The sequence below is a fragment of the Coenobita brevimanus genome, chromosome 67, assembly GCF_032717465.1.
Source record: "Coenobita brevimanus isolate Jiangsu-jjx chromosome 67, ASM3271746v2, whole genome shotgun sequence".
In the NCBI taxonomy this organism is placed as follows: domain Eukaryota; kingdom Metazoa; phylum Arthropoda; class Malacostraca; order Decapoda; family Coenobitidae; genus Coenobita; species Coenobita brevimanus.
Window position 1 is genome coordinate 32,082,692 of NC_137020.1, and position 71,690 is coordinate 32,154,381.

General features: G+C 40.5%; 5 protein-coding genes and 1 long non-coding RNA gene across 6 annotated transcripts; 3 read left to right on the top strand and 3 right to left on the bottom strand.

The window, feature by feature from the left end:
- Window positions 1–4,925: 4,925 nt before the first annotated feature.
- Window positions 4,926–14,741, bottom strand: LOC145405472 (uncharacterized). The gene is made up of 15 exons (XM_080276822.1): window positions 14,463–14,741; window positions 13,696–14,019; window positions 13,019–13,279; window positions 12,499–12,588; window positions 11,990–12,144; window positions 11,233–11,536; window positions 10,648–10,755; window positions 10,068–10,156; window positions 9,261–9,432; window positions 8,553–8,774; window positions 7,892–8,107; window positions 6,864–7,029; window positions 5,776–5,925; window positions 5,244–5,350; window positions 4,926–5,042 (listed from the first exon to the last, which is right to left on the bottom strand). The coding sequence occupies exons 1-15, from the start codon at window positions 14,739–14,741 to the stop codon at window positions 4,926–4,928; spliced, it is 2,760 nt and encodes a 919-aa protein (XP_080132948.1).
- Window positions 14,742–20,967: 6,226 nt separating this feature from the next.
- On the top strand, window positions 20,968–27,531 carry LOC145405516 (tRNA-splicing ligase complex subunit RTRAF). The gene is made up of 5 exons (XM_080276860.1): window positions 20,968–21,087; window positions 21,864–22,088; window positions 23,268–23,384; window positions 23,927–24,066; window positions 24,857–27,531. The coding sequence occupies exons 1-5, from the start codon at window positions 21,027–21,029 to the stop codon at window positions 25,058–25,060; spliced, it is 747 nt and encodes a 248-aa protein (XP_080132986.1). The 5' UTR covers window positions 20,968–21,026; the 3' UTR covers window positions 25,061–27,531.
- A 590-nt stretch (window positions 27,532–28,121) lies between these two features.
- On the bottom strand, window positions 28,122–30,633 carry LOC145405513 (uncharacterized). The gene is made up of 3 exons (XR_013898377.1): window positions 30,584–30,633; window positions 29,266–29,447; window positions 28,122–28,903 (listed from the first exon to the last, which is right to left on the bottom strand). It is a non-coding gene; the product is annotated as an uncharacterized LOC145405513 (long non-coding RNA).
- Window positions 30,634–30,834: 201 nt separating this feature from the next.
- On the top strand, window positions 30,835–39,222 carry bai (Transmembrane emp24 domain-containing protein bai). Its single transcript, XM_080276823.1, has 5 exons — window positions 30,835–31,166; window positions 32,282–32,402; window positions 33,902–33,972; window positions 35,232–35,358; window positions 35,752–39,222. Exons 1-5 carry the CDS (start codon window positions 30,990–30,992, stop codon window positions 35,871–35,873), a joined length of 618 nt encoding a protein of 205 aa, XP_080132949.1. The 5' UTR covers window positions 30,835–30,989; the 3' UTR covers window positions 35,874–39,222.
- Window positions 39,223–43,677: 4,455 nt separating this feature from the next.
- On the bottom strand, window positions 43,678–64,285 carry LOC145405482 (uncharacterized). Its single transcript, XM_080276834.1, has 18 exons — window positions 63,467–64,285; window positions 62,837–63,024; window positions 61,308–61,477; window positions 60,403–60,593; window positions 59,860–59,984; window positions 59,008–59,266; window positions 58,416–58,541; window positions 57,459–57,605; window positions 56,920–57,058; window positions 55,586–55,763; window positions 55,166–55,301; window positions 54,047–54,278; window positions 53,280–53,570; window positions 52,649–52,762; window positions 51,490–51,935; window positions 48,141–51,390; window positions 46,407–46,649; window positions 43,678–46,004 (listed from the first exon to the last, which is right to left on the bottom strand). Exons 1-18 carry the CDS (start codon window positions 64,283–64,285, stop codon window positions 43,678–43,680), a joined length of 9,381 nt encoding a protein of 3,126 aa, XP_080132960.1.
- Window positions 64,286–65,143: 858 nt separating this feature from the next.
- Window positions 65,144–70,316, top strand: LOC145405483 (methionine synthase reductase-like). Its single transcript, XM_080276835.1, has 3 exons — window positions 65,144–65,348; window positions 66,866–67,052; window positions 68,006–70,316. Exons 1-3 carry the CDS (start codon window positions 65,144–65,146, stop codon window positions 70,218–70,220), a joined length of 2,607 nt encoding a protein of 868 aa, XP_080132961.1. The 3' UTR covers window positions 70,221–70,316.
- Window positions 70,317–71,690: the final 1,374 nt, after the last annotated feature.

The following is a 71,690-nucleotide window of genomic DNA, read 5'->3' on the forward strand; positions in this document are numbered from 1 at the left end:
GGGAAGAAACATTTCTTACATGATAACCTCCGCCACTAATAAATGTCCTTCCTGAAGCCATAGCAACCAATCCATACTGCCTGTTTTCAGGCCCAGGAGGCACTGGAGAGGGATGCTTTCCTGTGGTGGCACCAATATGACCAGCCAGTGGTGCTGCCTGGTCATACGAGCATCCCTCAATCCCCTCCCTATTCCCAAAGAGGATGGTGGACTGTGGAATGATGGCAACTTCAGCTTGCAGTCCACTGGGTTTATGTCCAAATAAGTCAGGGGTTGCAACTACTACTGCTGCTAGGATCAGGAGGGACCATGGCAGAGACAGGCCCAAGGCTAAGCTCCCTGTCCAGATCATTAAACCCTCGACAGCAACATTATTTTATAAAGGAACTTCTTGTAGCTATTTATGTGTCTTCCACAATCCTGCAATTTTTTTTTTCCAAGTTTCCTTATGGAATGGCCTCCATAAGGTATTTCTAAACTAAAGCTGTGTGGTGGTAGCAAGAATAATTTTACCACAAAAACCAAAAAAATCAACAGAAAGTTTGGGAAGCTGCCAAGATACACACATCATTAACAGTGGGGCATAAAATAGATATCACAGAAAATGTTGCATGGAGGGGGAGGGATGACAAGGAACAAGGTGGTGGTTGTGTTTTAAAATAGGACTGGTTGTCTATCACTGCAATTCATGCCTGTGTGAGCAATCCAAGTAAAGTTGTTGCTATTGTGGCCTCAGGCTTACCCTAGCTGTGAATCCAGTGCACTTCTGGATAGAGTTACTTCTCAACCACAGTAAACCATCATCCCTTTGGGGGTTAGGGAGAGAACTAAAGGACATTTGTAAAACCACACATCAATCTTGCCAAGTTATATCAGCACCACAGTGCCACCACATGAAGCCATCCCTTTCCAGCACCCCCAGTCCAGTGGTGCTGGGAAGGGATGCCTCTGAGTGGTGGCACCGATATAACTTGGCAGATCTGCTGCATTGATATGCAGATGTCCCTCAACTCCCTCCTTGTTCCCTTGAAAATAGGATAGTGGACTGAAGAAGGGCAACTTTAGCCTGCAATCCACCAGAATCACATTCAGTTAAACCCAGGGCCACACCAATAACAACCCCTGGTACAGTCAAATATTCATTCATACATCTTGCAGTGGTTCCAATTTCGGCTTCAATCTTTGCATATTTTCACATTTCAATACAGGTACCTCTGGTCTGCATACACAACACAGAAGTACAGTAATACTAATGTGCGAGATACAAAAAATCCTTTAACTTACTACAAAAGGAGTACCGTATGACTTACATGTTATAATATCATAAAATATATATACTGTATATGCTTAGGTACGGGTATGAAAATATTGTAGTAGGAAAGCTTTGAATTTGGCAGCCATGGCATACAGGATGATACATATATTGCAAACACCCTTGGCAACTCAGCTGGGGAATTCTTGTGTGTTGTGTGGACAGCTCAGTCAATATTACTATGGTCTAGCCTCCATCATTTTCTATTCTCCATAACCCTTTTTATTCTTAATAGCATTACCAGTAACTACCCCGCATAACTTTCTACATTCCATAACCCTTCTTATGATTTATAGTGTCTGCCAGTGGCTGCATGGTTGATTGCTAATTTCCTGAGGCAGCCACAAAACCTGTGCTCCCCACACCAGCAGACTGCGCCATCCCCGCAACATACAAGATAACGTCAGGGGTAGGCAGTACATGGATCAAACTGTGCCATCCCCACAACATACAAGATAATGCAGGCATGTGTCAGGGGTAGGCAGTACATGGATCACTCTGCATTTGCTACACCTTCTTGTCACCGCTGTATCATCACAAACCTTAGGTAAACGATAACACTAACGGATGTGTTGCTAAAACTGGGAGGGTGGAGATGTGCCTTAGGCAAGACCCTAATATTCTATTTCATTACAGAAATCCATGTGGTAATAGCCTATCCCATATTACTGCCACAGAGGTGTAGCAACCCGAGGCTAGTCTCCAGTAACCCAGTACAATTATGAGTAGATGACCAGCCTCCTTCCCTTGATGGCATTACACAACTGAAAAGCCTCCAGTCATCCATTGGGAATCAACCTCTTTAGGGCTGTTACTCAAATTTCAGCATTCCAACACTGGCCAACCAGATGGAGGAGGGGGTAAAGAAGTCAGACCTTTCTGTCTCATTGCTAACTGTACTATGTAAACTGGAATGCAGTCTTGCCATTCTCTATCTCCACAGGTGTTTTGAAATCAGTATTCTTCAATCAGGGACTTGCCTAGACCTTTGTCCACTCAGTTTTAACAACACAGCTGTACAGTAAGTCTAGGAACACCTCACACTACCTGATTCATATGCCTGTCCAGATTTTGTTTTCTGAAATACACTCACAATCCATTTTTTCATATTTCACTTTCACTCTCACATGCTTCAACAGCTCTCCTCTCTTAATATTTACATATGGCACTCAGAAGCTAGCTAACATGATATATCAGAACACTGCTCATTATTAAATATAAAATTCAGTATTAATTGAATGAGCTGTTTCTAAAGGGCTCATCCAAGAATACTTTTGCCTTAAACGAGGGAAAATGCCCATTGTAATTATTATAGTTCCAAACATTATCAAGATGTCATTATAACTGTCTTTTTTTTTTTTTCCAAGTTCTCAAAATTATGGTATCAAATGTAGTAATATTACAGTAATTGTATTTTTCAAAGTTTGGGAAGCTATCAAATACAGTGATACTAATTATCAAACTGCAAATCCTTCCTCAAGAACCAAACCCCACTGTCTCAGGAACAGTCATTTGAAAGCAGCAATCAGCACCATGAAATGTAAAACCAAACTTATTTAAGTTTCCTGAACTATAGCACTTGATAACAGAAACTGAACAGCTGCTCTTTTCTTGTCTCTGGTGAACTTGCATTTTAGTGTATCTGTATATTCATAAATTCCAGGATATAAAGTAGTATTTAACACTGTAAAAAGCACTAACATACAAAGTTTCACAGATTCTATTGGCTGATTATGGAGCCTGAACAGCTGCTTTTTTCCTTTCCACTGACAAAACTTGCACTTTTGTCCATAGTTTTGCATATTCATAAATTCTAGGATATGAGACAGCATTCAGCACTGTGAAATGTAAAACCAAGCTTACTGAAGTTGCCTGAATTCTTGTGCTTGATTTTGGAAAATAAACAGCTGCTCTTTCCTTCTCACTGATGAAAATTGTGTCCATAGTTTTTGCATCTTCACAAATTCTAGGATATTTCAAGAAATGCACACACTCAGATTATACAAAAAATTTCAAATGCCTGAGGTAGCTGCAAGGTTTCACAACTCAATAATACAGTATGATACATACATTTTTTTCCCTACGCCTTTAAAGACACTGACCACAGGGTCTCACTGTCCAATTTCACATCAAGGGATGCAAATCTCACAGAACAAACTGGGGAATGCACTTATAAAGCCTGAATTTTTTCTATACTGTCTGCTTATCCATATCAATTTTACCTTGCCACAACTTTTACGAATATTGACTGCTGGGCACAATTTCTATTTTCACATTAAGGAACCGTATCTCACAGAATAATTTGAGGAATGCACTTGCGAATCCTGAATTTCTTACGTCAGACTGTCTAACAGTGATTAATCTTTCTGTAGGCTTCACTGATACTGACCACCAGGCCTCACTTTCCATTTTCATACTTGGGAAACCCATCTCACAGAACAAACTGAGGAATGCACTTGCAGATCCCAAATTTCTTTTATGAACCAGTTACAATTATCATATCTCTTATGCACAGCCTTCAAGGATGTAGAATTTTGGCCCTTACTTGCCATTTTCAGAGAAGGGATGTATATTTCAGAGACAACCTGAGGAATTCACTTGCAGAACCTGAATTTCTTCTAAGAATAAGTTTCGTATAAGATTATTTGCATAAACATTTGTCTTCATTCATACAGCTACCATACACTTCACAATCACATCATAGTGAATTTGAAAGTGTTAAAAAAAATAATGACAGATAACTCATGGAGAAGCTTTCATCACAAAAACTGGTTAGAACTGTTTATGGTTATAGCCCTCATTCTGCCACAGCTTCATATGTTCTCCAGTAAGATACACAATATGAATCCTTTGTTTCTTAACTTAACAGAGTCCAATCCCTCATTCAGTGCAGAATTAGAAGCATCCACTGCATCTCCTGATTTCACAGTACTGCCATCACTTCTGGCATGGGTCCAATTGATTCATCTAATAGCATTTTTCATTTTGCTCTGTTCTGACACCATTCCTTCACCTTGCTCTGTTATATGCCAGCTCTCTAGTTATAAGTCTAGATCTGAGGGTAGCACACACCACTTTGTCGTGTATTTCTGTCGGTTTACCTCTCAGTCAATGACCTGGTACCTCATTACATCCATTTAACAACTTCAATTCTGTATGTGAGTATTCCTGTAATCCTTCCAATGTAATTACCTGTAATGCATATTTGTAAGCATTTAAAATGAATGATTATTGATCAATTTATTAAGCATTTTATCTACACTTTGCAGGGTCAGTCATGCACACACACACACACACACACACACACACACACACACACACACACACACACACACACACACACACACACAATAAAAAAAAAGTATTGCAAAAGAACTGGTCTGAAACAACTCTCACCACAATACACATGCAACACATTCTTCACTGGTGCTGCCGAATTCTTCTGTATACTGTATAGTTTGCACAATATTAAACTTTTTTAAATATATATAAGACACAAAATACAGTTTTCTTTACCATGTGTACACTAATGCCCCCAAAGTCCCTGATTCACCCTGTGACAGCCTGTGCATCCCCAGTAATGTGATGTGGTTTTGTAAGGGGTGAGGGAGCATTAGTGGATGTTTCTGTTATGGAGGTCGAGGATTCTGTGCCCTGCCACGTACACGTGAGCGATGTTGCGGTCATCTCCCGTGTAGATAAACTTCTGTACTTTATCTTCTATTGCATCCTGTGTAGGGGAATATGTATACTGTATAAAAATTATCTCCTACTCCTACAACAATATTGTTAGTTAGTTATGGCTAAGTACATCAACATCTCTTATCCATCTCCATCTCTCTCTCTCTCTCTACCTCTATCTCAAAATAACTTTCCTTCTTGTCTGCATCATACTGTCTTTTTTTATTCATTCACTGTAACAGCTGCTTACCTTGCTGAAGATGTCAACAGCTGAGCCTTGAGCAGTCACATCAATGAGAAGAGCATCAAACTCTTTGTCAATCTCAAAGTTGCCTATACGATCCTCCATATTCAGAACTGTAAGGATTCAAGATGAATTTAGTATCCCCCACTATCATCACCATAGTAATACTACCCATTGTTCACACAAAACAAGAAAAGTTACTATTAAAAGTACCAAGTTACCTGCACTAGAAATGGTGTAAAATGGGTTTACAGCATCTTTCTATTTCATGATGTCAAGTTCCAAAAGCATTTACCAGGTGTAAGACAATGGAACACAGCACAACAGAGCATTAACATTTGGAAATTCAATTGTGATGATATTAACTATCTAAAAATAGCACATGCTTATATCCATATGAATCAGGGCTAATGTGTTTGTTAGTAGAACACTGTCAATGGAAACTTGCAGCTGCTGATGCCTACAGTAGTATGTACACAATGCCACTAGGACTATGCATTACAACTGTTACTATGAATGAGGACACTGCTGATGGTACCTTTAGCCCCACCAAGTGTTGCCAGCCTAAATGCCTCCTTGTATGTGAGGCGCTGGTAGTCCTGATCACGGTCCAGGGCCAGGACGTTGGACACCTGTAGCGCCTGCCTCATCGCATCAAGCATGGAAGAGCTGTACCCTCCGGAGCAGTCTAATGAGGAACATATAAACTCACTTAATACAAATTTATGTTTGTAGAAGTATTACCAACCATTTAAACCCTTCAATCTTGGTAATGTTCCTTTTCGAATATTCCAGGCGTTACTTGGAAAATTTACCCAACTCATGCAAGTCCTCTCACATTTCAAGGGATCAGGCTTTATCTAACCTCTCCAGTTCAAAAAGTTCATCCTAATCTGAATAAAACCATCAGAAGACAGCAAGGACAATGTGAAAGACAACAACCTCAGCATTGACGAGCTAGATGAGAACATACAAACTCACTTAACACAAATACTGTACATACATGCTGCAAGTGAATCTGAAGGTCGGAGGAGGTAATGTAGGTCAAGAAAAAGGTGAATGAATAAAGTAACTGGGTGTGTGAGAAAGTGAGGTATGGAAATTCATGAGGCTAAGGAACTGACAGGTGATCTAGTTGGTTTGATGAATTAAGTACAAAGTAGAGACCAATGGTCTGATGACCCCCTTTTAACTTGTTAGTCATAATACTGACTCTATTTGGCAGGTCTGTTTGAATGCAGGTATGAAGAAAATAAAAAATGTGCAGATGGTTACGTGTGTTAAGTGATGCCAGGATTCCAAATCCTGTACTTAAATGGCACATGAATGAAGTGTCTGGCCCATTTCTCAAGGCATGCTGTTGACAGTTCACCCTCTTTCATGCCATTTCCTTCCTTGTTTTCTGAACTCATTTCTTACCCTGAAACCTAAAAATTTATGTGGTGGGAAGCCTACACACAGCTGGAATGTTTTACAGCAAATGGCAGAAGTTGTAACTATCTCCACAGTTCTGAAACTTGGTTCCTGGTGTGTAAATTCATGAACTAAAGTGAACAGAAATCAAATAATGTTATGGGTAACTGACCATCAAATGCACAATGCTACCATTCATCACCAAAGACTCACCAGTGCCCAGCCCAACCTTAAGGCCATGGTTGAGAAGGCGTCGCACATCACAGAGGCCAGAGCGTATGGACAGGTTGGAGTTGGGACAGTGGGACACGCCAACACCACGCTCACGTAGTGTGTAGATCTCCTCATCGCCCAGCCAGATACAGTGAGCCATTACAGACTGACAAGAAAGCAATGAAATGAAAACACAGTAACCTTATATTTAACGTTCACTGAAAGTATATTAAACTATGGCAACATATCTACATAAAACTGGAAAAAATAAATAAATAAATGAATGTACCCTCAGACTGGAAATCTTATTCATGAATAACACTAAGTCAGATGATTCTGACTTCTAAAGTGTAACCCTAATTCTCCTAAACTATGCTGCAAGATCATTAATATATTTCAATCATCATCATCCTAACTAGTTTCCAGTGCCTTGACCAGGTATGACATGCTAAATCAAAGCTCTCTGCTCTCCATGGGGATATAACAACAGGAGAGAAGTACCCCTAAGCACAGTACAATTTCTCCCTTCCTCATCCTTCTGTACTGCAAATGTAAAGTCAACAACACTGAACTTTAACTACAGTAAAACCTTGATATAATGGACTGCAATATACCAGAATTCGCTTTTATCAGACTCAAGGATCTGATCAGACTAAATTCTTATACTGTATATCAGAAAAAGTTCAGTAAAGCCAGAAGTGGTCCAGATTGCCTGACCACTTCAGCTATGTTCACCACATTAAGGTAAATAAATGATATGTTTATCAGTGTACAGTACAGTATTATTATATATATTATACCATATGATTATTGTGGTGAATGTATAATACAGTACAATACTGTAATCGTAGTGCAAAACCATTGGTACAATCTGGACTAATGTCTGATATATCGGAAAAAGTCCGCGTTAGCAGGGAGAGTCCAGATGTCACTTTTATTGGAATGGTTTGGGCCCCAATTAGTCCGTTATAGTGAAGTTATACTGTATATTAATTACCTGGAAAACTACAACCACAGCAGCTCTTTACCTTTTCACCAAGCAACCTCATACTGTCATAAACATCAGTATAAGACTTTGCCCATGGGAACAGCTCCTTCACCCAGTTGCACTCTGGCTGTGTCTCACCCAGGTGGCTCTGTATGTGACAACCATACTTGGCTGCTAGCTGACCCAAGGATGCTAGCTGGTCCTCAGGACACGTTGGTGCAAACCGTGGGGTCACAATGGGCTGTACCAGCGGTGACTGTTGAGACAAAAACAGGTGAGCACGAGTGCTGCTGTTGTACCACGTATTACATGTGAATGATGGGTGTTTGTATGAGTGCACAAGAAATGGAAATACATTCAGGTTCAACAAATTTAGATATGTTATTTTCTTTCCTTTAAGCACAAGTAGGAGCTGCAGATTGACATCTTCAAATGGGTGCACTAATATAACCAGACAGCTAAGCTATACAGTTATACAAACATTCCAACTCTCTCCCACTCCCCATATAGAGGACAATGGTCTGCAAAAGGGCAGCTTCGGCATGCAGTCTGCCAGGTTTTCGTTCACTTGAGCCTGGAGTCATAACAACAACAACAAAAATAACTTTTGATTTACTGAATAAACTTATTGTCTCTTTTTTAACTAGCCTATGTGGTTTTGATGGGCTGGATAAAGTCCTAAGCACCTCTTCTCCACCAACCTGTATAGTTTTGACGTATCTGATAAACTCCTCCGTGTCTCGTATGGACTCCTGTACACTCAGTTCTCGGTAATACTCGGGACAGTTGCGCATCATGTTGACTTTCCCAATAAGTGCACGTTGCCCCTTGTCATGCACCACATCTGCGAGGATCTTGGAGCCCTCCAGGTGGATGGTGCCAAAATACGCTGCAGTGGTGGTCCCATTTCTTAATAGCCGCTCCTGTGAAGGACATTAATCATCATCATACCAACCTCTTTTTCCCACCAAAGGATGGGGTGAGGCATGAGCCAGAAAGAAATGACTGAGAAAAACATGACAAGGACAATGTCAGGTGATGAGGCATTGGCCAGAAAGAAATGACTGAGAAACACATGACAAGGAGAAAGTCAGGTGATGAATGATACTGTATTCTGACAGACCTTATTTAAAGTGGCTTCTTTCTACCCATCTCTTCCTCCCTGTCTGTTTCTCTCTGTCTCTCCCTCCCTTCCTGTCTGTTTTTCTCTGTCTCTCCCTCCCTCTCTATTTCATTATTAAGTTTCTGGTACAGTAATACCTATTTTAAATTAAAGTTGCTAAAGATTTATTATGAAATTCCTTTAATGAAAATACAGTATTAAATGTATGTTTGTGCTTTTCACCACTCACTCATGAACCAAAAGCACATCCAAGGCTAAGAGAGGATTAAGGGCTGCCAGTACTTACCACAACCTTACTGTAAACCTCCCTAGCAAAGAGTGTGTCTGAGAAGTTTGCCTCAGTGGGGAAGGTATAAGTCTGTAACCACTCAAGCAATGGCAGGTCCATGGCCACACCATTGTTAGGGAACTGTGATGCGTGGATGTGAGTGTCAATCATCCCGGGCATCATAAACTGCCTGTGGAATCATCAGAAAGTGTGAGAAGTCTTGACCTGCAAATAATAACATGAGAAAGAACAGTATCATCATCATTCTAACTCTATTTGTTTACATGTTGACATTTAGAGCACTGATCATGCCACCCAGCATTATCAATACAGCATTTACGGGCATGTATGTCCTAAATGACATTCTATTAAAACAGAATGAGAGAATTCAGAAACTTGAAATGAAAAACAAGGATAAAAAAATAAACCTTTGGCTGTAAACAAAATGGAAGAGTAATATTTTATAAACAATATAGGTTCTGAAATGGTTCAATGTGCCTCAAGATTCATATCTGCATGCTTATAAGATGAAAACAAGGAACTGGCAGTGAACAAGGATATATATACAGAGAAAAACTACAGGCAAAGTACTTTTATTACTAAGTGTATAAGTGAGGCATTCTCATATTACTGCTGTGAACACATAAAACAGAGGCATTGTTTAAAGTGCACTAGCCTAGCAGAATATATTTTATAGCCTAGCAGAATATATTCTAACAACTGACTGAACATGAAAAAAAATCTATCTATTAATATCTATCACAGAAATAAAACCCTCACTACTATTCTTATGAAGAAACACATTATAAAACCAAAAAGACTTACCCTGGAGTCATATAGTGGATATTGGAATCAGTGAAGCCATACTCTGCCTTGAGGTGGTCCAGCTCCTCTATACTCTCCATGAACTCTATCTGTTCACATGGGTGAAAACGTACTTAAGTTATCCACAGCATATTCTGAGAAGTGATACAAAGACTGTTATGAATCTAACATACATATAGTATGTGATAAGAAGTTAGCGAGGAATTCACATTACATACTGATAAATCATACTCTGGCTGAAGAATCTGCAATGTCTATGGATAAATGAAACACTAGCATGAATTGTACACAGTAAGGAGATTGACAACTCGGAAAACTGAATACTGTACACTTGTATGAGATACAGTACATGACTGTTCCTTAATAAAGCAGATAACCTTATGCTAAACTACATACCTGTACATGAACCTCAAGTGTCCATGATCGAATGACAGATTTAGATAACTAATTGTGTGAAGCCTTACTATAAGTGACTGTTACTTAATATATCAGATTACCATATGAAATAGCAATAAATGAGCCTGCAATACCCATGCTCTATAGTCTTTTCTACCTCTACACCCCATCCCACATGCCTCACCTTAGTATTTAAGACGCCCATAACCATGCCAGGCAGGATCACCATAGGATTCTCTTCAGTGGAATGTACAAAGGCACCTACAAACACTTCCATGTCTGACCGTGCCCTCTGTAACCAAAATCAAAATGAATTAACAGAGGTGTGACAGTGTATCTAAGTAAGTTATGTCTAGACCTTAAGTATTATGGTATATTTTACAACTTGAACTGAAGGAGCTTTGTGATTAAAGAGAAGAGAAGAAAGAGCTTGTATGTGTGACAGAGTGATATTATTTTCATAACGTAAAGGTAAATGCAACCATTACGAGAAAGAACAGTGAAGTGACTGTAAAATGCTATGTATTCTGCATAAGGAGGACAATGTAATGTGCCAGTCACATCATCTTTATGTAAATCAACTTAATTCTACTACAGAGGATTGCCTGGAATATCACAGACAACAAAAATGATTACCACTGGCGCTTTCATTACATACCAGCTTTGACTGAGTGAGAAAGGAAGTGGGTGTGTGTCTGCTCCATCCTTTTCTCCTGCTACTATAATACTAAATGTGACAAGAATAAAAATGGGAAACATCATTACATACCAGTTTTGACTGACAGTTCTCCATGATCCTGTATATGGTGCTCTTGCTGATATTTGGCACCTCTGGGTTGAGTGAGAGGAAGCGGTTGCGTGTCTCCTCAATTGTGATGTCTTCCTTCTGTGAAAGGATGTCCATGATCATCTGCTCATGTTCATCAGACAGCTTCTTTTTGCGTCCAGTGGATGTCTTGCGCTGGATGCGGTGCTCCTTTTTGAAGACTTGTACAACAGATGACACAGTAGATTTGGCCAGGTGCATGAAATCAGCCACCTCACGTATGGTGCGGTTCTCATTGAAGAAAAGGCTGTGGAGAGTGGGAGAGAAGGTATTACAAGAGTAACACAGCAAAAAAGAACTGCAAATCATCATTTATGGAAGAAAATGTTAGGAAGAGACCATCTTTTGCGCAGAAAACATTACTGCGGTACAGTAGTGCGCTGCTGAGACAGCAGGCAATGAAACAATAAACAAAAGATTCTAAGTCAAAAGGGATGCGGAATTATCAACCCTTGCCAAGTTCCAGACCTCATATGAGGTACAGTGAAGATTACCATAACTGTGGAGGGATTCACCAACATATTTATGATCAATTTCATGTTAAAACCAAGATCTGTTTTTGCAGGAAAAACTAGAGGCATGGGAAGATTATGTACCTTCCCTTTTTTGTCCTTCCTGTAAAAACAAATTACTGTATAGTTACCCTTGGGAAGTGATTTAAGTCTGTTTGTGAATCTGATTCTTACTCTCTCAGCCTCACCTAATGATCATCTCACGCTCAGCAATGGATAGTGATCGTCTCTGTCTGCTGATGTCCTTCTCTGAAGTGCCAGTCTCTATGGGCCCTGTCTCCTCCATAATGCTCACACTTGGCTCCAGAAGGCTGGGGTTGCTGTGTTCACCCACACCAACTTTCTTTATCATGTGGGTACAATAAGTTTATTAACGTTTGTTAGGTGCAGTGTATAAAGTTCCTTTTCTGAATATGTTTGCCGTTCCTGCCTTGGGAAGGAAATGTCCGACAGTCAAAAACATTTCTCAAAGTTTCCAAGGACAGTGTAACTACCTGGTACTATAATCAGCATTCATTAAGCTCTGAGTTCATGCTGATGAAACCCTGAATACATACTAGTGAAGACATCAAAATCTATACTCATATAAACATTTGAAATGCTTACAATAATCAAATGGTTCACCTGAAAACAATGCTTCAACAAATCACTGTCAGGAACAGCAATATTAACATGATATTCTGCTCTGAGCACTTACTTTTGGCTTTATCTTCTTTTTGTATCCCCATAAGCGTTCAATGGGTTCAAGGTAGCGCTCAGGTGGTGGGTCCATTCCTATCAACCCTTTCTGAAAAATATAATGGTATACTCTGCAAAAACTTCAACCAATACATTAAGAAAATCTGTCATACACATCAGCAATGGGACAGTGACATGACTGACTGCTTAATTAACAATGCTGGTGGTCACTGCTCATAATCATCAAAACTGAATCAACATCAGGCAGAATCATTAAACAATGTGTTTCTTCCTATTATTCTTTGCATCATTTCTATATATTTGTTTTGTCTTTTCTTTCTCTCTCAGTATATATACTGCATTCTTCTGCCTAAGTCAGAAAAAGAAGCAAGGAAACTTCCTAATTCCATGGGAATCCTGCTGTGATCTCAGGCTCATCTGACTATGAACTCGGTGGACTGCATACTAATGTTGCCTTTATCCTACAGTCCACCATCTTCCATGATATATAACTCAAATGCAGTACATGTTTGGCTCACCTTGCCTCTCTCCAGCGTCCTGTATATGGTTGTCTTTGATATGTGACCAAACTCAGGGAACTGCTGGAGAAAGCGTGAACGTATCTCGTCCACGGATATGTTGTCCCGCTCCTGCGACATCTCAAAAAGCTGGAACTCCTGTGCAGTGGTGAGGCGACGCTTGCGGCCTGTCGCGGTCTTTTTGTGTATGCGGTGTTCCTTTTTGAACACTTGTACCACTGACATTACTGTTGATTGTGGTAGACCCATGTAACGTGCCACCTGTGTGAAGAAAAAGTTATAATTTGTGTGTGAGATTGTTGGAAGAGCAGTTACTCTGATCATATATTTATCAAGAGAATTAGGATGTACCATCCTTGGGCATTACCAAAGGCAGAATCCTGATGAATTGTAAAGGACACAGATACTACCGTACACAACTTGTGCTAGAAAGTAAAACAGAACAGGATGCCTGTTTGCAGAGGAATACATTTAACTATTATCCTATCTCTCACTGTGTAGGAGACTCTAAGGCAAGACTGTTTAATATGAATAGGACATGATTCAGAAGATTAAGTTCAAATCCCAGCTATTCACCACCTATATTGCAGGAATGCAAGGCTATGTGCACCACAAGCAACAGATGAAGGAGTTAACACAGTCTCTGCTAGTATAAAATGCACATTAATGACACTAACCTCTCTGGATGTCTTCTTCTCATTAAACACAAGATCAATGATCATCTCTCTATGTGATGGTGTGAGTCTCCTGCGTTGCACCTTCACCTTCTTCTCCACAACACCCTCCTTCACCTCAGGGATGGGAGGTGAATGGAAGAACTTTGCTGGAGCACCACTGGAGCAGGTGGGGGCTGGAGGTGTCTGCTCCACCACGGCCACCACCTCTGCAGGGGTAGGGGCTGTAGGAGGGGCAGTAGCCTGTTGAGGCTCCAGGGGTGATGCCTCCTGAGCTGATGGGGGAGGGGGTGGGGGTGCCTCCACCAGAGTTGAGGCTTCTGGCTGCTGACAAAGAATCTAGTTAGTGTTATCTGGCAACCATAACTTTGCTAACACAATCAAAGTATTATAGTATTATTGGCTCGTGATGTATTATTGTATTATTGGCTACATGTATTGACATAATGGTTAAATGAAGCTAGTACAGGTAGCCGTGAATCATCTTTTGATTATACTTCAATACAATGCACACATTGTTTTCACTGTAAAACAACCTACAGTATTAGGCATTATACAGTACTATCATTAAACTCTCAACATAAATCATATGATACCTTGCTTCATCTTAAAGAATCCCCCTATTATGGTTGGTGATGGTATAGCTGCTGTTTTCTATAAACTGGAAGCTAAACTATGTACCCAAACCAGCTACTGGTAATTACTCCCGGCAACTGTTGGAAACTAGAAAATAGTACAGTAATGAATGCACTGGTATCACATCCTCTCACCCCAGGCTGCTGGTCCTGTGGCTGTGGTGGTGGTGGTGCCTCAGGTAGCCCATTTGTGAAGTCATCATGAGGAACTGCATTGGCCATTGTAGTAATATCCTGTGACATGGATGGAGGCACTGTGCTGGCCACCCCAGCAGGCCCCAGTGTGCCCAGGTCACTGGTGGGCACTGGGTTGGCCACAGGGTTGCCCACCACAGGGGCTGAGGGGGACCCCGGTCCAGCTATCCAGAAGGGAGTGAAGGATTGCGAGGTGGGAGGCTCACCACTGGACGACATCTTGTCCCTGTAATACACCACAGTCAGTAACCTAATTCACACACATACACATCATCTTAAACTGTTCTAAGAATGGAACCATAAAATTCAGTTCCTACAAGTACTTGGAGTTTCACCTATAATGGTAAATACAGGTATTGGTATGTTAATCTTCTTATTATACAATATCTTGTCATACTGCAAATCTTAACTCCAATTTTACCACCTTCCTAACTAAACCCCCAGCCATAAAATCTTCCTGACCACCATCCTAACTCCATTCCAAGCCTTGTTGTCCCTAACCTTACCATCTTCCTACCTTCACAAGTTTCCTAACCACAAAAGATTGATAAAGCTAACCCCAGTTCAATTATGTATTTTTTATTTAAGGTCTACTTCTAACTCCTGTATTTCAAAGCAACCTAACAGTATAAAGACCGGGGGAAAAAAAAAAAAAAAAAAAAAAAAAAAGGTCATGCCTGTGAAGGAGATAAGTACACTGGGGTGTGAATAAATGGAGGGCATGGTTGAATGGAAGGGTGGATATTGGCTGGTTTGGCAGGGTCAGAACAGGGTGCATTTGACTGACATGTGGAAGAAAGGAAAGGAGTGGTGGTGCAGCGTGGCGGGAATACATTCTGTGATGTAGGGCATTGTATTTAAGAAGGTGGCATGGCTTTAGGGCTGTGGAAGGGATAAGTTAGGTTGACGGTGGCAAGGTTTTAGGACTGGTCAGGATGTTAGGTTGATTGTGGCAAGGTTTTAGGACTGGACAAGTTGGGTTGATGGTGGCAAGGTTTTAGGACTGGACTTTATGTCATGTAGATGGTTGCATGTTTTTCTGGGCAGTGGATAGGATACGTTAGCTTGATGGCAAGCAGGGGCGCACCCGGTGGGGGGGCCGGGCCCCCCCCCCTTAGCTCTCTGGGTCCTTTAAAAATTTATATATATTTATTTCGATAACAGCAAAACATGAAAAATTGGCAAGGACAAACAAAGAGTAACACATGAGCCAGCAGCTCCCTGACTCTAAACCTGCATATGACCTCCCAGTAATTATCGGATTACCTGACCTCACCTCACTACGGGCCCTCCCCCTTAGAAAATTCCTGGGTGCGCCCCTGATGGCAAGGCTGAGCTGTGGATAGGATAAGTTAGGATACTGATAGGCGGTGTGAGTAGGGCAGCAACAGTACATCCTGCGTGGTGCAAGTTGAAATTAAGTCTATCTCCAAGAACATGGGGGGAAAAAAATCTGCACACGTTACATTTATATACTCTCACTTGTTGAGAAAAAGAGAGAGAGAAAAAAAAAACTATCCTAGCAGCAACCTCAGCTCAAGCAACCCCATATCTGGAAAAAAAAAAAAAAAAAAATCCACGGAACAAAAATATAAACCTTACATTAACATCACTCCATAACTTGAGAGGGGCAAAAAAGAAAGAAGACATTTCCGCCAAAGGTAAAGTGTCAAAAGCGAAGATGAGACGCGGTAAAGCTCAGTTATATTTTCATGTGGAGTGTGTAATTTTTTTATGCTTCGTCCAGAGAGAGAGAGAGAGAGAGGGGGGGGATGGGGGAGGTAGACAGCTGGGGTGTATATTTATCAAGGATCTTAAACAATACTCAGACTAAAAAAAAATATATATCACTATGCTCATCAGAAATCGTAAAGGTTTTGGTATTTGTTTCCCCTTTCTCTGTCACTCTACTCTGGTTATGAAGAGTTAGCTGTACGAGGAAAAAAAATAAAACAACCTTATTTGTAAATTATCTAGGAAAATTTGTAAATAATATAACAGGAGGCCCCACGCCACCCCCAGGCTCTCTCACTGCCATACTTCTCTATCACCCCAACTATAGCATAAAAATTGTATATGGTTATATACACAGAATTCTACATGATGTAGGTTATAATTTATGCCTAGAAGGTGAACTCGGTGCAGGATATTTTTTTCCCGTCGTAGAAATGCAAGTTTAGCGAGAACACGACTTTGAAGGTTAAGGACACGAACGCGAATGTCCCTCTCGACGCGTTGCCAGTTGTCCCAAGGCTGTGTTCGGTGGGAGGTTTGGGCTTGGGCTTGGCTTATGGCCCCATTATTGCTGGCTTAGGAGGCTTCTTTCTTCACGATTTACTGAACTGAATTGAAATATTTATTGCTGTAAAAGGTACAGTATCCTCTTATGAGTTATTTGCGTCTTACATAAACAGCACAGAACATTTACTTGTCAAGTGAAGAAATAAACTGGTAAGACAGAGTTGTTAATGGCCTACATAGCTACAGTGAATATAGGCATACAGGCCTTGCATATGGAAGCACACTAACTATGGTAATGAGTTCCAATAGGTGCATGATTATATAAGCATGTATATAAAAAAATCTAAAATTTTCGTTCATAATCATATTAAAAGTACTTGAAAACCCGCAAAAATAACATTTTGATAACACTGAATACAGTACAGTATCTTATTTCACGCTGAATGTATATTCGGCTCATTAACTCATAAACTACAATAGTATTCCAAGAATGTGATGAAAATTAATTCAAGGCTGGGACTCGATAATTAACAAGCACAAGCTGTTACATCATTAATTTAAAAACATCCTATTTACATAATTAAAGTCAGGAGAGAATATTGAGACGCCGCGTCCGTCTGTATCTCGCGCTGAATATTTGGGGGGTCCTCAAGTCCCTCCCTTCCCCCCTTATTTCCTCCTCCTCTCCCTCCCTACTCACCCTTATTTCCTCTATCTCTCCCTCCCTCCTCTCACACCCTCTCACAATCCCAATAGTGAAGTTGAATATTTCCCGCGTCTACAGTAATTAATAAAACGCGACGAAATGCAGTGACAAGCTCGAGCGGTATGAATGAAAACTTACGAGACGAGTGGAAGAGGCGGGTGGTTTTCAGTTTTCACCAATGCACACACGCACACGTAAAATCCGTTCATTTCGTACAGACTGGGTGCAGATCGAAACAAAGGGAATGAGGTGTGGAGAAATTATCAAAGTAAACCACGTTACACACACGGACGACACACCAACCTATTATATCTGGGCTTATCAGACGATGAACATAATTGTAAGTGCCATCCGAAAGGGGAAAGGTTAAGCGGGGAAGAGAATAAGCAGGGTCCATCTGCCATCTTTTCAAGGCTTCGGACGGCAGCCATATTGGATCGGCCGCCGTCCCGACTGAAGCTCACAGACACTGGGACGATAGGAATTGAGAATGTCAGATGAAGAAAAATTCAAATTATACAAATTCTCTGGTATATCTAACCGAGATTATGCACTCCTGGGGACCCCTGAGAGTTTGACTAAGCGACTTGGGCTTAAATACGACCTGTTAACACATAAGTAATGCAAAATGAGAAGAAATAAGAACAGGCTTGAACCGGGACCCGCGCTGATCACTACGTCCTTTTGCTTTTCACTTATTTTTCACTATAATATGTAACATTCGTATTGATACAGCGGCGAGCGACACACGTGGTGGGGGCGCGGGAAGCTACTCACGGCGGGGGAGTGTTGGAGGAGCTGCTGGAGAGATGTGGAGGAGTTGGAGGAAGAAGAGAGAAGAGAGGAACAGCACAGACACACACACACTTGCCTCCTCTACCTCTACCTACCACACCGTCTCTCTCTCTCTCTCCCTCCACCCCCCATCCCTCCCTTCTCCTCCTGCCTCTCTATCCCTCCTTTTCCTCCTCCTTCCCTCCCTCCTTTCCTTGCCTTACGATGTCATTTTATTTTCTTAAGTGGATCATATATGTTTCTTGACGTAGAAGATATCTCTTAACAATGAACATTTCTTTCATTCATCTTAACCACGTCCACACCTTACCCTAACCACGCCTAGACCTTACCTTAACCACACCCATGCCTTACGTTACCCACGCTTATCCCTTACCTTAACCACGCCCATGCTTTACCTTAACTACGCCCATATCTTACCTTAACTACGCCCATATCTTACCTTAACCACGCCCACACCTTACCTAAACCACGCCCATACCTCCTTCCTTACAATGTGGTAGTGTATGTGGTATGGTGGGGTATGGTTTATATGGTATGATGGTGGTATATGTGGCATGATGTATGAATTATGAAATGTGTGGTGTGATGCAGTATGTGGTAGATGTATGATGTGTAGGTGGTATGGTGCATGTGGTAGGCTATGATGTGTGGTATGATGGCTTATGTGATGTGATCGTTAAGTCTCATATATGAATAAAATCATCAGGTGTTATAGCTGGAATAGAATACCAGATCACCAAAGCGAATAGTTGGTAAATTTTTACAAGTGGACAATACACCCCCCAGGTAGTGCAATATATTTTTCTGGCAGTTTTTGATGCGATTCGCATGTTTCTGACCATTTTTGTCGGAAATGCCCCTCACCGAACACAAGAAAACTAACTAAACCAAACCCAACATACCTAACCTATCTTAGGGGAGTAATAATCAATTTCCGAATGGGGTAATGGGGGTTATTTGTGATACTTAGGGACTATACTATACGATAATGGTGCTAAAATTCCAAAACTAAAGTACTATACCCATTTAATTCTTGCTTGGCCTAAAATTCCCATCTCCCCATCTTCAGTTCTAAGCTGTACCAAGAGATTAACAGGAGAATATATTAGTCAAGAAGTGCTATGAAAAGGATGTAGATTTGTAGCATTGTCTTTTTCTGTCAATGAGATGCACGATATGCTGCAAAAGGACGAAAATCTGCGACAATTTAGGGTAAAAATAATACATACGCTTTTAGGTTCCTTTGATCCCAAATGAATATAATGCTAATCCCAAATGAATATAATGCATCGCTTAGCTCGAATTTAATACTAAGAATTCATCCAACCATGAGAGGATCAAAACTTAACATTCATCAGCATCTCAGTAATACAGAATCAGTTTCCTCTCGCTCTCTCAATGCTCACTGAAATATATAACTCACATGGTCACTGTTTCAGCTATTCTCATACATCAAATGACCGGCAAATATTATAAAAATCTCCTTACACGTTGCCATAAATTAGTAAAAAATAATAATAATAAAGCACGCTGACCTTCAACCACGCTGCCTCTGCTCTACCCATGCATATTTTTCACACTTTTGCCTGTAATAATCAGTTCTTATGTTTACTGTATACCAGACGCTATACAATGGAAATATATCTACAAACATTAATATTAATCACCTGCCCACGTCTCTGCAATAGCTTACTGAACTGCTTCTCACACTTATTTACTCAAGCATATTTCAACTTTTCTACCCTGGTACAGTTTTCATCTCACTGTACATGAAACAAAATTTTCAAACACCATAAGGTAAATCCTATTACCCATTCTCTGTCAAAGCACAAAGAACTGTTCAACTCAAGTTTCCTGTGGTCTGTATAGAGAATTTTCATTATTTTCCTTGGTATAGTTTTTTTTTTTTATCTAACATAAAACACTAAAACACATTATGTAAAGCATAAAATCCCTTACCCATGTTTGTCAAAGCACACTATACAGTATATAAACTGTTCAACACAACGATTCCGATCTTCAAACACTAACCTCTTCTCTCAAAGCAACTCTTCAACTCACGCTTGCATAGTATATCCTTAAACACAACAAGTATGCAAACACTTTAATACAAACCTCTTATTCATGCCTCGTCAAAGCACACTGAACCGTTTCATTATTTTCTAGACTAGTACATTTCACAGCAAACGCTACACAAAACAAACGAAATATATCAGCATCACATTATGTAATCTACCCTCACCCATGTCTGTAAAGTACACTGAGCTGTTCAACACTCATGCTTCCTGTATGACCCGAGGCCACGCCCACCCCGCCTCAACACTCCTCTCATTGGTCCATACAGCGCGTCCTGCCTCAGTGTGTAAATATTGATTATTTTAGCCCACAATGTGTCACAGCGCCATACTCAGATGGTTGCCCTGGATAGGAATAAGCTCATGTTATTACTAGGATCATATATAAGGTAGATTTATGGCTGAAAATCTAACAATACACGTAAAATAATAAGGGCCGAATATGATTGAATTTTGCAGATGTATGCGTTCGTGAGTCTTCTGTTCTAGCTTGTAAATATGCGGTTCATATTGTTCATTACCGCTATTGAGAAGTTTCCATAAAAAAATTAATTATCTTGGGCTGAAATAACTGAAAAAGACCGAGACGAAAGAAAACCGAGACCTCTGTAAACCACCCCAGCTGACCCGAGTGGCGAGAGGCTGTCACGTTGTCAGCATTCACACCATCTCATATACGCTAAAATGTTCAAGAGGAAGCTGACGGCGTTGGAATATATGAACCCAGACTCCCTGAACATTAATGGTACGCTTGATTGACGTTTTTAATATATTTGAAGACGGTCCTCTGTACAACGTTGATGGTGTGAATGAACCTCACCCTTTATCGTAATAACCCGGCTCATTGCTTTTCCATATTTAAAATGAATATAATGTATACTTAATTCCGTTTATAAATCCTAACGAACAAAATAAATGATGCAGTCATAGTGTACGTATTACATGGTTTAGGCTGTTATAACGGCTGACTACTTTGGCCTTAACAATGGATTCTGTTGTTGATACAAATGACTACCAGCACTATAAGTTTCATATACCGGGTATTACAATTACATTCCAACATTTCAAACAAGTGGAATATAATATTTAATTTCAGGCCATCAGAACTGTACCTCAGTGCTCCAAAATAACTGCCCATGCACTTGGTTCTGTAAATTGATGGAAACTGGCATGAACTTGGACATTAGAAATTTCTTGGGCAGTCCTCTTCAGTTAATATATAAAACACAAGTGACATCCAGTTGTCCACATATGGGAAGCCTATTAGGGGCTAAGCCCCATTCTGAGGGGGTCACTGTGTGTTAATTCATTTTTGTATTAGTTTCATGGGTTTGCTAACAGTGCTTTATGCTCTTAAGGTGCCTTGCAAACTGTACAGAATTTTTAAGAAATTCAAATTGAAGTTTCAGGTTATTTCAAATGCACAGGCCAGTGGGATTTAGGCCCGCCAGAAGCTGCCCTACTAACTGAACCTCAGAAAATGTAGTTCTTACAAGGACTAAATCAAAATTTACCCAACAGATGAGAAATGTTTCCGAGAGCTGATCGTTTGGCTGGAGGACCAGAAGATCCGACACTACAAAATTGAGGACCGTGGCAGCCTGAAGGCGATAGACAGCAAGGATTGGACATCAGCATATAAACAGTACCTCACTGCCCTCAATTGTCCTGTCAACCCCAATGACCGACCAGCTGTGGTTGACTGGCTCCTTGGCCTGTCCGTACGCTTCGAGTATGCCGATAATGGTAAGACATGCTCATTTTTCTTTTAGTTTGAGGATTTTTAGCTATAAGGTAGATATGTACCTACCATCTACCCAGTGAGGTATGATACCACCATGAGAGTGAACTCTAGCCCTTAACCTGTGGGTGTTGGCTTGAACTGACGGCAAAGAGGCACCAGATTCCTGCTGGGTGTCAGTAGGAACCACCACTATGTTTGTGCCACAGTTTGAAGTGGCCGCTACTTTATCTCGTGACCAAAAGTTAGGAAGAGAGTCCAGCCAGCTGACCCTACCACAACTCAGTTGCCTGTCTGACTGTATGAGGTGTAAGATGATGTTTTCCTAATAATTTCGTCTGATTCTGTTCCTGCCTCACGTGGACTTTTGCCTCATCCACCCCTGCCAAGCCTCTTTACAAGGATACTAGGAAAGGGCTTAGTGATAGTGCCAAAGGGCGTGCCTTGGATGCCACTGTATCTAGTTTATCTAGTAATGGAGAAGATATCACTTTGAGAGCAAAGACATACTTAGGGCTGCAAGCACACGTAGGAACACAGCTTTCCTCTTGCGTTACAAAATAGTCCTCTTCCTCATGGCCTTACTCATCAGTGTGACGACCTATAGACCTGGGGATACTTTCATTCGCAAGAAGAAGAGTTGATGAGTACAGTAATATGATCTTTAATTTGTTTCCCTAACTCTGTAGTTTCCAAGATATTAAGGTTTGAAAACAGGCTATTTTTGAAACAATTCCTGTGCAGGGAGAAAGAGTGCGCTGTGGCACACAGTATAAATAGCCTGGCATTTGAGGGCTAGTTACAAGCATACTAACCTGCCACACAATCATCCCTCTTAGACAGGAAACAGCCATAAGTAAGCAAAGTCCAAGCCAAGATTCTCACACTGTTACAAATCTTATAACTGTACACATCTTAGATTTCATTACTCCCAGTAGTTTCCAGCAAGTGTTGGGAAGTAATTAACCTGTTTTAGCACTACTTGGTTTAACTTCCACTGCATACAACACATCAGTTGCATCATGCATGACCAACCCCAGTGTCAGGATTCCATAAGAGGAAGCATGGTACCATTTTTATGTGTGAATGTGTTTTCTTTATAGCCCTGCAGATCAAGTGGACATTATGAAACACATTTAGTCTCTTGGCTGGCAGCTTTACCATACTGTACTCTATCCTTTCAGCGGAGAAATACAAGAGTGAGACAGCTGAAAATGTACGCAACAGGAAGCAGAGTGCGCCCAAGGTGGTGAACACAAACCCTCTTGATGCTCTGGACTTCCAGAGCCCAGAGTTTAGAGGTAAGTGCCTTCTGATAGATTACTGGTCACAAAGGTACCATAATGGTAAACTTGTGTGGTCAGCCATCTGGGCACATAGTTACCGGATAAGTTTGTATTCTAAGTTGCTTTGGAGATTTCATAGTACTTCATCCTTAGCAGTTCATTCTGTACACTACGCCTTAGTAAGGTGTTGGTGAGGGCCACCTTCCAGTGGTAACACCTATATATCGAGGTGGCTCTGCTGCCTCATTACCCTGTTATACAAACACCTCTCACCTCCTTCCCTGTCCTCTGCAAGAAAATTGCTTACCTGCAGAAGGGTAACTTCAGCCTGCAGTCTGCAAGGTTCACATTCAGATGAACTCCTACAACAACAACAAAAGCACCTCAGTACAGGTATCCTCTTGTTTGTTATAACTGCAAACTAAATTGGTGTTAAAATGATGTTAGAATGTTAAGGTATAATACTGGGGGGGGGGGGACAGGACAAGGAAGAGGTGCTATACATATAGTCTCATACACCACCTTGATTACACTCCTAAAATTTTTATGTCATACAGATGGTGTGAACCGATTAGCGCAGCAGTTGAATATCGCATGCCACCCGGACCACCTGGTAACGCTAAAGGCCATCAGTAAGCTCATTCGCACCCGCCTGTCAGCAGAGGCACTTCAGAACCCTGGTGAAGTTGTCCATCAGGTGAGTGACCAACCACCAAGTTTGGGGTCAGATTACAGTCTAAACCCTTGGCTGTAATATTTAGATTTTGTTAGATAATGATTAGATGGATGTATAGTGCCATCTTGAATGACAGCCCTGGGGGGTGGCTTAGGATTGCAAATGAAGAGTTGAGAGGAAGGATCGAACTTAAGTAGAGTATTAGTGTTTTGATCAGTAGGGGTAAATTGAAATGGTTTGGGAATAATGAGGGGATGGAGGATGACAACTGGGTGAGGATAATGAGAGGTGTGAACATGGAAGGTAGGGTTGCAAGAGGCAGACCAAAAAAGACCTGAGGCAAGGTCATAGTGTATAAGTAACTGAACAGAGAGAAAGGTAGGGGTCAATCATCGTGGAGAACCAACATTGGGTGATTAAGGCCAGTGCATGCCAGTTTTTTTTTTTAAGAAATGAAATGGTACACTAGTCTATTCCCTTTATGAATATTTAAGACAAAATAAATGGTGCAAATAATTGTGTATGACCAGCCTGGAAGAGAATCTAACTTTTGGCTCAGAAATTCAGTCTTAGGTATTTCACAGGAAATACAGTTGGTCTTGCCTGTGAGGTGGGTCTGGATTCCAAGGTTTGAATGGTTGAGTGTGGCTCGTTTCACTGGGTGTGGAATGCTGTTGCTAGTTCTCCCTTTCTCATGCACTCTCTTTTCCTTTCATTCTGAACCTTTCATCTTATCCTTGAATGGAAAAAAGAGGTCAGGGTGATGATGATGATGATGATGATGATGACCTCTCCTTTTATGCATCCACAGGGCAAGGCATACCCAATCTTTGAAGCTGACCTTGGTTTTGAGACGGGCGACTATGTACTAAACAACGCTGGTAAGGCCCTGCGGCTCATGTACATCCACGACTTGCGAGAACTCCAGACGAAGATCAATGAATGCATAGTGGCAGTACAGACCATCACTGCCAACCCGAAGACAGACACCAGGCTTGGGAAAGTCGGACGTTAGCCCACAGATACCTTGGAAACAGACCTTGTTATAAGACATGGTGGTCCCGAAAATTTCACTCCTTATACTTCTCTTATTGGCTGGATGAAACTGGCATATTATCTCTATTTTACTGTACTGTATACAACACACCCTCATTTTATGACTGGGATGCATTTCTAAATACCTAACACACAATTATTAACTTTGTAGTGACCATAAAAACAAAAAAAAATGCTCAAATAACATTTTGGGCACCATAGTGATCATAGAAGCAAAAAAAGATCATAAAAATGAGAAATGGTGCTAAAATGTTGTAGTCATTAAACAATGGTCTATACTGTCATGGTCATGTTCCAAAATATTACAGTACTCACATTTTTTTCACTGCAGCATTGGCAAAACAGGTAGCATTCTTCATTATAGCGTATGGCTGGGTTTCAGAATACAACATACTGGTATACAGTATTTTTTCAATACATTTGGTACTGTTAATTTGGGAAACAATAGCAAATAAGCATTTACAGTCATGGTAACAGTTTTCAACATAAATCAGGGTCCTCCAACAAAATTATATATATATATATATTTATGCACTTGGCATTGTAAATTGGGGTAAACTGGTGAATCAGCCATAGTTAACAGTCTTCATTATAAATTAGGATTGCATTCCAAAATATATATACTGTATATTTTTTCAATATGCTTGGTACTGTACTTTTGGTGGGAATCTGGCACATAACATTAAAGGTAGCAGTTGAACTATAATGTGCCATACACTTTTAGTACCGGTATGTCATCAGATCAGTGGTGTTAAAAAAAAAAAAAAAAAAAAAAAAAAAAAAGGTGACACAAGGACCTCAGTACATAACTGCAAACATAAACTCAAGTGTATATTTCAATTCTCAAGCTGTATTTCCTCTCACCACAACTGCTTACATCATATTTCAGTTTAAATTAGCCTGAAGAGAGCAGTTTGGCCTTGTTTTCCATGCTGATGCATCATCTCCTCCCACAACTTCCCAGATCATGTTTTCAGACTGATCTAGCCTGGAGAGAACAGTTTGGGTTTACTTTCTGTTCTAAAGCAGTATCACCCACCTGCACAACTTCGCAGATCATGTTTAAGTTAGCTGGAACACAGCACTTTTGGCTTGCTTTCCAAGTCGGAAGTTATTTTTTTTCCTCGCATATTCTTAGATGATGCTTCAGATTAAATTAGCCTGGAGAATGAGCAGTCTGAGCTTACTGTCAAGCTCTACCGTTATCTCCTCCCAGAACTTTCGAGATCATGTTTCAAACTAGTGGCCTGGAGAGAGAACTTGTTGGGCAAATTATAATGTATGTATCACTCAAGATTAAGACGAGAATCCCAAGATGACGCTTTGAAGTGACAGCATTCCTTAATATTAACTGACAGCGCGGCTACTATATATCGTTTAATTCCAACAGGTACAGAACAAATACCGTACACTGGGTCAAACCTTCATTGGCATAGGAGGCTTTGTAGCACATCTTCCTCTGCAGTTTATTTTGCCTATTACACTTGAACAGTCTCCTGTTTGTTATTTTTCCATATTTTTAACATTCACTTGTTTGCTATTTATATTTTAATATTGACATACTTTGCATCACTAATAAACAAAAGGATATTGAGGTGTAATGTGCAGAATGTCACTGAGAAAGCTGTTACAATCTCCAAAGCCACTTAGAGTGCGACCTGCCACTGCATGAAGTGTGTTGTTGATGTTGACATGTTAAGCCTTGTTACCCCTTTAGACTGAGGACACCTTTTTCTTTTAATTCATGCTTCCATCTGTATAATTTTATTTTGCTTGAAGGAGACATTTCACAGTGGAGTTTAATGGAGATCGTTTCTATCTCCTAAGTGTAATAGGTTTTCCACAAGTTAAATAAAATAGTGTTGAGGCAGCAAGAATAATAATATACAGGGTGGTTTGTAAATAGCATTTCACTAAAAACTCACCTGGCAGTGTCTTGTGTGTTGCGGAGACATGTCAGCTAGTGTTGGCTTAAGTGTGGCAGTGGTTTTAGGAAACAAATAAACAATGCAGGATAGACACTGATAACGGTGACTGAGCCATCCCCGCAGTACACAAGAAATCATTCAGCTGAGTGAAAGAGTAAAATTATATGCTGTATGGACTACCCTGTATAAAAAGTCTAGGTTTTAAAGGGATTAAAGAGTGTATCTAAATTATACTGTAACTATATATATATATATATGGTATATATATATATCTTCTGGAACATTCTAATATGTTATCTTTTGTATAATTGAATAACTGAAGTGTGATTTTCAGTGTGCATGAGAGATAATTTGTTTATATAGCAAAAGAAAAATAATTACTCTGTCAGAGAAATGTGGCACTAAAAAAATATAATATGGATAAATAATAAAAAGCTCAAAGATATATGTATGGTTGTCAAAATGTACCATATTTACAAGGAACAGTTTGGAAATAGAGAAATGCAATACAAACAGACTTTTATTAACAAAATATATACTGGTATACCTGTATTAAGTTACAGATATGTGTGTGAACCTCTTAGCCCTCTCATGGTCAGCACAACTCTAGTGTTATATTCCAGCTACCTCCAGGTTGTTTTATTTGTGTGTTATGGAAGCCTGAGTGTTATAACAATTCAATGAGATGTATTCCTTTTATTATAATAGGCTTAGCAACAGTAATATTTAAAAATGGGGTCTTAAATTGACAAGAAACAACGAGGTGAGCTTGAAGGTAAAGAGGTCACTACATGAAAGTATTGTAATTCCCACTGTGATGTAGGGAAGTGAAGCTTAGCCTGCTAAAGCATAAATCAAGAGCGAGGCGTGACAATATGTTATCAGAGGAGCATTTGGAGTGACATAGACAAATGAGGAAATTATGGAGTGTTGTTGTGTTGATGTGGATGTGTTGGGGTGTAAAGGTGGCGCCACACTGGACTGATTCTTGCTTGTGGCTTGCCGTGCGCCAAGCTTTTGCTGGCCAGAAGAGCATTCTCGCAAGCAATGGCTGGTGCTCTCCCTCCAACCAGAGAGCACCAGCCACAGCCGTTGCTTGCGAGAATGCCCTTCTGGCCAGCAAAAGCTCGGTGCTCGGCAAGCCACAGGTGAAAAATGGTCCAGTGTGATGCCACCTTTAGGGAAAAGTACCTTGAGATAGCTTGGCAACATGAAGAATGAGAGAACGACCAGAAGACTACATGAAGTGAAAGGGATCGGGGATGGGGCAAGGATGAAGTGAAGAGACAGAGTGGAAGGTTATATGGATGAGGTTTGAAGCGAGGACCGAATGTAAATCCTGAATGAATCTAAGTATTACAATACAGCTGTGGCCCCAAGCTCATGTGAACATGAACCTACTGGACTGCAGGCTGAAGATGCCCTCCTCATGCATTCCACCACTACCCTTTTAGGAGATAAGAGGGAGCTGAGTGATGTTTGTATAAGCAGGAGGGGTCACCTGGTTTTATCAGTTGCCTCACAGATAAGTCCCCCTCCAGCACGTGATTACAATACAGAACTACAGAAAGCTGTATTCTAAGTGGCTTGGAAAGTTTCATAGCATCTTCACCTTTGTAATTTATATTGCATTTATAATATTCTCTGGTAATCAACATGGTATTAATCAACAGCTACCAGTAACATGCAACAGAACAACAAGGTAACACGCAAATGAGAATACTATGGAAGAGAAGTTGTGATATATCCAAAGCCACTTAGAATGTGACCCAGAAGCAAAGTATTACAACAGACTACAGGACAGTACTATAAATTCCTCTTCTTGTCAAATGGTGGTAGCTGAAATAATCTTGTGACACCGACACCTCCAAGAGCTGAAAATGCAATATTATAGTACATTACTGTGCACAGTTAAAGTTTGCCTACTATTCCACTACATCCATGTCACTTATGGCATGTCTGTCGCTTTCCTCCCTTACATCATATATCAGTGAGAATCATCTTGAGGCAGAGAAAAGTACAGTACTACAGTCCTCTGTTACCTTGGGTAAACTCTCTCAAACTACAATCTCTAGTAGTGAAGGGGTTAATTAAGACTACGTTTAACCCCCAGTTCAAAAAGTCTCTCCTCAGCTGAATGGAATTATCTGAAACTACGAAGCACATACTGTACTGTATATGGGAAAAAAAAGAAAAAATACTGTATTGATCATATATTTAATCCTAACAGACTTACCACCGGCAAACAAGAAAATGAAGAATCTAGCTCTCTGGTTTGTGTTTTGTGCTCCGTGATATGCAACATAAAGGGAGGCAGCCAGGCACCCCCCGCCACCCACCAGTCGGCACCCCAGGCAGTCTTTGGCCTCCACCTCACCCTTACTCCCAGTCTCAGTGCTCACAGACATATTGGCACCTCTGCAATACTTTGGAGATTCAATTACGGTGTCTGGCTATAAACTGATAGACGTCAATACAGGCAATCCTCGCTACAGACAATGGATGGGTTCTAAAACTTAACCTGCAATAAAATGCAGTATAATTATCAACATTATTGTTAATCTGCATTGAAAATGCATACTTCAAAAAATTTCTCAGAATGATTACCGGTAAATCTATCGGTTAAGGTACATACCCTATTTTCCCAAGCTTCCCTGATTATACGAAAAATATTACACCTCAACTATTGCAGGTTCAGTACCATAACTACTAGGACGACATCTTTTACCAATAATAACAATAACCTTACTACAACAATATCTCTCCATTTGCCAAAACTGCAGTGCATGGATGGTGCTAACATTCCATTAATAATCTACAAATCTTAAATGGTTTGAAGGCAAGAGCTGAAAAACTCAGGACACATAGTAGTCAATAAGAATATCAATCAATTAGTCCCTTCCATTAGGATCAGTACATTATGTACAGCTTAACTTCTAAAGGTACTTGAGTGTACTACAACAAAATTCCTACCATAAGTGAAATTAAAAAGGAAAGTAACTCCGAAATTAATAAACACTTGCAAAACTGAGCCCATTAATAATACTTATCACTGTCATACTGGCTTTATTATGTTAAAAAAATATTTGCAATGCCACAAATAACCTTTATGCGAGGTAACCTAAATTAGTGTCTGGTAAAAAAAAAAAAAAAAAAGTTTGATGGCTCATAGTGCCAGTGGTGGGCGGGCAATGCCAACCCACTGAGTGGATATCAGATAGCCTAATTTATCTTCCGGAATGTGCATGTCAGACAGGCTGATTTAACTTCCTGAAAGAGAATGAAAGGTAATACAACCCAGCAACATATGTAACACTGCGAACAATCAATCTATATGAAGGACAAACTGAATTAACGTCAATAAATGCTGTGTGAGGGAAAATACAGGAAGGTGGCCGGGTGTTGACTGATTCACAATCCCCTGATTTAATGTCCTGAAAAGCAGTATCATACATAATACAACTCAGCAACATGTAAAATGCTACTAACTATTAAAATATATGAAAAACAACCTGAATTAACGCTTGGAAACAAGAATATGAAGGTTAACTCACCAGGGCAGCCCCTTACTGCTAACATGTAAACAAACCTGACGCAATACGCGACTCACATGTTTATTTTGATGACAACCAGCACCTACGAGGTCTAAATATATAGCATTAAAAAGGCATATAGCATACTTTTCTTACTATCAGATAGTTGGCAAACCTAATCATTTAATTATATTTTGACTCTGAACATATAAACTTAACAAGTCTCGGTAAATAATAACAACTTAACTTTAACGCTACGTTGATGCCGGAGTGTTACGTGGAGCTGAAGTAAACGTCATCTCGGCTTTCACCGCATCTCCAGAAATTTTGATATTTCTGGCCGTAGTGGCAACGGAGATCACCCGTATTGTGTTTAGAGTGTTGATGACATTGACTTGAGGAAAAAGAGTGCCGCAAGAAGGAGAAAATGGGGCAATTACCGTGGTTAATGGCGGTGCTGGGTCTGGCGGTGGTGGCGGAGGGGGTAATGTTCCATCTGCAGCCTAATTCACAGAAATGTCTAAGGGAGGAAATACATAAAAATGTCCTTGTCTCGGGAGATTACGAAATACAGGAAGCTCCTGGACAGAAAGTTGATCTGCAGGTAATCTAGACAACATTAACTTCCACCAGATACCACACCAACCCCCCTCATTTTCTTCGTTTTTTCTTATTTTAGTGTGAAGGTATTTCATGTACATTTTGTGTTTGAATGTTGTATGGGAAGACATCAGTTAATCCTGATTAGAACTACTTTTTGTCAGACACCTTTATCCATTCCCAGACACCTCAGTCTCGTAAGGGGTGGCCACAGACAAATTCCCTCCATGTTGCCCTGACCAACACCATTTCACTGTTCTGCACCCAATTCAAACCCCACTCTCATATACCTTTCCATTCCATTCCTCCATCTCATCCTCAGCCTCCACCTCACGTGTACACTTTCCTCGTTAGTCCCTCACTTTCCATCCTCTCCACATTGCCAAACCACCTTGATGTATTTCTCCTGAAGCTTTCTGTCACATCCACACCACAATGCTCCTTCTTTTCCACATTTGTCAGTCTGTCTGCCAATTTAACAAAGGCCAATATGGAAAATGAGCATCACCTGTTTTACAGAAATTTTAATGGTTATTCACTTCCTTAGCTTTTATCATTCATTTTCTGTGCCTGCCCTCCTCTCTTCCTATTTCTCCTATCTTTCCTGTCACTTCTTATTCCTTTTCTTTCCTTTACAGGTCACTTTACATTGAGTGACAAGCCAGGTGGTTTCCTGTAAGCCAAGAAACCATTTACAACGCTGGGTAGTAACCATATAACCAAACCACACGTGCTCCCTACATGTTAACAAGTGGGTTGGTGGAGGGTTGGTGCCCCTTCCTGTAAAACAACTAACTCAGTGTCAAATGGCCACCCTTTGTGGGATTGTGGTGTCTGGCAATAGATAGATTTTTTTCTTTCAAATTTTGTTGTATGTGTAAGTCTTACAGTCACATGAATTATGCCAAATTCACAAAAACGAATTTTTACAGGTAGGGGCTAAGGGAACTTTGTGTGTGTGAGCACCTCCACTTAGCGAAATACACTATGGTCATTCCATATTCACGTAAACTAATATACAGTCTGATAATAAGTTTTCCACTATCACAAACAGATGTATTAGTTTCAGCATTAACATTAGCTGAAAATATCACTAAGGTAATGTATTTGTTAATACAGGTGACAGACTCCAAGGGCCACCACCTATACATGCGTGAGGAGGCAGAGAATGGCCGATTCATGTTCAACACCGACGACTACGATGTGTACGAGATCTGCTTTAGTTCCAGGGTCCCTCCAAGTGAGTATATCGCAGGGCAAATTTTTAAATACTGTATTTCTGTCGAGGAAATTAAGGAATACCAGTACTGTACCTACTGTAAGGTTTCTGTAATAACATCAATCCAATTACAGGTGGGCCCTGTTTTATGATCGGTCGACTTACGTATTTTTGACATTATGACCATGTTCTTTCATTGTACTTTCAGTAATTCAATAAATTACATGAGATATCCAACACTGTATTATAAAACAGGCTGTTTGTTAATGATTTTGCCCAACTGTGAGCTAATGTAAGTGTTCAAAGCACATTTTAAAGGCTTGGTAGGCTTGGCTAGGCAATGATGTTCGGCTGGTTAGGTGTATTAAATGCATTTTTGGACACGAAAAATTCCACTTACGACCAGCTTCTCGGAATGTAACCCGTTTGTCAATAGGGGACCATCTGTATACATTTTTCTTATTTTGGTATAGTAAATATTACATAGATAACCTACAGTATACAGAACAGTAATCTCTTAATTATCCGGACGTCCATTATCCAAACAATCCATTATCCAGACACTGTGATCTGGCTGTTTAAAACCGTCATACGTACATTTTTCTATTTTATCCAGACAAAATGCTTGCGTCCAGGTGGAAGTTATGGCCGCACGAACATTTTTGCCTGGCTGGGGCCATTTTTTTCATGTCAGTGAAGGATATGGCCCTGCATTGGTGATTGTGTGTGGTTGATGGGTCTGTTTGAACATGGTAATTGCTTGGCTGTGGTTTATAGGTCTGTTTGAAGTACAGTAATGTAAATCACCAGGAATAAGTGTTGTATGATGAACTGTAGTGGCCTTTTACAATGGCTTTCAAAGTCAGGGTATGTACAAAGAGGGGACAGGAGAGAAATCCATTATCCAGACAAATTTACTATCCAGACATGTCTTTGGCTCTACTGTATTACGTCGGATAATCAGCGGATTACTGTATAGTAAAACCTCCTTATAACAGACTAATTGAGGCCCAGCCATTCCGAAAAAAACGACATCCGGACTTCCCCCTGCTAACCTGGATTTTTTCCCATATATCAGACGTTAGTCTGGATCACACTAACAGTTTTTAAACTGTTTTCACTATCCTTGCATACTGTACGGTACTGTATTATACATTCACTACAGTAATGAAATAGTATAATATATATACTCATACTGTACTGTACACTGATAAACATGTCTTTTATTTACCTTATTGTGGTGAACTTAGCTGAAGTGGTCAGGCAGTCCGGACTGCTTCTGGCTTTATCAGACTTTTTCCAGTAGATAAGAATATAGTCTGGTAGCTCCTCAATTCCGATAAAAGCAAATTCCAGTCTATTGAAGTCTGTTATATCAAGGTTTTACTGTATATCAATAAAATGTGGACAAATACTCCTAAACATAATACTGTACAGTAAGATGGCCATCTTCAGTGAGGGGGGTTTCTTGAAAGGAAGCATGGCATCTTTTTATTTGATTTGCTTTTGTTCCTCCACAGCCCAGCGTGGCATCCAACAGGAGATCACCATTAAGACCAAGCATGGAGTGGAGGCCAAAACATACGAGAATGTGAGCTGTTTTTGCCATTTTAATCTGTCTAGTACACAACGTGATACCCTATCACTTCATTAGGCTTTACATTTACTTGGTGCTGGAGAGGGATGCCTTCATGTGGTGGCACTTATGCTGGCTAGTTATACAAATTTCCCTTAAATTCTGCCTGTCCACCAAAATGAGGATGGGGACAGCAGGATAACTTCAACTTGCATACCACCAAGTTTACATTCAGATGTATCTGGAGCCTCAAAAACAACACATTTTAGTTGAAATACTGTAAACCTAAATTTTGCCATTTGTATACTTTGCAGTTTGTTGTATAGCAACTGACATAATGGAATATGAATAAATAACTGATTTAATGTGGACCAAATTGTATATTTGATATACAGTAAATGCACTAAGCAAATTTGTGATAGAAACCGATGGTACTTGAGTTACTTCATTATCGTTGCTTACCAGTAATTACAAGTTTTTTTTCCTGTGATGGTGGTGTACTGGTACCGTCAGCAGAGTTTAGTAAGTCTGTTTTCTTTCCCTGATGGAATGCCACTCTAGCTAACACACACGTGTTTATTGCCAGCTGACATAGCAGTATTTTGTGTTGTGTGAGCACTTCAGAGACTAAAGCAGCCTTACTCTATTTCACAGGATTGATTAAGTTTTATGATTTTTCTTATTTTTTGAGTTGTAGTAGAGACAGTGAAAAGACAAGCCTCTGCATTTTTTTTTTTTTTTTTTTTTACCTTTCATTTGTCAGAAAATGTCAGCACTGCACAAAAATTATATTCAGACTGCTGTACAGCTGTTGAATGGCATGAAGTGTTGACTAACACAATTGTAATTGATTACCAGTAAGTGTGTTTCTTGGAACTAACATAAAGTTAAAGTGTGCTCTTTGCCTGTATGAGTTGCCACTTTCAATGTATATATAATTTTTATTTTAACACAATGGGATCAAGAACTACATTTTATGTAACACTCGTTATAACAACCAGTCTTCCCAACTTCATGCTTCATGATCTGGATTACATTCATATTTAGGAGAAAATTTTCTGATGCCATAGCTTAGCCATATCTTCATGTCTTCCCATTTACAAGAACTGTTTTGTTGTAATTTTTATACAAGGGTCTCACATGACATTACAGTAAATGACTCCCACTTTTAAAATACATCATTACTGTACTATAAATACATCACAGCTGTACTATAACCTCCAATATACATTAGACATTAAGAATAACATGTTATACAATTGTAATAAATGCAGCTGGGTGAAGCAGCCAAACTGAAGCCCTTGGAGGTTGAACTGAAGAGGCTTGAGGACCTGAGTGAGAGCATTGTGCAGGACTTCTCTTACATGAGGCAGCGGGAGGAGGAAATGAGAGACACAAATGGTAAGATTGTTTCATAATTTGTAGAACCAGTAAAATGTGTGATTGTTCATTATCATTTTTATTGGCAGTTAAATGTGTTCCCTTTATTAGCATTACTGTTGGCAGATAAAAGTTCATTGTTATCATTGTCATCTCCAACTGTGCTACTACCAGATTATTTAAGGGTAGGAGACAGATGTGCTTCCCTGGTGGCATTTTACATGATAGAAGAACCTCTCTTCATCTTTTATTCCTGCAAATTGCTGCGTAAAGAGACATTCACTGCTGACTACCACAAGATCGCCATTAAACGATTTGTTTCATTTTGGTAAGTATCTGTTTAATTAGTTTGGCCAGACTGAAGGGGTTACTTTTCTTATTTAATACTTCATTATTTATTTATATTTTTTTCAGAGTCCACCAACTCCCGAGTGCTGTACCTCTCACTGTTCTCACTGTGCTGCCTTATCGGGCTGGCCACCTGGCAAGTCTTGTACCTGCGCAAGTTCTTCAAGGCAAAGAAGCTTATTGAGTAAACCCCAGCAGAGGTTATGCCATCAGTGTTTTCCCTCTTATGTCCAAATTCATTGCCATCAGGGTTGAGATTCACAAATACACCTACAATCAACTCAGTGCTGTAACTCAGATATTTATTTGCCAGGAGAAAAGAAGGCATGGCAGGTTTCTTTGCCCTCCCTTCCTGCCAAAACAAATATTAGTTGCGACATGGAATCAGTTGTAAATATGTTTGAGAATCTAACCCTAACTTGTAAGGGGGGTAATGGGGCTGTATAGAAGCTTGAGGTAGTCGGGGACAGAAGGCGGCCTACTGTTCCTCTGTGTCTACTTTACACTTGGGCACATACGTCACTTTCCTCCTGGGCACAGAGAAACTTAGCTACCAGACCTCTCTCAGTTTAGGAATATTATGGCCATTGGAGGAGTGTGGAACGTAGAAGGACTGCATTAGGGAGACGTTTGTATCAGTGGGCGGAGAAACATACCAGACCTCTCTCAGCTAGAAAATATGAACCAGCAGAGGAAAGTGAGAAGTAAAAAAGGTATGTACTAGGAGGAAAATTTGTGTATCTGTGGGCAGAGAAATAAACTAAACCGTTCTCAGCTTGGGATTATTAGCTAGTGGAGGAAAGTGAAAAGCAGAAGAGCTGAAAGATTAGGTGAACTTGGTCTCCAGTTGTACATTATCATGAATTTGTGCCCAACCTTTGAGAACCAGTAATCATTTGATGCTTCGACAGGGGAGAGGGAGGAAGGGAAAAGAAATGTACATTCAAAGGCCAGGGGAACTAGTTTTTCCAAAATTGGCTGTTTCTAATGCAATATTTTAGTGGACTTCTGATTAATGGGAAAATAAAATCAGATGAACATTGCCTTGCTTCTGTCCTGCGCTTATTCATCAAACACTTTCAAGAAGATACAGAAATTCATAAGGTGATTCATCATACACTGCTTTTCCAATAATGCATAGTTCTAGGGCACACTGTCTAGTCTAGTAATTTTAACCATCCATCTTGTATTAAACAAGGACAGTAGAGAGGTATAGGTATTGGGGTAAACTTTGTCATAACAGTGTTCTTGCAAAGCCCATAACAGATTAGCAGAACTTTTTTTTTTTTTTTTTTTTTTCCCCCAAGATGAATTTTAATCATAATCTGTCAAAAATCACAACAGTGTATGATGAAATCTGTGATGTATGTGAATGCCATTAAATATTCCTGCGAATGCAAAGCTGTTGAGTGTTGTCAGTCAGCATATACAGTACAGCACATACAGAAATACCAGTTAATTGTAGCCTGTTCACTTCATTTACAGTACTGTAAAGGAATCCCTACTCAGAAAGGTCAATATCATCACTGATGGAGGGCTGCCATTGTGAAAGACCTAGCTAGCATGATCAGTGGTCTTCATTTAGTAATAATCTGAGGTGAAATTTTTTTAGTACAGCAAGCTGAAGAAATTTATCGAATCTTTAGTTTCCCCAGTACAAGTTATTTACGAGTACCTTAAGTCATACAAATACAATACATTATTGACAGCCATCTCAGTTCCCTTGTCCTAATTTATGTACAAAGTGATATGATGGGATATAGTACAGAAAGATACTATATTGTGCTTCACTAGTACATCACATTATACAGCATTACTACACTACACATGCCTATACTACCGTTCTAAAATCCTGTTAGCTCAGTTAAATGGATTGAGTGCTATTTTGTTCATATGATTTAATTAGTGCAATATGTACCTCAAGTGTAAACAGATCACATTATGAAAGAGGGGTGTATCTTCATACCATATTATTTTTAACTACTATGTTGAACTGAAAAGTCACGACAGCCTGCCGTTTAGTTTTCCAGATATTTACACTTTCAGCTAAATAACCCAAGAGTAGACTGCCAAGACATTAAATTTACTGTATTTTAAAACTAGTGTAATTGAAAAATATTAACATGAACAGTTAACCACTTCACTCTGGTGATGTTCATTTTACTCTTGTTACTTTGAGATAGTATAGTGAACTTAGAAGACTTATTAATCTGGACGTACCCAGGTGTATCTGTATAGCCAGTCACCTGAATTCTGTAAGAGGTGGCTATATACAAATTGCATACATGTCACCCTGCCCTCTGCCATCAGGTTACCTTCCCTCCAGCTCACATTTCCCTTTTATATCTCTTTCCCCCCTATCCATCTATCTCATCCTTCATCGCCCCAACCCCCTCCACCTCATTCATATACACTCTTCCAGTAGCAAAATATAAAATGCATTACCAGATTAAAGGAGTTAGATTGGAGGATGTATATTTTACATGTGGTCTGAAGAGGCCAGCTCATTCTGTAATCAAGCTTGTTTGGATGTTGTACTTTATTGTTTGTGTTTAATTCATGTGGTGATGAGATAGATACATATGATATTGCAAAGAGTACAAGGATTATAATAATGTGGAATTTTATAGAACAAGTTTCATTGGCACACTAGTTTTAATCTGAAAATTCAGCATTTGTGATGTCAATCCAATCACAGTGGGGCTTGGAGAAAGAATAAACTGCACAAGACTGTAAATTCCTCCTTGCATTGTCTTGCTGAGCTTTCAGTGGTGAATATATATATAGATGTACCTATGTATTCAGGGGCAAGGGCCGATGTACATACATAGATAAGAAAATCTACATAGCTTTCTTATAATGTAATGTTTACATGTTAGTGCTGGTATTCATACCAATTTTGTTAACATCATGTGGGAAAGTCTTTAATATAAATTTTACAAAACATTGGTCTGGAGGTCAACCAGATCAGTATTTGAGGGTGTACACAGTGAGTTTCTGTTATGGTACTGTACCTTACAAAGGTGTAAATGTTAGTCTATGGTGCTTGAAGCTTGACTTTGTATTTACTACTGTAGTTGTTTTTATTGCCAATGTACAGTCGCAGACTAAATTCTCACGACACTGGGCATAAGAAGTGCCTATTTTTGTGCCTCTTTTAAAAACTGTACTCTGCCTTGAGAGTTTATCATAGATATTGATATCCTCATCCCAGATACCAGAGATAATACTTGGTTAGACACGCCTTCAGCTGCCATATCAGGTACTGCCTAAGATGTCTAGATTTGTTTGCGATTGTGCTTCACAAGATCTCTTCAGGGCGAGTCAGTACTAATGCATAACTTTTTTTTTTTTTTTTTTTTTTCCTGAGTGCACTAAGCATTTTTAAAGGGGAGAGGTTATGTCAGTGTAGATTTAGAACAAATTTCCACTTTAATTTTTGTCAGCTCACATTTATGATTTGGTGTGACTGTGTGAATCAACGAGTTCTTGTAAAACTAAGATGGTTCTTACCTTGAGTAAAGACTCATTTGTACATAGTGGTTTTTTTCCCTCTCTCCATCAGCATCCTGATGTGTTCTGCTACATTCAGTACAACAGGAACATCCAATTATACATTACTCACAAGGCCAGGAGCTGGGTTGTAGTACCCAGATGCTTGGCTACCATAGTCTGGATCACTTAAGATGTAGGAAACCACAATGCAGCAGGGTCTAATTCTGAGGAAGCGGAGTTTACTGTATTGTTCACACTGCCAGTACAGTGCAGTAATGATTGATTAACTGGTCACTTGCTTTAAGTGTCTGGGCTTACAAGCCTAGCTATGGGCCTCAACACTCCTGATGGGGCATTACTGGGCTGAAAGATGGATGACTTATTAAAAAAAATAACTTTGGCACAGTGACCAGAAGCAGGTAGGACATGATAATGGTTTCTGTATTCCTCTAAAATGCAGTAAAATGCCAGGAAGTAGGTAGTACCAAAGGCATCAGTTTGTGTATGAAACCCAGGGACTTCTACTGTATCATGGTCACCTTGTGGCAGCATTGTAATGTTCCGCCAGATACAGATGGATAGATAAGTGTACTGGGAGAGTCCATAAGGAAGGGTAATAAGTTGGGAAGGAGTCATTACTGGAAAAGAAGTGCTTGAACCCCTTCAACCCAGCAGCGTTAACAAACCTCTTCAGTATGAGGCCTTTCCTAAACTGAATGGGACAGACTGGCAACTAGAAGAATAAACTAAAAAGATTCAGGGAGTTAAGTCCCTTTCGTCAGCCCCTTAGTTATGATGATTCAAAGTAAACCATGCTGTTCAAGATAAAATATATAATTAAGAAATATCACTCGTACAAACCATTTTTTTTTTTTACATGAAATTCAAACCAAACATATTTCCGGTTAGAAATGAGAAAATTAATAAAACTTCTATGAAAAACCATGATAGAAGCATAAGGATGGTAAAATTAAATGACGTTCAAATGGCTTCAAAAATTAAACAGAATGTTGTGGTTATTTGTCAGGGAGACTTAAAAAAATTACACCTTTTTTCACATGTATGCACACACACACATATGCAGGCATGCATGCCAATGCACAAACACACACACAGGTTAAATGCTCCTCTTAGTTGCTGCAAATAAACCAGACCATCACACAGAAAACACAAATTAAACAAAATCTTAATGCGACAATCTTTCAGTCTACCAATTCAACCTTGAAAGTAAATTACAGTAGATGCTCGATTTAACGAACTAATTCAGCCAACCCCTATTCCATTTTCCCGAATTTTCCCCTATGTCGAGTTCCGCAACCAAGGTTCAATATAAAGGAAATTTTTTCAGTATTTGAGGAAGTTTCCGCTCAATTCTTGAAGCCAATGGTCAGGCCGAGTTCCAGACAATGTGCACCTATCCTAGCAAACTATGTTAACCCTCAATGCTACACACAGCAGTCTGAACCCACAATTAATACCCACACTTAAATGCATTATTGTGTACATGTTAACAATGATACATACAGTACTTACTTAGTCATAAAATATGCACACAAAAAATAAGGTGAGGATAGTAGTGTACCAAATACATTACTGAAGTACAGTAAATAGAGATAATAAAATATAGTAAGGCTTACCTCCAAAAGTAGGGGTTCTGCACCTGTTGCAGAAATATGCCTGACACAGGTAGCCATACTGGTCCCCCCAAACCTGTGTCTGGCCTGGGGGTGGTTTAGTCACTGTCAAAGTCACCCTCCATCAGCACCAGAGGTGGCACTGGGGTGACAGAGGAGTTCCATCTTCTCAATTATTTCCAGTTTGGGCAAGAGAAAGCCTCACCCTCTCCTTTTCCTGAACCTTACACATGGTGCACGAAAGCTTTGGTTTGCTGAAAAAAAACACACAAATAAGGCAGCAATACCAAGGCAAAGCTGCACACACGCGGAGTTACTGCTAACAGCAGGGTGATCGTGGGGCCGCGCAACGTTACCGAGTCCCTGCCGTTGCCACTACCCAGGTCAGTTGGTGGGGATGTGTGGGAACACTGCACACTGTCGGCCAGGGAAGCGGTCCACTATGGGCTCAATGACGCCCTCGATTTGCGAAACTTTTTCCAGAAATTCAACAGTTTTCAGAACGGAACTTCCTTTACGGAATTATACTTAATTTTATATAAATTTTCCTCCAAATGGAGAAGAAAAACAACAGGAAAATTTTTTTCCGCTATCTCGGTCTTCCGGTAAAATGGTGCATAATAAATCGAGCATCTACTGTACTGTAAACTTTTGTTACCTACAATAAGACTATACATTTAAATCATAAATACATATAGTCTTACACTCTTCCAGCATAATTTCAGGTGCAGGGAAGTAACTTACAGTATCAGTCTCATTACACGAATGAAAGAATTACCGGTAACACCTCAAGCTATGACATGGGTTTCACATGGCATTTCTGGTAGTCTGTAATGTGCCTTTTAGGACCTCGCCTATTTCTAAAAATATCTGTTTCCTCACGTCATGAAGCAGGTGTTTATACTTGAAGAGTGGCTAGACTCATGGTGATGCAACCTTTCTCATGTATAGTAGTGGCTGGGAGTAGCTATTCCCTGCCCCATTTTAGGGTAGTCAACAAAAATATGCTACAAGTCAAAAACAAGGTGTCTTCAACTCACTATGAGCTAAGGCATCTAGTCTTCCACTTCCTTTCATTTTAAAGCAGAACATGGATTAACCTGTGTAAGGATTTTCTTACTGTATGGATTGGGGAAATTTGGGCTGTCTGGACGCTGCTACTCCTCACCCTGCCCTAGTGGGAATGGGGGTCCAGATGATGATGATGATGGGAAGTACAGCACTTATATGAAAAATTTTCGAGTTAAAAAGGTCAATAGTTCCCAATCTTCCCCAACCACAGACATCACATTTGATACGCATGTCACAGCTTGGGAGTTAAATATTCAAATACCAACACATAACTGTTCTTTAGTTCAGCAAAAGAAAAACATATAGAGTATATATATTATTTAAATATGCAATTAACGAAAAAAACTGAAACACTGTAATACTTCCCAATTCAACTCCTATATCTGTAAACATCTGAAGCCAAGTAATGCTATCTGAAACAAAATCTCATACATAAGGAAATACAAGAATATAAATACCTGTACATGTATTTGTAAGTATGTTTGTGCAATTTTGTAAAAAGCAAAGTTAATTTCTGCATTAGATTTACAGCTTTACAATGATTTTGCCTACGTATTTTACTCCTCCCTTTACCACATCTAATTAAAAAAGGAAATCTGAGGGGGCACAAGAATAAACTGCAATATCAACACAAGACATAAAACCAAAATTTATGAACCTGAGAAACTAAAATGTTACTGGAATATATATTATAAAACATTAATAAATTCTATACTTTTGAAAATTACTGCCTATATAAATTTCACTGCAACCCTAATTTGATATTGTACAATCGAACTACGAAATCCTGTGTCGTACTCTAGGTGACATAGAAGGCTTTGTAGCACCTCTTCCTTAGTGATTTATTTTGCATTTCAACCTAAATTGATATTGTACAATTGAACTACGAAATCCTGTGTCGTACTCTAGGTGACATAGGAGGCTTTGTTGCACCTCTTCCTTAGTGATTTATTTTGCATTTCACACACTCATAATTTTCTTGTATACTGGGCATCCACTACACAAGAAACTGATGATACAAGAATGGGCATTTTAGACCCAAATTCAGTGGTGCAAGCACAAAAATCTCGTGTTGCCAAGGTCGGTTAACCTAACTCTGTTTTTCCCACAAGGAACGAACTCTGTTATATGAGCTTTCTCAATCCAATTTTTCATTCTGTTATACAAATTTTTGCCATCCAAGCAGTCCTCCATAAACATATCTCACTTGTACAATGGAAAGTATAATGTGAATATATTGCTCAGGGAGAGGTGTTATAAAATCTCCAAAGCCACTTAGAATATTGACCCCTGTTGTGATGAAATATAAACTCTCTCTAATCCCTTTACCTCCACCACTGTACAATATTTACAATTCAACCTACCCTGGTGCTGAAGAGGGATGCCTTCATGTGGCTGCATCGATATAACCAGATGGCGGAGCAGCCTGATTATACAAATGTCTCTCAACTCCCTCCCTATTTCCCAAAAGGCTGGTGGACTGCAGGACGTCAGCCTCCACTCCACTAGATTTAATCCATAACAGCCTGGAACTAAACTACCTAATGCCCCTCGGCCCATATTACAGTCGTCTAATTAACAGGTTTGGATTTTACCTACCCTTACTGTCCTCTAACTGTTCTTGTCTTCTGCTTGAGTGAAGTTTGGATTCTATAGCCTCTAGACACCCTCATCACCCCTTGCCCCATTTTTACGGTCTTCTGCTTGATTGGTTTGGATTCTACACACCCTCAATACAATCTTGGTCCATCTTATTGAGTCTTCTGCTTGACAGGATTGGATTCTATGGATTCTACACACTCTCATTGCCCCTTTGATCTATTTTGTACAGTCTTCTGCTTGACCTAGGCTTGGCAAACACTTCTGAGTTCTCATTCCTTCCCTGGTCATTCAGGATGGGAGATACTGCAAGGTGTACCAAGCTCATTAAACTTGGATCAGAGAAAGGACTATTTTTTGCCACTGGGGATGAATGCCTAGAGACTGGTGACTGCTGTGAGCTCCTACACTTTTTTGACTTCTCAGTTTTCTTGCATTTGCCCTTGAGAAGAGGAGAAATTTCCACTCTAAGACTTTGGTCGAGATTGTGTATACTTTTCTGCTTTCTTATAAACATCTTGAGGGTTGGGGAGTCTGGGAGATTCTGTACCAACCACTCACCACCTACAGCATCCAAGGACTTTTCTTGCAAGCTCTGAGATGAATCCTGCACAGAACACGGGGAATCCTTTTTACTTTTGGACTCCATGATGAATGCTTCTGCCAATTCCCTATCAAGCTTGCTTCCAAGATCATAACTGCAGCTTTGCATCTTTGAGCCATCAATCGGTGTAGACTCCTTTTTTTCCGGAGAGAGGGTGATCAAACGCTGATATACCTCTGGGGTGATGCTCAAATCCCGGGACATATGGCGAGTGAACCTGTGCGGCGTGATGAAGCATGAGGAACTGGAGAGTGAATCGTCTTTGGTTTTCTTCTTGCTCTTATTCTTAGAGGCCGGAGTGTTGTTCCTGCTGGTGGTATCTGATGAATCCAGGGACAGAACAAGGTTACTGGTGTCACACATCTGGCTACTCAGGTGCTGGCTCACTTCTTCACTGGTATTGTGGTCCGAGCTCTCTATTGATGTCTGTGTCGTCTCTGAGACTTGGTAGTGTTCACCACTCTTTGTCAGGACCATCTTCACATGCTTTTTCCTTCCCTTTTTGGAACTGGTCTGCACACTTCCTGGAACATTCCTTATACTCTGTGCAATTTTTGGACTGATTTTAACACTTTGTGCAACATCTGAACTGGTCTTTATACTTTTTGCAAAATCTGAACTGGTATTCACACTTTGTGCAACATTTGAATTGGTCTTTATACTTTCTGCATTATTTGTATGGCCAGTGTCTCCACCTTTCATAATCCTTGAACTGGGTGAATTTTTTGACATTCCTTCCAATTCACTGATTTTCCTCTTCCCATGCCGACGCCTCATAATTCTGAAGTCGCCTGGAATCTCGGGATGTTTTCGTGTCACTGCCATTTTGGACACAGATTTGGGTGGTGATGTAGGCATGGGGTTGCATGGAGGTGAGGGCTTACTGACAGGTGAAAGGTATTTATCAATCATCTGCTGCCTGCATCTCTCTGGGCTATGAGTCTTTATAGGAGCAGAAAACACATTCATTTTAGTCTCTTCTGCAGGTTCCTTAATATCACCTCTACCTTTACCAATCTCTTTCTTTTCTGGTTTCCCTGTAGAGATCCTTCTCTTTGGGTTATGAGATTTTAAATGTGTGGAACAGTCACCCTTATTATCATCTACAGGCTCCTTTAAATCACCTCCACTACCGCCATTATCAGGCTGTTTTTCTGATTTTCCTGAGGGTAAATTCTCTACATTTTTCAGTGGCATTCCTCTCAGCTCCATCTTCTCTTTCTTCACTTTAGCAGGAGAGATGAAATCTGAATCGTCATCAAAAATCCTCTTATGTGGTTCATTTTTCAGGAGGTCCAAGTTTGAGAACAACATTTCCTCAGACTCGTCACTCTCTTCATCACTACTGGGCTCACGCAGGGATGATATTAGTCTCCTACAGGCTCTCACATTTTTATTTTGCATCCTTTGATTGTTTTTGGCAATCTCCTCCCTCCTCTTCCTCTCTGATGTTCTCCTAGTAAACCCACCTCTGTTCTCCATTATGTTCTCCTGATCATCCATTTCATTGGCAATCTGATCATACATACACTGCTTCTTTGGGTTAACCTTCCGACGCCTTTCCATATTTTTTCCAACGCTGCCTTCACTCTCTCTTGTCCTCCTCTTTTTGGAGGGAATTTGCGAGAGCCTTGACAGTCTTTTTGTCTTCACTTCTGAGCTTTCCTCCTCCTCTTGCTCATCAGAGCTCTCTTCACACTCCTGATCATCAGAGCTCTCTTCGCACTCTTGATCATCGGTGCTCTCTTCGCTCTCTCCTACGCTTTCTTTCAAACTTCGGGATGAAGCTTGCGATATTCTCCTTGATCTTCTCCTCTCCACATTTGTCTTCTCTTCCTCTCCCTGATCATCAGAACTCTCTTCACTCTCTTCTTCATCTGAGCTCTCTTCTGCTCCCTGCTCTTTACTATACTTGGCTAGAGCTTGCACAGTTCTTGATGAATTTCTCCTCTTTAATTCCACACCTTCCTTTCCTTCTTCCTCTGAGCTCTCTTCACTTCCTTCTTCATCCGAGGTTTCTTCAGTTCCTCGTTCATTCTCTTTTCCACTTCCAGATAAATGATGCAGACGCCTTGATGATCTTCTTTCGGCTTTTGAGTCTTCTTCATCAGAGACCTCGTCACTTCCTTCCTTTTCCTCTTCATCTGAGCTGTCGTCTTGCTCATTTTCTTTTGCACTTCTGGACTGATTCTGCAGGTGCTTTTTTCTTCTTCTCTCTGCTTTTGAGTCTTTTTCTTTTTCTTCTTCATCAGAGCCATCTTCGGTTTCTTTTTCTTCATTTGAGCTATCTAGTTTTCCTTGCTCATTCTCTTTTGTACTTCTTGATGGATTCTGGAAGCACCCTGACCTTCTCTCTGCTTTCAACTCATTATCATCTCCTTCTTCATCAGAGTTTTCTTCACTATCCTCTTCATAGGAGCTCTCTTCTGTTCCTCGTTCTTTTGCACTTCTAGACAAATTCTGCAAGCGTTCTGATCTCCTTTCTGCTCTTGACTCTTTTTCCTTCTCTTCCTCCTCCAAACTCTCGTCTGTACTCTCGTGTCTCACTTCTACATTATCGTCTAGAGTTTGGGATGGATTTCTCAAGCGCCTTGAAGATGTTCGCCTCTCCAGAGCCAGATCCTCCTTACTCTCCCTTTCATTAGCTCTCTCTTCAGTTCTCCGTTGTTTTAATCCCTTTCCTTGCTTTTTAATACACTTAGTTGGAGCTTCCGAAACCCTCAGTGACTTCCTCCTCTCCACATACACACTTTCTTCCTTCATCTCTTCATTTTCTTGTTCTTCACTGCTTTCTTCACTATCTTCTTCACTGGAGCTCTCTTCTGTACTCTTCTCCTTATAACATATGGCTGGACCTCTTGTTGATTTTCTCCACTCTACTTTAAAGCTTTCTTCCTTAATTTCTTTATTAGAACTTACTTTACTCTCCTGACTTCCTTGTTCAGTGGAGCTCTCTTGTGTACTCCGCTCCTTATAACGTATGGGTGGAGCTCTTGTCGATCTTCTCCTCTCCACTTTAAAGCCCTCTTCCATTATTTCTTCATTAGTGCTCTCTTGACTTCCTTGTTCAGTGGAGCTCACTTCTGTACTCTGCTCCTTATAACATACGGGTGGAGCTCTTGTCGATCTTCTCCTCTCCATTTTAAAGCTCTCTTCCTGTATTTCTTCATTACAGCTCTCTTGGCTTCCTTGTTCAGTGGAGCTCTCTTCTGTACTCTGTTCCTTGTAACATATGGATGGAGCTCTTGTCAACCTTCTCCTCTCCATTTTCACAGTTCCTTCCTTTATTTTTTCATCAGAGCTGTCTTCACTTCCTTGTTCATAAGAGTTCTCTGTCATATCTTCATCCTTAATTAATTTGGCTGGTGTTCTAGTGGTTGTTGATGATCTTCTCTCTATTTTTATATCTTTTTTATTTTTGTTTTCATTGCTAACCTCCTCGCTCTCGTCACTTCCCTCTTCACTTCTTTCCTCACTCTGTTTCATAGTTTCGGATGTGCTTCTTGAAAATCTTTTTGAGCTCCCTCCTGCTACTAATTTTCCTATTCTCTGGTCTTCACTACACTTGCTGAAAGACTGCAAGATCCTCATAGATTGTCTCTTCTCCATTTTCAACTCTTCCTCTGTCCTTTCTTCATCACAGCTCTCTTCACTTCCTTGTTCTTCAGAACTTTCTTCACTCTCCCTTGAAGTCTGGGAAGAATTTTGTAATTTTCTTGATCTCTGGGCTTTTGATTCTTCTTCCATTTCTTCATCAGAGCTTCCTTCACTCTCCTTTGAAGTTTGGGAAGAAGCTCGTAATTTTCTTGATCTCTGTACCTTTGCGTCTTCAGTTTCTTCACGTGTGCTCTCCTCACTCTCTTCTACAGATCGGGATGAGGCTTGCAATTTTCTTGGTCTGTCTACGTTTCTGTCTTCCATGTTTTCTTTATTTTTATGTTGCCTTGTGCCCTCTTCTGCTTCTATTTCTTTCGTAACCTTATTTTCCAAGCTCCTTGATCTCTCTGTTTTTATGTCCTCTTCCTTTTCTTCTTCATCTGAGCTCTGATCACTTTCTCCTTCACTCTTTGTGGCATGTTCTGATGGATCTTGTGGAATCATCACTGATTTTCTTCTTTTGAGCTTCAAGCTTTCTTCCTTTTCTTTATCCTCTGAGCTCTCAACAATATCTCTTTCACTGTTATTAGCACGTCTAGAAAGGGTTTGTTGGTTTCTCAATAACTTTTTCCTGACCATTACCATTTCTTCCTTTTCTTCTTCATCTGGACTCTCACCACCTTCTTGCTTATTCTTCTTGGCACGTTTGGAGGGGTCTAGCATGGGCCTCGATGAATTTCGTCTTTCAATTTGTAAACTTTCTTCGTTATCTTCTTCATCCGAGCTCTCATCACTTTCCAGTTTACTCTCTTTTGCAACTTTGGATGGAGCCTGCAAGGTCTTTGATGTCCTCTTTTCAGTTTTACAGATTTCTTGTTTATTTCCATTCGCATTTCCTTCATCATCATCTGTGTCTTGCTTACCTGATCCACTTTTCCCTGTTCGCTCCTTCTCTACAGCACTTCCGGATGCTGACTGAGAAACTTTACAAATTTTCGTCTTCCAGCTTTCTGGGTCACGTTCATCTGTGGTCTCCTCACTCACATGTTCATTTTCTTCAGTATGCTTGTATGGCGAGAAGGAAAGTTTTAATGACCTTTTTATTTTTACACCCTCTTTTTCTTGTTCGTCTGTCATGCCTTCATTTTCATTTTCCGTAACATGCTTAGATGGAGAGAGTGAAATTTTTGATGACATTCCCTCAACTTCTAAACCTTCTTCATGTTCATCTGTGCCATGCCCTTCACTTTTCTCTGGAATCTCTTTACCACTCTTGACTGGAGATTCCAAATTTCTTGATGATCTTCTCCTCTTGTGTCTTAAGCTTTCCTTCTCTTCATCTGAACTCTCTCCAGTCTCTTCATCACATTTTCTCTTCTTGTTGTATACACGTGACTGAGAGTTGAGGGAAACAGACTCGGACTTCAAAATATTCTTTCTCTCCTTGTTTTTTGCCTGTCTGGAAGACATTTCTGGCTCTCCAGTGTATTTATGGATATTCACTGATGTCTGGGCCTTTAAATGATTATTCTGAGGCTTATCTGTAGTTACTATAGTTTTTTTCAGGGCTTCTACACCACTCTGCATCACTTCTGAATCAGACACACCAACTTTGTTCTCCTGATCTGAACCCTGTAAACTTTCTCTTTGACAAACCTCTACCCGATTCAGATTTACACAATTATCTGGCTTTTGATTATGTCTCGGATTAATTTCTGAGGTTTTTGATGAATTAGTACATTCTGTCACATCTACTGGAAGTTCATATGGAGACCTTTCACGTATTTTCTGTTCTGCTAATATCGATTTGGATGTTGCCGAAACTTCACATTTTTCTTTGATACATTTTTCTCCACTGATTGGCATTTTGTTACTGATTAAAGCAGGATACCTTTCATCACCATCAGCTGTTCTAGTATCCACCTCTTCTTTCTTTGAATACTGTAATTTTTCCTTGAGTTCTTCCTCCTCACTATCTAGTCCTTCTACACCTGTATCTTCATCTGATTCTGATTCAACTTCATTTACTCTTGCATCTACTTTCCCCACATCGAGACCTACATTATCCTTCCCCTTATCCTCAACAACGCCATTACTGGTATGTTTAATATTATCATCCTTGCCTTTCTCCTCAGCATCAAAATTATGCTTTAAATTCAACCTCTCTAAGCAGATTTTCACTTTGGGGTCAAGTGGGATCTCTGGACTTAATGATCCCAAAGAGCTGTCAATATCTGCACTCAGCACTCCTTTGCCAGGGATCAGCTCTTTAGGATAAGTAACACTGGATGCTGTTAAAATTACCTGATCATCAGAAAGACTTTGTTTATCAAGGAGGAAACTAGGAGAACCTGGCTTCCCTTCAGAATTAATGGGAACTGAACACTGTTTTTCAGGAAGGAAGGTAGGAGAATGTGGCTTCCCTTCTGAATTAATGGTAACCAGTGATTTTCTTATGTTTTTCTGGGGGCTGGATAGGGTGCTCAAAAGGCCATTCAGGTCCAGACTGGGAAGCTCCTCATCTTCACTAGGCTCAACCAAACTTGAGTCAAAGTCAGAGCCAAACATGATGGAGCTGACCAACTCAATATCCTCTGGGCCAACACTTGGCATAATTGATTGGGTTACTTCTGATGAATGAACAATCAAAGAGGCAGAGTCTTCATCCACATTTGGCATAAAAGATTGGGTACCTTTAGCCGAACAGGCATCAAGAGAGGTAGAGTCCACATTGGTCAGGTCAGCAATCTCTTGTGGACTTTTCTCCATCAAGTGTTTGATGGGGTGCATTTTGAGAGGTGTCTTTGTCCGTGAGGATTTACGAGGGGTTCTTTGGGGTGAAGAAGTGGCTGGGATGATTTTCTGCACTTGTTTTGATGGGGAAACTAGCTCAATCTCACTCTCTGAGAATGCCACAATGCGACCAACTTTGACGGGAGTGTTGCTGTTGTCATTTTTGGGTGGCGTCTCTGGAATTCCCTCTGTACTGTCCTCAAAACTTAACCTTGACACCCGAGACCCCTTGCTTGAGGGGGAGAAGGAAACTCGACTGGATGTCCTCCTGACAGGGGTGGTTGGGGTTTGTTGGTCTGTGCAAAATGAATTGACTGGAGTGCCTTTCGAGTTTTCTTCGGTTGGGGGAGAAGTCTCAGGACTGCGGAAGAAAAAGCTGAGTGGGGTTCTAACTGGAGTTTTAGCTGGGGTTCTAATTGGAGTTTTAGCTGGGGTTCTAATTGAGGTTTTAGCTGGGGTTCTAACTGAGGAATCAGCTATGGTTCTAACTGGGGTTTTACAGGGGGTTTTCAGGATACTCTTTGGGGTGCATGGTGTGGCAGACCCATCTTTGCTTCCAGGTGTGTGTGGGTGTCTGGGGGGCGGACTCTTACTTGGGGTAAGCGTTAGAGTGAACTGAACCCTCTTGCTTGGCGTGTCTAGAACCCTTGGATGTGACGGGGATCCAAGGGATTCATTATGGGTTCTGGGGCTCTGGTTATACACTTTACTTAACAATTTTGCCTCCTTTCTTGGAGTCAAGAAACCAATAAAGTCATTCTCCTGCCCAGGTGAAGTAAACATCAATGCTTTGGCTGGTGACTGGTCCATGGTAATTTTCAGCTTCGATGGAGTCCCCAAAGACAAGGTACGATTTATTTTTTTCACTGGGGTCTGTCTGATGTCTAGATTATTAAATTTTTTCACTGGAGTCTTCTCAACACCTGGGCTATTTAAATTTTTTGGAGTCTGCTTATTGTCTGAATTATTAATTTTTTTCACTGGGTTTTCTTTAATGTCTATATTATTTACTTTTTTCACTGGGGTCTGTTTAATCTGGGGGTCTGGAGAGAAAGACAACTTCTGCTCAATACGACACTCATCTGGTAAGCTCTCCTCCCTATCATCATCACACCCGAAGATGAGGGTTTTCTTCTCTGGAATCCAATCCATGCTATCTCTCCTCCCTTCTTTGCTTGAAAACAAGAGCTTCTCCTTTGAGTCTGAAGCGTTAGCACTAATAATCTCAGAGAACAGGAAGCTGGCATCTCGAGAGCTCAGCCGGGGCGTGGAGTCAGAGGTGGAGGGTTTGGAGTCGGAGACAGAGCGCTTTAAGTCACAGGAGCCGCGTAGGTGATCAGCCAGCAGCTGCGTTCGAGCACGTTCCCAGTTGCGTGAGCGGGCACCGGAGTAGAAGGAGTTGCGGCGGGTCACAGTCAGACTGGCATGCAGGCGTCTTGGTGTGGTCTTACTCAACCCTGCAAAAACTACATGAATAAAAAAAATGATACCGTAATGAATGTATGCAGGCATTTTGGTGTGATATTGTTCAACTGTGCAAAAAATAAATGAATATATGAACAGATCAAGATATATGCAATTATTGTAACAATGCTGACAACCATATAATCACCTTAACCCTTTTCCGTCCTAAAGACAGGGAGCCTCATCTCTCTTCTACCCTCTTATCACTAGCCTCATCAACTTCCATACCGGGTACCTCATTTTCTCACACAATATATAATGACTTACTTTCCTAGCCTCATCAACTTCCACACCTCAGTTTCATCCAACCAACTCATTACCCTATCAACTTCCACACCTCGATTTCATCCAACCAACTCATTACTCTATCAACTTCCCATCTTTCTTAACTTCCACAACTCACTCCCTCCCTCCCACAACAAATGCAGCTGAGACTTATGTTTGGCATTAGGACTGAGTGATGTATATAGTGCTCATGTTCTCTTCTGTCCTTATTAAGCCAAGTCTCATCAAATTCCATACCTAGCTTTCATCCACCCAGCTCAATCCCCAGTCCATTCCCTAGTCTCATCAGCTTTCATACCTCACTTCCATCCAACACTGATTCCCTGTCACTTCGTTAGACTCAACAACTTCCTGCCACTTCCACAGCCTCCTCCCACATCCTGCTATTTCACACGTAAAACACAACTTTTAACACACTCACGTTTGACATCGGGACTCTCGGCGATGTGTGTGGTGCCAGTGCTTTTGCGAACACGGTGTCGGTTGAAGATAGTCAAGCCGATCTTTTCTCCTGGGGTCTCGGGAACTAAGACATCTGAATGAAAGAAAAACACAAAGGTTACAGAGCAAGAAATAATACATTTCAATAGTATTAAAAATGATAAAGGTTACAAAGCCCATTAAAGGAAAGAAACAGGCTAGTAGGTAGTGACTGATGGAGTCTCAGGAAATGATACATCTGAATAAGAACAAAAAGCAGAGATGAAAATGTAGATCATATAAAAGTAATGGTAAATGGTAATTCTTGTAATTCTGATACTCCTCAGGATGTGGTTGCTGCATTTATTGACTATCTAACCTAACCTGACCTGATCTAACCTCACCAAACCAAGCCTAATTAACCCTACTCTGACCAAACTTAACCAAAATTGAATTAAACTGTATGGTAGCAGCTACAATAAACCACAAATGACACACTTGGGCTGAAGGCATTAATCATTCACCCTTCTTCAGTCTTGGGATACTATGTTGTATCATGGAAGCAATTTGCTATAACGACCCCATACAAGATTAAGATATATGGTTTTGGATAGACAGACAGAACCACTTACCCTTTTTCACTCGGGGTGTCCTGTGTTCCTTCTTCCCTGTCTCTGAGGACTTCACTGGTGTCTTGTGAGTCCGACTGGGTATGGTGGTGGGCAGGAGGGTGGCTTTCCTTGGGGTGTGGCTGCTGCGTTTACGTGGACTCTGCCGCCTCTTCTTCTTCCTCTTTGGGTCAGCATCTGGGGCACCACTCACTGTCTGCGACCGCTGCAGTTTGGGTTTCCTGCTGTTGTTTCCTCCACCACCCAAGTCAAACAGATTGCGCCGCGCTCTCTCAATATTCCCACTACGCACATCTGTGATCACGGAATAGATTAACCCTTTCACTGTCAAATATGCACATGAGTATTTTATTCAAGCTTAATCCAGACTATTTTATGCAGATAAAAAAAGTGGTGCTGCAGAGGGATGTCTTCCTGCACTGGGACTAACATAACTGGACAACTCTGCTGGCTAGTTATCAATATCCCTAAATTCCCTCTCTATCCTTCAAAGTGTGGATGGGGAACTGTAGGTGAAGGGCAACATCAACTTGTGGTCCACCAGGTTCACATTCAATGGAGCCTGGGACCACAATATGAACAATAAAGAAAATCTGAGTATTCCATATGTTTAATGTTCCCAATACACACACACATGACAAAAGTAGAGTGTACCTTTGGCCAAGGAATGAGGTGTTGCAATAGAGTGGCATGAGGGCAGGATAGAGTGGGTGTTGGGTGAGTGGCAGTTCACTGGGGATGAATAAGGAAATGGTTGTTGTGTTCCTAACCTTTGCCTGAAGGAAGAGGTGCGGGGGCAGGCTGTGGTGGGTGTTGGATGCGTGGCTGTTCGCTGAGGGTGCGAGTCAGGGCACGTGTCACTTTGGGCACCACGATGCTACGCTTGCTGGCCTCCTTAAGAGTTGGAGGCAGGGCCGGTGGACGCCGACCCTCTCGTGACTTGCCTGAGCCTGGGTTATCTGAGCCACCGCCGCCACCACCACCACTGTCATAGCTTAGTACCTGTATTAAAGGCAACAGCATGTCTTTGGATGAACAATTCCTGACATCAGGACCAACTGCCTAGCCCCGGGCTCCTACGCTCTTCATGGGGCAACGTAGGATTGGATGATGGATGGATGGATGAACAAACTTCAACATAAAGTTACTGCTCTGGGAGGAGAAACTGATTATTATTACTTTAAAATACTGTCTAACCCCAGGGCCACTATGTTCCTGATAGGTCAGTGAAGGACTGGATGAAAGACATAGAAAAAGAATTATACGTAATCCATCCATCCATCCATCATCCAATTCTACGTTGTCCCATGAGAAGCGTAGAAGCCCGGGGCTAGGCAATTTGGTTCTGACATTTAAGATGAGAGTGACCAGCCTCACTCATCCCTGAGTGGCATTACATGAGCAATAACCCCAACCACCCCTTGGATATAAACCTTCACTGGCTCAATCTGACTGGAGTGCTGTAATTACCCACTAAACTGCCAGGTGCCATACTTTGGTTATATGGTTACCACCCAGCATAGTAAATAGTTTCCTGGTGTACAGGAAACCATTTGGCTTATCACTTAGTGTAGAGTCACCCACAGGTAGAAGGAAGAGGAAAGAATGAAGGAGAGAGAGACAAAAGAGGAAGGATGGAAAGAAGGAAGGAAGGAAGAGTAGAAAGGGCAGGCATCCAAGGGCAGCACTAAATCCAGTGAGTGGATGGTGAGTGCCTCCACCAACCACTAACATAAAGTACATCATCATATTCCTGAATCTGTTCTTATTTCACAGTAAAGATGGAGTATTAAAAAAAAAAAAAAAAAAAAAAAAAAATATATATATATATGAAACTGTGAGAATTCTCAAGTGCAGGCTTGGTATCCTATTAACAACGTGTGACTGACCTGTGACTTGACTGAGTTGGCTTGAAAATCTGGTACGGAGGCGAGATCCCTGGTGAGGTCTTGTAGGAGGGCGGGTAGCGGCTGGTTCAGTTCCTCGTATATCTCCACCAAAACCTCACCCATTGTGTCTGTATAGCTGGTGAATGGATGAAAAACTAGTCATGACCATAATAAAAACAATGTCACCATCATTATTATTATCCTCATCATCATCAACATAATAAAAACATCATCATTATCATCGCAGTTGTCTGATAGTAACAATAAAAAACAATGTCAGTGAGGAAATGAAAAACTGTGCTCATTTCCCCAACACTCCATGCAGTGAAAAAAATAAAATAAAACTATGCTGAATACAATCATCTGAAGTGACAGAAAAAATAAAAACCATTCTTAGGTTTGGAGGTAAACTCTACTCACTTCTCAAGCACCGTGTCATGTAAGAAATTTGCCATGGCTGTTGGGTTGTGTCGGAGGGATATTGTACGCAGGAGTCTGATAATCTCATCCAGGTGGTACTCCCGGATGCTGCTCCCACGGTCACTCTCTCCCTCACTGCTCTCATCCTCATCTAAACTCTTGCCTGATGAGGAGTACCCTGGAAGGTGAGCAACATATTTAGTTTATGGAGAGCCAATCCCATCAATTAGAATTTTTGTTTAAATCTATGACTAGCATTTCCACATGCCTTCAGAGGGTATGGTTAGTTAACGTCCTCTTACCCTCATTGCTATCAGCTTCATTGATCTTGCTTGAGGAGGAGTGCCCTGAAAAATCAGTACAGTAACAGTTTCAACTCATGGAGAATTACATGGACAGAGAGACATGTTACAGTAAACTCTCAATTATCCCGTGTACTTCAGCCAAACCCTGTGTTGAATAATGTGAAATCCCGGATATTGCATTGTACCTCCTGTCGACTCAATATTCAGCGTCAAGCCAGATACTGCATTATTATTCGTCTCGACCCTCTACCCTAAAAACTTCCCCACGAGTAAAAGATGAAAATTAAGCATAAAATACAATAAAGCAATGATACAATACAGTAACACACAGCTGGCTGTCACAAATGACGCCTGATATTGCAAAGAACCGCTAGTTATGTCCCACTTTGGTGCCGGATAATGCACCATTTCGTTGGATATTGCTTTAATAGGGCCAAGCCAGCCGTACCGGGTATTGCATTGGGCTGGATATTGTGAAGACTGATAACTGAGTGCTTACTGTATATGAATAAGGGTGGTATGAGCTGGAGAGAGGACAGCCTGATATTCTTATTCATGCAACAGTCTTGGATGGTGCTCCCACATCCACTCTCACCTTCAATGCTTTTTTTCTTTTCACTGATCTTGCTTAAGGAATAGTAACCTTCAGGCTCAGTGAACACAATTGGACTCAAGGGGAGAGAGCAAATCTTTTTTTATATCAAGCCTTTTTAATGTGTCCAGCAACGAAGTCAACAGGACACTGCACAAAGACTACAAATTGAAATTCCATTACTACCTATAAAGCTGATTTGACACATTTCCCCAATCAATAGTAATGACTATACAAGAAAAGTTGTAACAGACTGGAATACGTTACAAACATGGTGAGGACTTCTTTGTCTGTACAAAGACTGTCACCACTGCAGTTGCTTTGTTACTAGTCTACTCAATGATCTAATCTATCTACCGTATACTTGGCCAACAACTATGCTGAAAGGGGTCATGGATTTATGTTGTTAGAACTACTGCACTATGCACACGTCTCACCGAGGACCCAGAGCAATTCGAGGTGTAGCAGTGCGTGAAGCTGACAGAGGCGGAGGTGAGTGTCCGATGCTGAGGCCTTGTTGTTGATCTCATTCACTGTCTGCAACACACCACTGCCCAACAACCCTCGCAGACCCTCCTGTAACAATGCAGTGACTCTGGATTACACACGTGGCAAAAGTGTTTTCAAACGATGATACATGAATACAAAAATGGAGCTCAGTTTGTTTATACAGCTTACTTTGGAGTGATACCTATCAAATATATTCAATCCTGTACTGAACTGTATCATTCATATCTTTTATACAGGCTCCAACATGCTTGCACGTGTCAGCCTTGGTCACGTAATGGCAGTTCTCCATGCTGCTTGATCTCTGACAGCCTCCCTATTCAGTCACCCATCATGGTCACACTCATGACCTTGACCCAGGTCTTTTTCGGTGTGCCTCTTGCATCCCTAACCCCAACATTCACACTTCTCTCCTTAGCTAAATAAAGTCACATGAAGACAGCAGGGGTTAATGTTATCACGGGCTGACCTCTGTGGACGCTGATGTTGAGGGTGTGTTCCTGATGTGTGAGAGGGCCAGGTTGATGATGGTCTGTGCAGTGGTGAACAGGTCTGACCCCAAGTGACCTCCGCCGTCACGCAGCCGCACCAATGACCCCACCAGCTCATCAACATCCTGTGATGGACCCATAGATGTCAGATTTACCAAATGTATAGTATAGGGACATTAATTCAGTTACCATTCGGATGTCGTCACCTACCTAAGGATGGGGTGACAAGACTCAAATATAAGGACAAAGAATGCATTAAATGGGAGAACTATTAACAGCATATCCAGTGATGGCCAGACACTCATTCACTCACCATTCAAGCTCAAGAATCCTGGCACTGTCTCACAAGCAAGGCCATCTGCACGTTTTGAAAATATTTCTTTAACCTTCACATACCTCTCCCAGATAAAGTCAATCTGCTGATCAGCAAGTTAAAGAAAATGGGTGCCAAACCTTTGTCATGTGTTCCTTCATGCATAATTATCCAACCAACTCAATTCCCTCTCAATTCTCTGGCCTCATCAACCTTCATACCTCTCTTTCTCACATAATCATTTAACATATCCACCCACCTTCCTGGCCTGCCACACCTCCTACCTTGAAACTTACTAACAATTTACAAATACCTTTTTTGCCACCCTATCTATAACCATTCTCTCCTGATAACCATACATATCAAAGTATGTTTTCTTCAGTCCTATAACAGGCATTCCTTATTATACATATGAAGTGTTCTAAAAATCATCAACTGATTTATACAACTGGTACTGTAAATGAAAGAGAAACAGGCAAATCAGCTTCAAAGGTGGCAAAGGAATTTTAATGGGCATTTTTCTATGATTTAGTGAGGACTTATTTTAAAAAATTAAAAATAAAGCATAAAAAGGTGACTAAACACAAACTTACATTATAATCAGTCATCTGAAATGACTTACCTGAGGGTTGGCAACATCACTGAGGACCTGTGACTGTAGTGCCTGACTTTTCTTTGCTCGCTGTTCTGCTTGGGCAACCCTCCTCTCGGTCTCCTGCAAACGCTCCTCCTCCTCTGCACGAAGCTCCTGAGACGTACACACCATCATCATTTAATATGCTTATTAAAGGCAAGTTTTTACTATATCACTGAGATCATGAGTGAATGTAAGCTTTAATATCTTATGTAAAGATGCATTACAAAATGGATGCACTGAGATCTCTGGTTGTTGTTGTGACCTGGCACACTGCAGGGTGAAGCTGCCCTTCTCCTAAGGTCCAACATCCACTTTGGGGGATAGGGAGAGTTGAACGGCAAATGCATAAACAAGCAACAAAACTATCTAGCTATATCAGTAGCCTCAAGGCATCCCTCTACACTAACTCACATTCGGCATGCCTGACAAACTACAAGTACATACAGTAGGCAATGTAATCTCTGCATACCCGATACATGTTATCATAATAACCTTCCAATCTCCCATATTACATTGAAGTTAGCAGGACAGAGAAACAAGCCAGATGATATCATAAGACTGTACACATCAAACCCACCTTCACTTTCTGTTGGGCTGTAACAATATGACTTTTCTTAACCAACTGCTGAGCACGAGTGAGCGTTGGTCTTGGTGCTGTGGTGAGGGGTGCCTGTGGCCCTGGTGTGGTCTGAGTAAGAGGATCTGAGGGAGGCTGTGTGACATCCACCAGATCCCGTACCCCCACCTCCCCAGCTGCCAGAGGTAGCGGGATCTGGGGCCGGTACCTTCGCTGCAGACGCTCCTGCATTGCACGACGTTCAGCTCGACATGATGCTCTGAAACAAAGGATGTTTATGACTAAATGTACTAAACATTTATTAAAGGAATAATAATTTCAATGTATACTGCAGTAGAGCATACTGACAAGGTGAAATACTCCCATAGACAGTGCATGGAAAGAAGACTGAGTCTCCGTGAGATGAATCATTAAAAAAATCATTAAACAGATAGAAAACATTGACACTGCATGATAATTATTAAGAAAAGTACATTATTAATCAACAATTACAAGCAAAATAACACTCAGCAGTAATCACTGGAGTCCCATTAAAAAAAGAGAGAAGAAAAACTTGCTGTATACAAATTCTGATAAAGGTGATAATGCAGGGAGTAATAACAGACAAATAATGTAACTGTTATGTAAGTCACGATGGAGAGTTAATTGAAAAGGCAGTCAGTGTGTCTTCCCTTCCTTTTAATCCTCTGGAGACTCTGAGTGGCAGCAAGGTGTGAAGAAGGTACCAGGGTTGAGAGCGGCTGCCACTGAACCTCTTGATAGCTGGATTAATGTGTTTGTTTATAGACAGATAGATAAACAGACAGAAACAGAGGTAGCTAGATACAGACAGATAGACTAATGGGCATTTACCTTCTCCTAATCCTTTGTAGTGCGTGAGTAGTGGCTGGGCGAGGTGGGTACCAGGGTTGTGTCTGGCCAGCAGTAAACCTCTTGGTGGTGGGTGCTGGCTCACCCCCCAAGTATGGTGGCGCTGCCTGCAAACAAAAGTAAGCAGTTGCAATTGGAGGCTTATTCTAATCATTCATCATTAACAACAAAATCAGCAGCAGCATCAATACTGTCATCATCTTAACCCCATATCCTACCTACATGAGGTGAGGTAGGATCTACAAACAAAGAGAAACCAAATAAAAGAATCTAATGATTGACTGACTGACAGATATAAAAACAATAGGGTTCACTGACCTTCAAGTACATTTCCATCAAGTATCCCAAAAACCTGAGATAAGGGTCTGGGCACTGTGTGTGGTTATTAGATAGACAGATTCATAGACAGACATACAGATAATGACAGAGAGAGAGAGAGAGAGAGAGAGAGAGAGAGAGAGATAAAAACAGAAACCAGAAAATAAAAAAATAATAAGGCACATGAAATTTACACTATGCACTAACCTTCAAGCACTTTCTCAAGGTGTTTGCCACAAAGTTGAGTAGAGAGGGGTCAGGCGGGTGTGCTTGTCGTGATGGCGATGACGGTGGAGGTAGTGGTGGTGTGGCCAGGCCTGATGCAGACACCACAGCCAGGCAGGCAACACCACCACCCCATGGACTCAACACAGCTAATCCACCACAGCTTAACTTCACTATCTGCACCAAGTAAAGACATGGAAATGGTTAATGACAGCACAGGAATGGTTAATGGCTCTATAGTGTTCATCACAAGTTCCATTACCTTTTATTTCTTCTCACCCACTTCTGCATTTAACCCATTCACTCAAAACATCCACACCACACCAGCTTAACTTCACAACCTGCTGCAAATGCACACACACACACACACACACACACACACACACACACACACACACACACACACACACACACACACACACACACACATACACAAGCAAAAATTAATGGTCATACAGTATACACTATGCCCTTCATGTTCTAAGTGATTATGGCAACTGCACAACACTTCTTTCTAAGCAATTTATTCTGCACATTATATGGTTCCTTGTAGGTTAATTTCACCACCTGCCACAAACACGTACACAGTCATGGTCAACTATTAATGATTCACAGAACTCACTAAAAGGAATCTCTTTACTACAGAAGTGAAATTACACAGCCTTTCACACTATTACAGTACGGTACTCAGATTCATCAGTAACATGTACATAATATAAAAGCAATGTCATAAAAATGACAGAAAACTGGTATCACTAGAACCAGCTACATTACAAAGCCCTCCATGTGTCTTGCAGTAAGGAGTACACCTACACTGTAAACAGAAAGAAAATAAAATTAAAGTACCAGTATGGTACTACTGGGTATGTAATTTTAACAAGATGGACTGACCATGCTGAGGCGGTGCTTGGAGAGAATGTCTATGATGGTGTTGAAGACAGTGTTTGGCGCATGGCAGACATACAGATGACCCCCACCACCAGCCACGGCCACCACACTCACTGCACTGCTTGGAACAACGCCCACCACCACCGCACTGCCCCACTGACGTGAGCAACTGAAAAAGAACAATAAAAGAATATTGGAAATGATGTTGATGAAAGGCTTGGCCTAGGAAGGAAAAAATAATACAGATGGTGGATAGGGATTCAGGAAAACACTGGCACATAGTCGCAAAAAACATTAAGAGTAAATAAACTGGTCAGACATCACATCATTATCCTAACTCTGTTTCTTCAGTAAATGGGGTGCAAGGAATCTAGAAATAACAAAAGGAAAGAGTAAGAACAAAAGAGCTCAGATGACACAGTGAATCAGACCTTGACCTTTGATCTATCTGCACCAAAAATTAATAACTTCTTTCCATCCTCACACACACTAATATATATGTGCCAAATTTGATTTAAATCATACCAGGCAATCATGAGATATCTGGTTAAAAAAGATGCTTGCAAACACTATACAGATACAGACATAATCATAACAGTTACTCCTCTGGCACTGATGATAAAAACAGAACAGCTATTAGTACTGATTATATCAACAAAGAACCTAAATGAACCACATATCACACAACAATAAAGCATGATTATTTTGCTAGTCAGGTTCTTGACAGAATATAATACCTTATGTTAACTGCAATACATCACAACACCATATTAGGTTTTTATCTACAAAAGGCAATCCATACAATGAAACAGCTGTTTTATGTACCATACTGGTTAGTATACACTACATATGATATAATAACCTCAAGAAATACATATGTTTTCACTGAAAACGGTATATATATATCAGTATTACTGCAAATTCATTAATATAAAAGTGCATATCCTTTACTACTGCATGGCAGCTACCTAAATGAAATACCCAGTACAGTATATATTTTCGACTTCAAAAAAGCTGAAGGAGAATCGAGTATTAATTAAAGAGGCATCTGAAGGAACGTTGTGATTCATTCAATATATGGATATTTAATACAATACTTTAACCTACTACAAAATTTACATCACGGTGAAGAACCTATTACTGCATATGCATCCTAAGATTACCTAAACCTGTAACTTCAGGGACTTGTAGCACACATTAACAAATAAGTACCGTATCAGTAATCATCCAAAATACAGCTCTCACCAAACATGAATACTGTACCAAATACCACTGATCATACACACTATACCAACAATAAATAAGTACTGTACATACCAGTAACTATGCAAATTATATTAGCAATAGTTAAGTGCAGTACAGCCCCTAAATCATGCAAAATAACCAGTACATTATACCAACAGATCTCTCTCTTTCTGTCTATTGCCAGATGCCTTAATCCTGTAAGGGGTAGCCACAAAAAAATTGCCAACAGATCATATCATACTAAAACTCTAACATTTACACAAGAAGTTTGTTACATCCTAACCTGCCATGTACAGCCAACACCTCCAGCTGGGCATGTATGTGTGAGGTGCCGTGTGCGTCCTCCCACACCAGCAGTGGCCCCGGCTGAGGCTTTCTGGGGCGCCCCACCTTGCCCCGCCCCCACCACTGCATCCCAACACCCAGGCCACCAATGTGAGCTTTGGGGGGCCTGAACACTGAACTAGAGGCCTGCAACATACTAGATGCTTGCAATGAACTACAGGCCTGTGAAGAACTAAATGCCTCCAAATGTCCATTGTCCACAACCTGCAATGACCACATGCAGAAGATAAGGTAAATTTACAGTTTCAGTCTATACTCATTTTTGTTATAACTATAGTACACTCCAACACTAACATGAATTTTTATGACCAGTAATTCAAAATACTGTATATTAAAATCAAAACCTACTTCATTACTATAAGACATTACTTCTATTTAGAAAGCCAAGAAAATGAGTACTGGTAAATGAAAACAGTATGACAGTTTAACATTTGACTTATGAAAACTACAAAAAAAAATAAATGATCACTATAAGGAAAAAGGAGAAAAAGAAAAGGGCACTACAACAAAAACTATGCCCACATACAACTACTACCACCAATACTACTATTACTACTACTGCTGCTACTTCTACCACTACAACTACTCCTACCTCCGAAGATGAACTCTGGACGATGCTTGAGATCATGTGCAGTCCACCATTAAGCTTCCCAAGACCACTCTGTATTGCCTCTCGGAATTTAGCATCTCCATTTTCTGGCTCAAAATCACTCAAGCTAACAAAGTTCAAACAGATCTTATCCTCTTGAAAGCCCTTAACCATTGCTGGATCAAGGATGCTCCCGAGGAAATCATTTGGAGATATATTAGCATCCTTTCCCTGAGCCCCAGGAAGTCCACAGAAACTGCACAGGGCTGATGTATTGCCTGGGACGTTTGTGAAAATGATGATGGAATTGTATGGCCCAACATTTTCAGGTATTAATTTACTCTGCGCACCCTTGCTCCTGCGACGCGTGGCCTTGACCGGCGAGCTAATGTCCGGCTGGTCCCAGTTATAGTCCAAAAGTACCTCCTGCAGCGATTTCTTCAGGATAAAGCAGTGCGGTTTGTGGGAATCTGACACTCTGTCACTGACTTTCACTTGCCCATTCTGCCGATCGAATACCTTGCAATACCTGTCAGTGAGCTCATTTTCAAAGTCGTCGAAGCTCTGTTTGTTAAATTCACTAAAGTCCTTCCTGCTGGTGCCAGGTTTATAGTTACAGGAGTCATAATACTTGCAGGACCATCTGACGGTATCAGTTTGCGCGCCAAATTCTGTCAAGAGTCGCAGGCACCCGAGCTTTAATTTGGCTACATCTTCTTCCAGTTCACTCTCGTTCTTGCAAGTCTCAGCGAAACTGTTCACATCGAATACAAACACCGCTTGCACGGATGAAAACATACCAATCACACTAAATGGTTTGAGTTTTTAAGGTTTAAATGTCCACAGTCCAACCACATCTTTGAGTTTGTTTCTTTTCGAACTGTCGTCGCTTCAGGCTTAGCACACTCAAAAGGGGTGAGAAATTTATTGATTTAAGAACATCATTCTGAGTTGAATATGTTACAAAATGCAACCTGTTCCATTTTAAAAACTATTTAAGTAAATATGTGATAACTTTCAAACAAAATTATGTTGTGATTCTTTTTTTATGAGGAAGAAATCCAACAGGACCCGCACCAAAAGTAAAGAAATTCTTCACAAGGAAAGTGCATCAACACGTAAAAAGTGTTCGGCAAATATAAGTTATTCAGAAGAGTGTGCTACAGTCAGCTGCTTGAAGTCAGAGCATAATTAAATAATATTCATGAGTGTCTTACGTTTTATTTATGTTGAAATTGACAACAATGGTTCCAATAAAAGCTACAACAAGTTTCTAGTCAACAGTATATATCTTTAAAAACATACCACAAGTACTTTGGATTATTCTTTTATTATTTTCACAAATCTAAAGTGCAAGAGAAATGAGAAATCATTGCCACAAGTGAAGGAGACGATGCTACACCCGTCATTCTGAATAATTATTTGAGTATTATTGAGCGAACTTAGCCATGAAGAATAAGATATAACAAGTGATCACGATGTATTATTCCTTATCCTACTCACCCGAAAAACTTGTAAGAGAAATGGACTTCCAGATCTAGGATTAATATTGAAATAATATGGTAGCACCTTGTCCTTTGTTTTAAAGTGTTCGTTCGTCTTCGTTCGACGCGTTCGTCAGTCGTCTCGTCTCGACGTCTTAGTAACTGCCACAGAATGAGGAGAGAGGGATGTCGGTTGGGAGTGGACTTTCTGCTGCTGTACGCCTCCCAGAATGGAAATGCGAGGGGAATCGCTGAGGATTTGTATGAGCAGTGTGTGTCAGGTGGCCTTAAGTGTCAGTTAAAGTGCTTCAGCGAGGTGGACAGGGATTTCCTAACAAATAATGTTACGTGCCTGGTGTTGGTGGCCTCTACGACAGGTAATGAGAGTAAAGTACCGACTTCGCAGTTCTGATAAATCAGGTGTCTATACGCTTCCATAGTCCAAAACATACCTTTTTTGTGGATATAGCTACACTGCTATATTCAATTTAACAAAGACCCCACGGGATTATAGGCATAAATTATGAGCCATCCTCATTAAAAAAGATTGCATCACCACCCACGTGAGTTTAAGTGAAAAGTATAATGTGTGAGTGTTTTGGTGTTATCAAGAATGAAGGTATTTTGATACAAAAGTGTGTCATAGCAGTCACTGCACTCTCCCTTAGTGACACACTTCCTCTCTTCCAGTACATGATTAGGCTTAAGACCAACCCCCCTCCCCCTCCTGTACTTCAGTAGTAGTATCTCTCTCTCTCTCTCTCTCTCTCACATTTGTCTTTATCTTTATATCTGTCTATCAGTCTGTGTACATTTGTTGGATTTTTTGTTATTAACTACAGTTGGGGTATTGTAATTTTTTTCTTTTTACCCCTATTTCAAATGATTAGAGATTAATTTCTAACCCCTGTGTGGGGTTGAAGTCAGATACAAAATAAAATCTTCTAAATCAACTGAAATACATATTATTCTTTTTTCTTTTTTTCACTAGGGGAAGGATTTACCCATATTTTGAATGATTTTGAGCCTAATATCCACCGAAATACTTTTTTTCCCTTTTTATTAAATTAACCTAACCTAACCTGACCTAACATAATCAGACTTAACCCTTAACCTAAGACACCTTTATAAAGGAAATGTCATAGAGAAGGCCCCCCACTAAATTGAGAAGTTTATGTCATAGAAAAGGCTGGAATACCAGATGGGCTTGACTGTAATAAATGACAGTAATACCCATTTGTCAGCTTTTGTCCATTTATGTGTTTATTTGTCTATCAGTGGTACCCAGCACGCTGCCTATACAGGCATACCCCAATTTAATGATGCAATTGGTGAAGTAAAAACCTGTCGCTAGGCTGGATATCATATCTCGGGGTAGATTTAATATGTAAAGTATACTGTAGGGATGCATTTTTGAGCCTTGGATTTTCCCCCCATCCAAGTCTGAAATCCCTCCCAAATTAGTCCAAAAACAAGTGTTTAGCTATCCTAAACCCCCAAATAGCTGAAAAACAAGCTAAACTTTGCCTAAAAGCAGTTTATAATGCCCAAACCCAAAAATAAAATCTGAAAATCATCAAAAATAAGTGGAAAAATCAAACTTACTAAACTACTCCAAAATGACAATGTTCACCCCACCTGCTACTAAAACACATTAATCTGTGTCTAAAAACAGTTTATATATCAACCTAAACCAAAATTTAAGTCTAAAATATTAAGATTGGTAAAAAAAAACAAAAAAACATTACACTGGGGTTTGACCATCGTTCGGTGGGGTAGGATGGTATCTATACTCCCATCGCTATGCCAGGGTATCCCATCTGGGGGTGTCGTATCTCAGGGTTGGCCTGTATATATATCTTGTCCTCATTTCTCACCACCAACTGCCCCACAGGAGATGGTGACCCCCCTGACACTGCTCGCAGATTTTGGCGCGGACTAAACCGTCAGACCCCTGCGGCTGCCACTCCCTTCACCGGCCTGTCCTACACTATCCTCGGCCTGGGCGACACAAACTACACCAACTTCTGCAACTTTGGCAAATCGCTTGACCGCAGACTACAGGCGCTGGGGGCAGAAAGGTCTTGAGATTGTACAGTATTCTTGGTTTTCTCTCTGTCTGCTTATCTGTTTAATGATCTGTCTGTCTGTATATTGCCACACACTTAATTCTGGAAAGGGTGGTTACAAACAGATCATCTCCATGTCACCCTCTCCTCCTCCACTAGCAGGTTGCTCTCTCTTTAAAACCCCCTTCCCCCCTTCTCTCTCTCTCTCTCTCTCATAGCCTACATGCATTCCTCCATCTCATCCTTGGTCCCCACCCTCCCCATCCCTCCCTCAGTCACGTACACTGTTCTAGTTAATCTGTCCTTCTACGTTCTCTCCACATTTTATTGTTCCTAATGTTAACTGAATTTATTTAGCTAAGGAAACTTACAGTACTCAAAACAGGGGTAATGGAACTCCTACACAGTGCCATATTTTCTGTCAGTATGAAGTGTTCCTATGTGTATTTCAGTATGCTTTGGCTAGATAAGAATACTCAAGATCTTCAGTAAATGATGTAGTATTGGATGTTCTTTTTCAGTTATTCTGCTTGGTAAATATAATGTAAGGAGATACGTTTTGATAGCCGTACTGCAGAAGCCAGTTTGTTTTAGAAAGTACTGTAACTATTAAGGCGTAAGTTTCTTTGTGAATGATATTATGCACCACATTTCCGTTTATCCTGTAGTTACAGTAATGCAGGTATATTCCTTAGTCCCTTGAATTCTGTAACCAGTTCATTGTGCCACGTTTAAGTAAGGGTAATGTACTATAATACATTAAGCTTTGAAAGTAGCTTCATATTACCTATCTTTATTGCATTACCTTGGCTTAAGCATTCCTGAGATTTCAAATTTCATATTGTGTCCCTAAATCAAAATGAATTGACAGGGAGTTCATTTAAGCGTTTATTCTAACCTGAGTTTGTAAATCCAAACTCAGGTTAGAATAAATGAACTACAGTATAAGGTTTCCGTGCTGGCAGGTTCTATCCATGTGGCTGGGCAGATGATGGGACAGGCCTAGAGATAGTAGTGGAGCCATGGATAGAAGGACTCCTGCCCGCCCTCAGAACCCACCTGGCCTCCACCCCAAGCTCACCCCAGACTACCCCAAGCTCATCTCACACCAGCCCAAGCTCACCTCAGACCACCTTAGGGGAGTGTGTAATTGAAAGCTTAGAAATTAAGGAAATGGATAGAAGGAATGACAATACAGATACTGATACAAAGGATAATGATGAGGCTGATGGAAGGATTGGTAGGAAAAAGAATAGAAGAAATGATGATAAAATAAATGATACTAGGAATGATGATAAGGAAACTGATAGAAGAAATGGTAATATGGAAACCGTTAGAGTAAGTGTTGAAAAATCTAGTGAAGTAGGTAGTGCTAGTAGTGATAACTTAGATTGTGTAGACTCAAGTGCACTTATGAATACTGTAAAGATGGAAGAAGATAGAGCAGATAATCAAAACATAAATGATAAACTGATTTTGACAGAAGATTGGGGAAAAACAGAAGAAAATGGAAATACTGTAGAACTCATGGCAGCCAAGTACAATGTAGATCTGCTTCCTTTGAGAGCTATTCAGAATTTATCAGTGAAATCATGTGCCTTACCTCAGGATTCTAAGTTGACTCTACCTGTCCTCCCACCTCCATACCTTGCCATCAGCTTCCTAAATGATACTCAGGAAAATGCCACCAAATCCCCAAATGATGATGAAGACGACACCATGAAGTATTCAAATGATTCCTGGGAAAACACAGAGGTTCACAGTCCCTCCCTTCCATACCCAAGTGCTGCCTCAGAGCCAGTTTGTACTCAGATCACATCAGTAAGGCAGCTTACTAGGGATGATGCACTGAAAACCACCTTGGAAGTCACCCTTAGCCTACCCAAAGAAAGTAAGGGCAAGTTTGAGTATGAACCGGGAGACTCATTTGGAGTTTTGGTGAAAAATCCGAAGCTTGAGGTGGAGATCTTACTATGCCTTCTTGGTATTAGGGAAAAGGCAGATTTGACATGTGAACTTTCTGTACTACCAGACACCAAAAAGAAGTCAGCTGTGGTACCAAAATTCATACCAAACAAAAGTACTCTTAGGGATATATTTGAGTGCAGTGTTGACATCAGGGCCATCCCTAAAAAACCATTCCTCAGGGCATTAGTTGAGCACACATCTGATCCTGGAGAGAGGAGGAGACTACAGGAGCTTGTGAGTAAGGAAGGAACTGAAGAATACAGCAGGCATGTACGAGGAGCCAGCCTGAGCACCCTAGATCTCTTGATAATATTCAGATCCTGCCAACCACCTGTTACTACCTTACTCGAGCACCTTCCCCGCCTGCTTCCCCGGGCATATTCAGCCATATCATCACCAGTTGTTAACCCTTTGGAGGTTAGCTTTGCATTTAACATCATTGAGATTCCAAGGATAGTTTCAGTCACCTTCTCAAGGAGGGGAATTTGTACTGGCTGGTTAGCTTCCCATATGGAGAAAAATTCAAGTGGTTTAGAGGGTATTGCTTCTCCTACAGACCAAAAATCAGATAATGAGGACATTAGTCAAGCCGTGGAGAAACTATCTGTAAGTGAGGATCAGAAAACATGTGCAGATAATATGGATCAAACCATTGGAAAATTAAGTAAAGATCAGGACATGCATGTCCTTATATACTGTCGTACCAACCAAAACTTCCGTCTACCTCAAGACCCCACAACCCCTATCATCATGGTGGGGCCAGGAACAGGGGTGGCACCCTTCGTAGGCTTCCTGAGGCACCGGGAAAAGCTTCATTTTATGGACACAGGTCTAAAATTTGGCAAGTCTTGGCTGTTTTACGGCTGCAGACACAAAGAGCGTGACTTTCTGTACAAAGACGAGCTAGAGAGGTTCCGAGACTCTAATATTCTTAGTCATCTAATTGTGAGCTTCTCTAGGGATATAAATAATGAAGGTGCAAAGTATGTACAAGATAATATCATTAAACATGGAGAGGCCTTAGCAAAACTTACCGTAGACTCTAATGCGATTGTTTATGTGTGTGGGGATGCTCGGAACATGGCCAAGGATGTGTTTGAGGCCTTTGTCACAGTGCTAGCTACTCATGTTACTCAGTCAGATTTTAAACCCAGGGAGTTTTTGGCACAAATGCAAATCCAGAGGAGGTACTTGCAGGATGTTTGGGCATAAGATTGAGGAGTTGGTACTGTACTCAGCCTTATTTAAAACCCATGGAATTCTTGGCCTAAAGGCACATCCAGGGGAGATACTTGCAGGGTGTTTGGGCATGTGGTTGTTTTCTGTGATTACTGAATAATGATATATATATATATATATATATATATATATATTTTTTTTTAGTATACAGTACAGTATTTTGTCAATCATTGAATAACAAAAAAAAAATACTATTTTTTTTGTTTTTCAATCTGCACCATGTGTGATAACAGTTATTTGGCACTTAATATTGCTTACATGGCAAGTCAGGTTAAGATTTGTTTTTACTCAGGAATTTAAAGTGTTTAATCCCATGTGTGCTTCAGAGTATTTTATTGTATATGCCTTTTACTGTGTACCATATACTGTATTGTGTACAGTACTGTTCTTATTCTTTGACATAAGACTGTTATACTCTTGTATTAGCTGTATTTGGTGGTGTGAAGTTAGTAAATTTCTTGAAAAAATAATTAAGGTATTACAAATATGTAGTATTTTACTAGGAGTAAGTATCCACAGAATTTTAATAATGTGCACTATGATGCAGTATATTTTTATATTACTGGCCATGTAAGGGGTTTCTTTGCTATGTCCATCCATCCATCATCCAGTCCTACATTGCCCCATGAGGAGTGTAGGAGCCCGGGGCTAGGCAAGTTGGTCCTGACATTTAAGATGAGAATACAGGTGGAGAATTATAGTCAGACACTCCATAAATGTACAAATCGTGAATTATGCGGTACGATATTTTATTGCTCAGTGCATACTATTGTGTATTAAAAGCGATTATTCAGGTGATCATATTATTACTCAGTTTAATTCAGCAGGAAGACCAAAATCAAACTGTCCTTTCTGTTTTGGTAAAGCATCTGCCTTCTGGAGATGTGGTAAATGAGAAGGAAATGCCTTGTGAGTCATCCATTATAAAATGAATCAGACATTTCTTATAATGTATATGTTGGGTCTTCTCTTCCATCCTTCCTCTTCTGTCTTTCTTTTCTTCATTCTTCTCTTTTCCTTCTGCCTACGGGTGACATTACACTTCCTCTAATGTCTCTCTTTCCTTCATTCTTGTCTCATCCTTCTGCTTATGGGTGACATTACACTGAATGACAAGCCAAGTGGTTTCCTGTACACCAGGAAGCCATTTACTATGATGGGTGGTAACCATATAACCAAATTATGGTGCCTGGTGGATTAGTGGGTAATTAAGGCGCTCCAGTCAGATTGAGCCTGTGTCGGTTTATATCCAAGGGGTGGTGGGGTTTATTGCTTATGTAATGCCACTCAGGGATGAGTGAGGCTGGTCACTCTCATCTTAAATGTCAGGACCAGCTTGCCTTGCCCCGGGCTCCTACACTTCTCATAGGGCAACATTGGATTGGATGAAGGATTGGTGGCTGGTTGTGTTAGTGTGCTGTGATTTATGGTAATGAGGTCATC

Bases quoted from the DNA above. Each gene is read 5' to 3' on its own strand.
- LOC145405482 (XM_080276834.1), bottom strand. From the start codon at position 64,285: ATGTTTTCATCCGTGCAAGCGGTGTTTGTATTCGATGTGAACAGTTTC. The intron at 59,267-59,859 runs GTAAATGCCCAT...CCTTTGTTTCAG, and splicing joins CTACAAAGGATTAGGAGAAG to AGCATCATGTCGAGCTGAAC. The intron at 51,936-52,648 runs GTGAGTGTGTTA...TAGTTTTTGCAG, and splicing joins CGAGAGTCCCGATGTCAAAC to GGTTGAGTAAGACCACACCA.
- bai (XM_080276823.1), top strand. From the start codon at position 30,990: ATGGGGCAATTACCGTGGTTAATGGCGGTGCTGGGTCTGGCGGTGGTG. The intron at 31,167-32,281 runs GTAATCTAGACA...TTGTTAATACAG, and splicing joins GACAGAAAGTTGATCTGCAG to GTGACAGACTCCAAGGGCCA. The intron at 32,403-33,901 runs GTGAGTATATCG...GTTCCTCCACAG, and splicing joins TAGTTCCAGGGTCCCTCCAA to CCCAGCGTGGCATCCAACAG.
- LOC145405472 (XM_080276822.1), bottom strand. From the start codon at position 14,741: ATGTCGTCCAGTGGTGAGCCTCCCACCTCGCAATCCTTCACTCCCTTC. The intron at 12,589-13,018 runs GTGAGCCAAACA...TATATTTTTCAG, and splicing joins GGACGCTGGAGAGAGGCAAG to AAAGGGTTGATAGGAATGGA. The intron at 12,145-12,498 runs GTAAGTGCTCAG...CACATGATAAAG, and splicing joins AAAAGAAGATAAAGCCAAAA to AAAGTTGGTGTGGGTGAACA.
- LOC145405516 (XM_080276860.1), top strand. From the start codon at position 21,027: ATGTTCAAGAGGAAGCTGACGGCGTTGGAATATATGAACCCAGACTCC. The intron at 22,089-23,267 runs GTAAGACATGCT...CTATCCTTTCAG, and splicing joins CTTCGAGTATGCCGATAATG to CGGAGAAATACAAGAGTGAG. The intron at 24,067-24,856 runs GTGAGTGACCAA...ATGCATCCACAG, and splicing joins CTGGTGAAGTTGTCCATCAG to GGCAAGGCATACCCAATCTT.
- LOC145405483 (XM_080276835.1), top strand. From the start codon at position 65,144: ATGAGGAGAGAGGGATGTCGGTTGGGAGTGGACTTTCTGCTGCTGTAC. The intron at 65,349-66,865 runs GTAATGAGAGTA...ACTGCCCCACAG, and splicing joins GTTGGTGGCCTCTACGACAG to GAGATGGTGACCCCCCTGAC. The intron at 67,053-68,005 runs GTCTTGAGATTG...CCGTGCTGGCAG, and splicing joins CAGGCGCTGGGGGCAGAAAG to GTTCTATCCATGTGGCTGGG.